At 34.4% G+C, this 72089-nt stretch overlaps 1 protein-coding gene, 2 long non-coding RNA genes and 2 pseudogenes across 3 annotated transcripts in view; 1 reads left to right on the top strand and 4 right to left on the bottom strand.

Annotated features, from left to right (window-relative positions):
- Nucleotides 1-2402, bottom strand: part of LOC127101668 (pyruvate decarboxylase 2-like) — a 3260-nt gene extending 858 nt beyond the window's left edge. The window contains exons 1-4 of the mRNA XM_051039136.1: nucleotides 1706-2402; nucleotides 1334-1497; nucleotides 354-1004; nucleotides 14-131 (exon numbers count right to left, since the gene is read on the bottom strand). Of these exons, the coding sequence (XP_050895093.1) occupies nucleotides 14-131; nucleotides 354-1004; nucleotides 1334-1497; nucleotides 1706-2230 (1458 nt within the window). The 5' untranslated portion in view covers nucleotides 2231-2402. The remainder of the gene's footprint in view (nucleotides 1-13; nucleotides 132-353; nucleotides 1005-1333; nucleotides 1498-1705) is intronic.
- Nucleotides 2403-36224: 33822 nt separating this feature from the next.
- LOC127104822 (uncharacterized) lies at nucleotides 36225-37469 on the bottom strand (annotated as a pseudogene).
- Nucleotides 37470-37719: 250 nt separating this feature from the next.
- LOC127104821 (glutathione S-transferase T3-like) lies at nucleotides 37720-38710 on the bottom strand (annotated as a pseudogene).
- A 2957-nt stretch (nucleotides 38711-41667) lies between these two features.
- On the bottom strand, nucleotides 41668-48040 carry LOC127105119 (uncharacterized). The gene is made up of 2 exons (XR_007794907.1): nucleotides 47486-48040; nucleotides 41668-44297 (listed from the first exon to the last, which is right to left on the bottom strand). It is a non-coding gene; the product is annotated as an uncharacterized LOC127105119 (long non-coding RNA).
- On the top strand, nucleotides 46491-48631 carry LOC127105118 (uncharacterized). Its single transcript, XR_007794906.1, has 2 exons — nucleotides 46491-47538; nucleotides 48409-48631. It is a non-coding gene; the product is annotated as an uncharacterized LOC127105118 (long non-coding RNA).
- The last annotated feature ends 23458 nt before the right edge of the window (nucleotides 48632-72089 follow it).

Raw genomic sequence — 72089 nt, 5'->3', positions numbered from 1 at the left:
GTGCAAGACAAACCTGAAAGCTTCCATCACCAATGCAAGCAATCACACGCTTATCAGGAACAGCTTGTGCATAACCAAGAGTTGCACCAACAGACCATCCAATTGATCCATATTGCATTTGGAATTCATACCTACAAAACAATTTTATTTAGTCTTTTTAATACTACAAAAGGTTTACAATCGCGATTCGAACCGCTCAAACTAAGTTATTTATATCTCAGTGACCACTGACCGCAATACATGTGACGATAAGGTCACATTAAAGGTCAGTTATATTTCACTGCAAGTATGGGCAATACGAAAGATTGCGATTGATGACCAATACCAAAAATCACATTCTATAAACTACTTACCCACATCCTTCTGGCAATTTCAGCTTTTGGCAGTTAAACCAAGAATCCCCAGTCTCAGCAATAACAGCAGTTTTGCTAGACAACATATTCTGAATATGTTGAAAAAGAACATTAACCCTCAAAGGTTCTCTAGGTCCAAATCTCAGAGGCAAACCTTCAGGAACAAATATCCTATGATAATTTTCATAGGCAGTATTATTCCGGTTAATACGCTTCGCGAGCGCACTAAGAAAATCCTTCATCAAAATACACCCGAATGCAACACCATTTCCGATCACAACCCTATTAGGCTCAACAATAATAGACTTTTCCTTCTTCAAAAGAAGTGAGTAACCAACAGAGCTGTAATCGTTGAAAATCGGTCCAGCAAACAAGTATGCGTCTGCTGATTCGACAATCTCAGCGCAGAATGAAGTACTCACTGCACCCCAAAATGTTCCAATGAAATGTTGGTGATTCTCAGGTACTAGTCCTTTTGCTGATGGCATAACAGCATATGGATAAGCACTTTTATCAGCTAGTTCAGTAAAAGCTTCTGATGCTTTTGCTACTCTTAGTTTTGGACCAGCTACTAGGACTGGTTTTACTGCTTTGTTTAGAAACTCCGCTGCGGCTTCCACTGCTGCCTCCAACCCAGCTTCATTACTCAACCTATAAAATACAAATAATCACTTTTAAGAGAAGCCATTCAAAACAACTTTTAACTGAATACAACTTCTAGATTTTCATTTTTATTTTATTTTAACAAAAAGATTAAAATTTAAAAGTGGTCAATTTTACAACTTCACCCTTTAAGTAGTATTTTTTCAGATATACATTTTTCAAAAAAAAAAACTATAAAAGATTAATGAATAAAAATAATCAAAAGTTCTTACTTTATAAAGTAATTTCCTTTATAAAAAAAAGCTGAAATAAACATATTCTATGAATAAGTAAAAAAAATAAAAATCTAACAAAGACATAGATGAATAAAATCTTACTTTGGAGATAGAGAAAATGGAACAGGTTCACGGCTGAAAGTAGGGTGAGGAATTCCTGCCAAATTACAGCTTATGCTTATATAAACAGGCTTGCTTTCTTTCAATGCTGTTGAAATTGCAGTATCTATCATTTCATGAGCATCTTCCAAATTATTCACCACAGCCTATATAATCAAAACATCAACCATTTTAATACACTCCATCAATAAAATTCACATTCATAAAATAAAAACATGAATAACCAAAAGCAATGCGTTGTATCAGAAAACATATTATAATAACTACCAGAAACTCACACACACAAGATCACGTTTCGAATTCGAAACGAAATGTTTCGGCTTAATAATAAAATAATATAGTTGTGATTTAAACCTGGTGGCAAGTAACAGTTTGGAAGCATCTGAGTTCTTGGCTGAAATCAGGCAAACCAATAGTATGATGAAGAATTCTATTAGTTCCAAAATCATTAGAATTAGGACCACCAACAATGCAAATCAGTGGCAAATTCTCACTATAAGCACCAGCAATAGCGTTAATCACACTTAATCCACCAACGGTAAAAGTAACAACGCACGCGCCCACGCCCCTAGCCCGCGCGTATCCATCAGCAGCGTATCCAGCATTGAGTTCGTTACAACAACCAATGTTTTTCAATTTCGGTTCGGCTATGAGGTAGTCGAGCAATGTTAAGTTGAAGTCTCCCGGAACGGTGAAAACGTCGGTTACTCCGACTTCGACTAACCGCCGCGCTAGGTGGCTGCCTAAGGTGGATTCAGATGAGGCTAAGGTGGTTGATGAAGTGGATTTTTGGATGGTTGAAACGGTGCCGTTTGGGGGAGATGCTAGGTCGTTGTTGTGCGGTTTGTATGTTTCGAGGGAGCCTAGATTTGTGGCCATACTGAGAGAAATGAGAGAGTTTTTTTCTTTATGTGGTGAGGTTTTGAAAGATTTTGTGTGTGAGATTTGAATGGGAGATAGAGAGGATTTATAGAAGTGAGAGATTGTGTTACTTGGGAGAGAGGTAAGAGAAAAAGGAAAACCTTGGGAGAGAAGAGAGAGAAGTAACAATAATCTGTTTGCATGGTGGGTGGTATTACAAGGGGCGGTTTTTGTTTTCAGTGTTATATTTGTTTTTGGTGTTCAAGAATGGAAAAAACAGTTTTTTTTTTTTTTTTTGGTAAAATAGTTTGAAAGTTAATTTGATATTTTAGTTAATCTATCTGATGACACTTAAATAATTTTAAGTAAAGCACCTTTTTTGGTCAATATAAAATTAAAAATATTGACAATCATTTTTTAATGCTTAAGTCATATATTCTAGGTTCTGAAAATAAAATTGGGTAACTTATGTTCTAAGTTAATGGTAAATTGAGGAAATTAAGAGAGAATTAAAAGCAATCGATAAAGAGAAGTATTATTTAATGAATTGAGTGTGTATTACAAATATGTGTTATATCATTTATATAAGATCATACTTATTAATTAACTAACTAATTTCTAGTTAGTAACCATAAACAAAGTTAGTAATAACCGCATAACTAAGAGTAACTATGTGTGAAGTTAGTTATAATTGTCTAACCACGTTATAACTAACTTCTAATTTCTAAAACTGAATTACATATCTAATGCTCTTTCTAATTCAAATTTCTTAAGTTCTTCATTTTCATTAATCCTTTGAGACCTTTAAATCTTGCTTGTTGCAAGGATTTTGTTAGAATGTCAACCAAGTACAATTCAGTCTTGCAATACTCAATCTTAAATTTTTCTTTACCAACTTGATCTCTTAAGAAATAATACAACATTTATATATGTTTGCTCCTATCATGACTGTTTGGATGATTTGTTAAATCAATTGTTGACTGGTTGTCTACTAGCAACTTGATATGCACACAATCACTTTCTTTCAGTTATCTAAGTATCATCTCTAACCACAATGCTCGACAAGCAGCATAAGAGGTTGCATTATACTTTGCCTCACATGAAGACAAAGTCATAACTCTGTACTTCTTTGAACTCTATGAGATCGGTGTTGATCCAAGCATGAACAAGTTGTTGTTGTGCTCTTTCTATCATCTTAACCACCACTCTAATCTAAATCAGAATAACCATAAATATTAGCTTTGATTCTTGTGCTTTATTGATGTGGCACGAGTATTCTATGGTATATTGTACCTCTAATGTACCTTAGGATCCTTTTTGCTGCAAGTGGATGACATAGCCTTGGTTTCTCCATGAATATACTAATTAATCTCACACTATGACAAATATCATGCCTTGTGTTGCAAAGATGCATTAAAGAGTCAATGATATACTTGTACAATATGTTATCCATCAGTTCACCTTCTGACTCCTTCTTTAGTTTGATGTTGGTCTCCGTAAGTGTAATATAAGAGATGTAATTACTCATCTTGAACTTCTTCAAGACGTTTTCTGTATAATTATTCTGAAGCAAGAAAGCTCATTGCTTTGTGTTCGCACTTTCTATTCCTTAAAAGTAAGCCAAATCTCCTAAGTATGACATTTCAAACTCATTCTCCATGTTTGCTTTAAATTTTTCCAATTCCTCTTCATTACAACTTGTGACCAATAGATCATTCACATAAGGACATAGGATGACTTGGTCTTGCTAACTTAAGCCTTTCACATATAAACCATGTTCCGATGTGCATTTGTTGAAACCTAGCTTGATTGAGAAGCTAGCAATCCTCTTGTTACAAGCTTTAGGTTCTTGCTTTAAGCCATACAATACTTTCTTCAATTTGTACAACATCTATTCTTTCTCTTTTACTTTAAAACTTGATGGCTTCTTCACATAAACTTCTTCCTCTATAGGTCCATTGAGGAAGGTCGACTTCACATCAAGTTAGTGCATCTTCCAACCTCTATATACTGAAATGGCTTCAACCAATCTTACGGTGTTAAGTCTAGCCACTGGTGCATAGACTTCATTGAAATCAATTCCATGTCTTTGGAGAAATCTTTTATTCACAAATATTGTCTAATAATTGTAAATTTCATTATTTAGCTTCAACTTTGGCTTATAAACTCACTTGACATCTATTGTTTTCTTGCCTGAATGCTTGATTAGTTCCCATGTTTAATTCTTCTCAATGGTCCGAGCTCTTCAATAATTACATCTTGTCCATTCCCATCTTTCATGGATTGAACACGATCAATTGGTTCTGACTTAGCCATCATGGCTTCTTCAATCAATTCACCGTGTTCTTTTATGGCTTGATTGTGAAACCTCTCATAATCATTCAATCTAACTGATTTAAATATAGTTATGGTTGATATCTTCACTGCTTGAGGTTATGCATGCTCAATTGTTATTTATTGGTCATTATCATGAACAGTAGTTCTGATGTGGATTAAATCTTCACCTTATTGCATTGGATTACTTGGATTTTCAGCCAATTATATCCTTTACTTTCATCAAATTCCACATATCTACTAATCATCACCTCGTTTACACTTGGTGAGAACAACTTGTAAGCACATGTGGAATGATAACCAACCAAGATCATGACTTGGTTTCTATCATCCAACATCCTTCTAAGTGGTTCAAGTACATGTTTGTAACACAATGAGCTAAAAACCTTCATAGGGTGTCTTACTTTCCAGCTTTTTCATTAGACATCTATTGATGATGTAAACAACAATTGAAGTAGCCTTACCCCAAAAATGGTTTGACATTTTCGTAGCCTAAAACATGTTTCTTGCCATGTTCAAACGGCTTTTTTCTTCCTCTTAGCAACACCATTGCTTTGAGTCGTGTATGGTGATATAATCTCATGCTAAATTCCTTCTTTCTCACAAAATTAATCAAATTCAGTTGAGGTGTACTCACCACCACCATTAATCATCAACCTTTTAATGAACATCCGACCTATTTTTCAACTTGCAGCTTGAATCTTTTGAAATTGTTGAAATCTTCATTTTTCTTCTCTAATAAGTAAATCCACATATGTCTAGTGAATTCATCTATGAAAGTTAAGAAGTAACAATTACCTCCTAGTGACTTTACTTCAAATGAGTGTATAATCTCCTATTTATGTTGTGACTTCATTGACAATCCATGTTTGAATGGCTTTCTTGCCTCCTGGGCAATGCAACACTCTTCACATAGCTGCTTTGGTATTTTTATCTTGATAAGTCCATACAACGTCTTCCTTATGTGCATAAAACTGAGACTTCTAAAATTGAGATGGCGACACCTCTTATGCCAAATCCAATTTTAATCTCCAACTATGGTTGATGCAAGACATTGATGATCTAGCATGTTGATCATAATCTTGAATGTCTTGTTGGTCGATAAAGATTCCTTCAAGCTTAGGTTAGAACTTTCATCAAACACCTAGATATTTCTTTATTTTAACCTCATTTATAGTTATTGTTAAGAAATTGACCCAAACTAATAAAGTTTCTTGCCATGAAAGTCATGTGCATAACATCACATATAAATGCTTCTTGTCTATCATTTATCTTCTCAAGGATGTTTCCCATTCCTTTTCATGTAACCATGTTATTATTTGAAAATCTAATGGATCTCCTTACTGATTCAACAAGATTGATAAACCAATCTTTATTAGCTGTCATGTGATTTCTACACCCTATGTCGAGATACCAAACATTGGCTTTGTATTGAGCCAAATTTATAGCAACCATCAAAATGAACTCTTTTGAATCACTACTTCTTGCATGTCCAAACTGAGTCACACCCTTTCCAACTATTTGATTCTTTGTTTAAGTAGCGGACTCTAGCATAATGTCCAAACTTTTGACAACAGTAGCATCGAACTTCCTTCATGTCGACTTTCTTCTTCAATCTTTGATTCTGAGAAGCAACATTCTTTCTAGCTTCACCTTGACTTATTGAAATCTTGATTGAACCATCACTCTCATTCCACTTCTTCTTCCATATTTCTTTGCCTTTATTGATCTTTGAAGAATCTTCTTTCATTTTCTTGAAGAATTTTGCCTGCAAATCTTGTTCATACACCTTTTCTAAATTCATCTATTTCAAACTCACCTCACGAGTTTCAAAAAATGCTTGCAATTCTAGGAGATTCATTTCAAATAAATCTTTGGAGTCTTCAATAGCCATAACAATGTGATCAAATTAGCAGGTAAATGTCTTAGAACCTTCTTCACTTTCTACAACTCAGTGATCTTCTCTCTACATAACTTCATTTAATTGGTCAACACCACCGATCTCGAGAAGAACTCTACAATTTCTTCACCATCATTCATATATATATTCTCATACTGTTTCCTCAAAGATTGCAACTTGACTTTCTTTAGTTTCTCATATTTTCCATACAACTTCTCGAGAGTATCTCAAGCACCCTTGGTCGTTTCTTGCTCAATTATCTTCTTAAAGATATTTGAATCCACACACTGATGGAAATTTTTTAATGGAATGATTTCATGATCAAGCTTAATGCCACATCTAATCTAAACATTTTGATTTATGTTTCTCCTCATTTAAAACTAAATTAAAAATTTGCAGCAAACATTGTATCAACCTTTTATTTGAGTTGTGTTTTGTTCAAGAACAAAATGATGATTAGAGAGTTTGAGTTAATGGTTGTCGTGGCATAGTTAAGTTTTAATACAATTGATTGAAGCTTGATATACAAGGTTAGCACTCGAACATTTAAGTTAGTATGAGAAATAAATAATATAATCTCAATTCGAAGAGGTTATCGTATCTGGAAATGACGCGCTAATCCCCTTTAAATAGGCAAGTTTGTTAGAAACTAAAATATGAAAATGGGCGTTAAGTGTGGATGGCCACTAGATGAATTTGATGGTGGGAAATATGTTCCCGAATGAGGTATCCTGAGGATGCTTTGAATTACATATGTCTCCTTTCAACATACCTTTCTTCCTCGATATGTTGGGCTTTTGCACTTTATTGGGCCCCTTTGATTGATCCAAAATAGTTGTCCCAAAGCCCTTGTCTCTTATTATGGATGAAAGGGTTTTGTAGTAAATGAAACCACCCACCTCTTAAATTATCAAGAAGAGATACCTAATGGAACGTTCGTTGTTTATGGAAATAACGATCCAATGAAGGGAATCACACGTGGAATTCTAAGAAGCGGGGAATGTTTGATATATGCCCCATCTCCAAGTATCCATCATTCTTATCACATCGAGGGTACTAGGGTGTCATTCGAACAGTCTTAGGGAGATCTAGAATATTGATAGTGGGATGATCATGTAGCCTCTAATATTTTGAAGAGATATACCTTATTACTGTAGGCACATTGTTCCCTTTTGTTGACTGCTTATTGATTCTTCTCGAGAAATTTCTTTCCTTCCTAACTTTTACTCTAGAGATTCATTTGGTGTGAAGGTTGCCCTGATATTCGAGATATCTCATTAGTCGGATCCGTTTTTTGCGTGTTCGACTACTTCCTTGAACTTTTGGGTTCTAGCATCTGAGATTTTTTCTTTCTTCTTCTTTTCACCATTTTAGGGTTTCTTAGTGTTTCCAATTTATTCACTCTACCTGTTGTTTCTTTCATTTGTCCTTTGATTTCTTTAAGCATGGTTATAACTTTCGTATAAACTAGGAGGGTTGGTAATGGCATTTCAGGAGTTTAGGTGAACTTATGGAGGCGCATTTTCCCGAGTTATGTTTGAAATGGGTCAGTCAGAGGATTAAGGTGTTCTTCCTCTAGACAAAGGTCAAAGAGTATGTTGTCAATATAGTGGATATTATATTCTATTCCATGAATGCATGCACTCCCATGTCATTTATCACCTTCCTTTATATGATTTTAAAATCAGTACTCTGAATTATCTACTCATTTCCCCCTCGTAGTTCCACCCTATGAGTTTGTTAAGCACTTTTAGCACTGATATGAATACAAAGGTAGCAAGTCGATAGTGACATTGTTCTTCAACCTCTTCAAAGTCCAAATCCGCTCCAAATCCGTGAATGGTTCTAGTGCGATTTCCTTGCGGCAGAGTACCAAGTACTTTGAGCCTTTCTCTGATAGTGTGAAGACTTTTAAGGAACACTTCTTCTTGGTAGTCCCCCTTAATAAGGAAACACATTCAAAGATTTTTCGTCTAGATCATGATGTTCCCTCTTCGTGTATGGATATTTTTCACTAATATTGGACCCAAATCCATTTTACTATTGGAGTTGGGATGTCCCATTATCGGGAGGAAGATTTGTCAGAATAGAAGTTTTACTTGAAAGGCCAACTAGTTTATTTTTATTAGGAACTTGGCTACGTAGTTGGGGTAGTCCCATTCGATCTGGCCTCCAAGACTCAGTTGAAAAGATGCACTCAAACTCGTTGGATCGTGTATGCCAAGTCCAAAGGAGAAAGGAAGAAAATCTTTGGTAGGCAATTTTAGAATTTCCATCTTCCTTCTTTCCTTTCTCCAGTATTTCCTAATATTTTCGTCTTTTGCAGATGTCATTAAGAGTGAAGACGCCAAGCGAAGGTTGAATAAAGAGATTTGAGGGTTTGCTACTTCGGATGGGATTCTGAGCACGCCCTTAGCTGGTGAGCTTCCGCTTTGGGTACACCTATGCACCTCGTCTTCTCTGATCGTTAGACAAGTTACCCAAATAGTCTTTCCTGGTTCTAGGGATGTGACTACGGCATCCACTGGTCGCGCCTTGTTGGTAGAAAATTCTCATTTTCCTGATTAGGAAAGGGAGGAAAGCTTGCCACTATCCATGAATCGGAAGAGGTTCGGGCTGAAGGTCATTCTCACAAGTGCCTTCGGCGGTCTAAGACATGTGGTGAGTTTTTTTATTCGATATCTAATGAACATTACTCTTACTTCTCAATACTTCTTGACGAATCTCATCAAAGTGAATTGGTCGAGTTAGCCTATCATGTTCGTCGGACGTCTGTCTTTTTAGCTTTCGATGTTGCTTCCAGGAAGAGGTTTTCTTGCCTGGTCATTTTTGTTAGGAAAGGGAAAGATTTAAGAATAAGGTTGGTGACCTTACCCTTTATAGGGATAGATTTATGAAATAGGCTCAAGAAGTTTCTAACTCATTCTTTGCCATATAAGTTTCTTTAGATCCTCTCAGGTACTTTGGCTCTTTGGTTGAAAAGGTGAAATGACTAGTTCTAATGATAGCCGATAAGGGTGATGCTCTAACTTAGGGGAATAAGTCTTTAGAGGTAGCTTATAAATGGAATTATAAATTGGAAAAGGCTCTAAAGTATTCCTAATAGATTCATAGGAAGACAAAGGTCAGCCTTAACAACATGCGCTAGGAGAATATTTCTCTTTGTAAGGAGTTATCCAAATCTTTGCAAGATGGTTTCTCCATAGTAAAAGATGATTTTGAGAATGTGCTTCAACGGGTGGAAATTTTTTATTCAACCGGTCCCATCTCTCGGTATCGGGTCCGTCTTGATCAAATTATTGAATATGGACAAGTGGTTCCTCTGGATGGCTAGCATCCCTTTGTATGGCGCAGACATACATAACTCTAGCGCATGTAGATTTGTCCCAGCAATGTATATGTGAATATATTTTACTGGCTTATTCTTTGTTTAACTCTTACATGTTTTATTGTGTTATTTATATTCTCGAACTTTATTTATAAAGTTTAAATCTTTTGCTCGAGTTTTGCATCCAGGTTATATTGGATGTCTCTGAGGTCTGAGTCTGGCCAAGGGTCGGTTCCCCTTCCCATGGCCCAAAGTGTAAACCTGGTTTTAGGTAGACGTATTAGTAGACCCCCACGACCTTTAGAGTTGTAAGTATAATCAATAATTGATCAAAACTCATAAATAAGTAAGATTTGTTTTGCCTTGATGAAGTCATTATTTTGATGATGACAACACCTTAAGTAGTAACAACACTTGAAGAGAATTTTATGATGACAACACCTTAAGTGGTAAAAACACTTGAAGAGAATTTGATGATAACAAGGCATGAAGTCAAGAAACTAACTCAAGCGGTTAAAGATGCACAAAATGGTTGATCAAGCTATTCCTCTTAATCAAGCTAAATAATTAGGGTTTATTGATCACCAGTGATATCTTTACAACTCTCTGATGATAATGACTTACTTGAATATATCCCAATCCTCGCCCACAAGAAGATTAAAGTCAAGTGCTTATATGATTGGAATATCTGGCAAAAGGAATTGAAGCTTCCGAGTATGAAAGAGAGAAAGTGTGAAAGCTATTCTGATCGTGAACTGTCTAATCGATTATAACATATACGCAATCGATTAGATGAGGGTAAATCAATTATATAATTGATTACGACATTATCTTAATGAATGGTAACAAGTATCTATCAAAACCTTCCAATTTGGGTATCAATAGTCGATTATGCAAGTACCTAATCAACTAGATCATTTATTTTGCCCATGGATTGTTTCCCAAAATGAACAATTTCTTGGCCTATAAATAAAAGGATTCCCTTTCATTTAAAATCATCCAGAAAAAATGAAACTTATCATTTTTCCTCTTTCTTAATATCTCTCTAAATTATTTCTTTTTCTTCCACATGTTTGTAGCCATAGTGTTTTAAGAGTGTTCTTGAGTTTAGTGATGAACTTTTTTTGGGTGAAGGGCATTATTTAAATTTATCAATAGTTATTTTCCCTCTTGAGTAAATCATTCTTTCTTAGAAAGTAGTCATTTTGGTTTGGAGCTAAACTAGTGTAAAAGCTCTGTTAGGGATTATTATAAGTCTCTGTTTGGTTTGTGAGCTCCTCCATTGAAGAAAAGCTCTCTTTTTGGGTTTGTGAAGAATAGCCAGAGAAAAATCATCAGAACGATTCTTAAGCTCAACCCAATTAAAATCTATATGGGTTTGAGAATAGCTTGGTATAAAATTTCCCTCATTTTTTGAGTGCAACCTGTGTAAAAGCTTAGTAGGTTCGAGATCAGCCTGGTAAAAATCCTGGTTCGGTTCATTGTTAGCCCGTGTAAAACCTCGATTTGGTTCGAAGGATAGCCAACATAAAACTTCAACTTGGTTTGATATCAATCTGTGCAAATCTCAGTTTGTCTTAGAGACTAACCGCTCGAAACTCTACTCGTTGTTTGACGTGGAGAATAACTGTTTTATACCTATGTTCTCTATTTGGTTGAAAGTTAGTCTAAAACTCTATTTTCCTTGTATAAGGCAGTTCATGGGCTTAACTTTCTAAAAGATCTCAAGAATTATTGGATACTCTCAAGATCATTTTTTGGAGATATAAGTAAGTCACTTCATTTAGACCAAACTTCTATAAATATTTCGTGTTATCTCTCTTCTCTTAACTATTTTACTTTTCGCTTTTATGACATTTGTGTCATCTACATTTATGACATTTATGCCATTCTTAGGGAGAGGGTTATGCATTTATGAAATTTTGGCCATCTATATTCTCACTCATTTCTCATCCTCTCCCTTTGTAAACTTTTACTCATTTTACTAGTTCATATTTCTTTGACATATTTTCTGCTATAAATAGATTATGGGTAAGGAAGGAAAAATGGGTCTGGCCAATCAGCATGCTCATTTTGTCCACACTTTTTCATGGGACGGGCCAATGTTTTGTCTCGTTTTTACGGGCATATGCATTTATCTATTTTTTAAGCTTAAAAGGTGCAGTGCTTGTGGCTCTGCCCCGTCCCGCCTCTTTGTCTCTCTATATCTATCTATTTATCTATCTATCTATCTATCTATCTATCTATCTATCTATCTATCTATCTATCTATCTATCTATCTCTATCTCTCTCTCTCTCTATCTCTCTCTCTCTCTCTCTCCCTCTCTCTCTTATGGGGATGGTCAATTGGGGGTGTTCAAAACCAAACTAACCCAATAGAAAACCACAAACCAAACCAAACCAAATCGAAACCGCAAAAACCAGCATTTGGTTCGGATGTGTTTGGGTCATTTTTTAACAAAACTGTGCGGTTCGCTTTGGTTTGCGGTTTGTATTTTACAAACCGAACTAAACCAAACCGAATTGCATTATGTTAGAACTCAAACTTCACTTTTCCCATATCTAACCTAAAACCCAAACTTATTATGCCTTAACCTTATAAATATTCTCTTACTCACACTTAGGATTTTAGTTTCAACCGTCTCAAATCTCTCATAGTAGTATCACGCATTCTTCTCATCTTCTTTTCCCTGTACATCTCACATTTTCTACTATAATCTCTCATCTCTTATGTTCTTTCTTTATTTTCTCATTTTTATGTTATTGTTTTCTGTTCCAATTACTTTTTTATCGCATCTTTCTTCTCTAATTTCGCATCTATTATGTTCTTTCTTTTTCATCATCTCTAATCTCTCCTCTGCTCCGCTTTTTCTTTTTTATCATAATATTTTTTATATTATTTTATGATACTATTTTATTTTATATTTTTTATTCCACTTTCATCTAATCTTATATTTTGTATATTGAATGAGAAGTTTTTGTCTAAACATGATGAGTTTTGTTGTTATTTTGTAAAGTATGAATGACTAAGCACAAAATTATGTTGTCATCTATAAGAGTATATATGGCTCAAAAAAATCTTGCTAAAAACCGAACCAACTCAAACCGCATTGGTTTGACTTGATTTGGTTCAGTTTTATTTCTAAAAGTCAATCGAACCAAACTGAACCACATGCTTTTCTCTCTTGCGGTTCAAATGATTTTTAGCGTAAAAACCGTTCAAAACGCACCGCGAATACCCCTAGGGTCAATGTTTTAGCCCCGCAACCTCAACTATGTCTACCATGCTTTGTCCCTTTTTGGGAGACTTTTGCAGGACAAATCTAAACGCGACGAACACGCTTATTTGCCACCCCTAATCATGGTATATGAAGACGTATTCTGACGCAGACTCGGGGATACAACACGAACACCGACACTCTCACTAATAATATAAAAATATAGGGCACTGACACCTCTACATATATGATAGTATTTGAGTTTCATTTATCCATTTATTATTTAAAGAGTTAAAAATATTTTAATCAAAATTAATGTCTTTAATTCTTCATTTAATTGTTTCAATATATTTTGGACCCTGTGTGAGATGTGTTGAAAATATATATAAGGTGTCTTGAAAAAAAATATGAAACACTTGTCTGAATTGTTCCCACATATTTTGTATGAGTGTCTTATGGGTGTTGGATATTGACTTGGAGTGTGTCGAATTAAAGGAATAAATTATTTTTTGAAAAACATTCATTTTCAACACATGTCGTACGAATATTATACAAGTGTTGAATACGCACATCTATCGCATAGTGTAACACCCTTCTAAAATACCCCAAATATTTCAATTAAAATAGCAACATATCAATCAGAGTAATTATGCCCCGAAGGGTGTCACACAATCATTTCACAACCATCATCAGAATATCCTGTCATGCTCATTTATTTAATCCAAATTATAAAGTATCTGCATAATACGCAGCGGATAAAATCAATTCAATTATTCACATCATGTAACATATTACATGCAAAATGGTTCACAACCAATCAATAAAATATTCAAACATCCCTTCCCGATGTTACATCTATCAGAGCATGACCCACTAGGAGACTACACTAGACTCCAAGCACTAGCTCCTATTCAACTCACTGCTCGTTACCTGAAAAATAGGTGTAAGGGTGAGTTCCTCAATCAATATAATAAGCATTATACAACATTATGTAATGTTAAGTAACTAACGCATCAAATCACTCTAACCAGACTACACACTCAATAACGGCAGTATCAATTCAAACATCATATTCAATACCAATACAACTCATATTCATACTCAATATCAACACAAACACACGTATAATATTGGAATACATCCATTCATATTATACGCCATACACATATTATGCAATGAGACTACATGCATGCGGTACCGACTATTTGTGAACATATAGTTCACCTCACCGTCCAAATCCAGGCACGGCTACCAAGTCCAACTAGTCCCACTCATTTGAGACCTAGTGACTCACTCACTAATTCCTCACCACGGGAATTAGCTACCACCCCTCAAGGGCTATGCTATGCACGCTAATTCACCTAGCATGCAAACATCGACAACAATCCATAATGACTAACTCACTAATTCCTCACAATGGGAATTAGCTACCACCATAAAGGCCACAATATGCATGCTAATCACCTAGCCATGCTACATCATCAACAACAATTCAAGAATAGACATATGCTCACACTCTAAGCCATAAAACAGTCTATTCACAAGTGCACACATAACTGATACATTCACAGCATCATGCATACCATCACACATCATCAGTATATTATCACATAAGCATATCATATCATGCCACATAATCAAAAACAGTATTAGCACACTCTACTAATGCCTATACTACTCAAGACCCAACAAAACAACAACAACATTACCACGATATCACATCTGGGAGTTTAAAACGCGAAATCTGCCCTTCAAACTGATATGGCGAACGCCATTAGGCTAATGGCGAACGCCATTAGCGTTACACGCTCTCATTCTGGAAAAACTGTCTGTCAAACTGATATGGCGAACGCCATTAGGCTAATGGCGAACGCCATTAGCGTTAAACGCTCTTATTCTGAAAAAAAACCCAAACGGCGAACGCCGAAGGCATAATGGCGAACGTCATTTGGCTGTTATGTGCATAGATGTTAAATTTCTATGAATTCCCTTTCAATTATCATCTAATTTCATTCATCCACTGGCTGTTATGTGCATAGATGTTAAATTTCTACGAATTCCTTTTCAATTATCATCCAATTTCATTCATCCACTATTTCACAAATTCATCATACATCAATCTAATCAGAGATAAAACAATGGTTATCACTACCCAGTACATATTATCATATAATACCCTTTAACCGATGATAAACCCCCCTTACCTGAGTTAATCCGGCAAATCTCAAGCTTCAAGCTCTTCTCTTCTCCAACCTTCTTCCTCTTGCTCTGCCTTTGCCCTTTTCCTCTTTCACGATCGCTTCTCTGTTTTTCACGTAAAAACCTTTTTACTCCAAAATGGGACTTTTTCCTTAATTCCAACTTATATATATTTTCCAATAAATAATTATCCCAATAGTTATTATTCCAAAATAATAGTAATAATAATCCCAAATTCCAATTATTCAATTAAATTAATAAAAAAATATTAATTTAAATTAAATAATTATCTTATTTTAATTGGGGTGTTACAACTCTCCCCCACTAAAAGAGTTTTCGTCCTCGAAAACATACCTCAAGCAAATAACTCCGGATAAGACTCCTTCATCTGACTCTCAAGTTCCCAGGTCACATTGCCACCTGCTGGTCCTCCCCAAGCTACCTTCACCAATGCAATCTCTTTACCCCGCAACTGCTTCAACTCTCGATCCTCGATCCTCATAGGTGATGCTTCAACAGTCAGGTCATCTCTCACCTGTACATCATCTATTTGGACTACATGCGACGGATCATGAATGTATCTCCTCAACTGAGACACATGAAAAACATCATGCAAATTCGCAAGCGACGGCGGTAAAGCGATACGATAGGCTACCTCTCCTATCCTTTCTAAAATCTGATAGGGACCAATAAATCGAGGTGTCAACTTCTTTGACTTCAAAGCTCGACCAACACCAGTTATCGGAGTAACACGAAGAAACACATGATCTCCCTCTTGGAACTCAAGTGCCTTCCTCCTCTTATCATGATAACTCTTCAGTCGACTCTGAGCAATTCTCATCTTCTCCTGAATCATCTTAATCTTGTCCGTAGTTTGTTGAACAATCTCCGGTCCAACCACAGCACTCTCACCGGACTCATACCAACATAAAGGTGTCCGACATCTCCTACCATACAAAGCTTCAAACGGTGCCATACCAATACTCGAATGAAAACTATTGTTGTAGGTAAACTCAATCAACGGTAAATAACAATCCCACGCACCTCTCTTTTCTAAAACACAACCTCTCAAAAGATCCTCTAGTGACTGAATCGTCCTCTCAGTCTGACCATCAGTCTGCGGATGATATGCAGAACTCAATCTCAGCTTAGTTCCCAAAGCCTTCTGCAAACCTTCCCAAAACTTCGATGTAAATCTAGGATCTCTGTCCGAAACAATACTCGACGGAATACCATGCAAACTTACAATCTTCTCAATATACAACTCGGCTAATCTCTCTAACGGATAATCCATTCTGATCGGAATGAAATGAGCCGATTTTGTCAATCTATCAACAATCACCCAAATAGCCTCAAAATTCTTATTTGTCCTCGGCAAACCAGAAACAAAATCCATACTGATACTATCCCACTTCCACTCTGGAATAGCCAACGGTTGCATTAGCCCAGACGGCTTCTGATGCTCAATCTTTGACTTCTGACAAGTCAAACAAGAATAAACAAAACTCGCGATTTCTCTTTTCATTCTCGGCCACCAAAATAACCTTTTCAAATCATGATACATCTTCGTAGCTCCAGGATGAATACTCAGGCCACTACGATGTCCTTCCTCAAGAATACTCTTCTTAAATTCGATAACATCCGGAATACACACCCGATTACTAAATTTCAAAACACCATTCTCATCAATTCTGAATTCACCACCTTGACCTTGATTCACTAGAGTCAACTTATCAACCAAAAGCACATCGGATTTCTGACCCTTTCTAATCTCATCCAGAATACCACTCGTTAACTTCAACATTCCAAATTTAACACTATTGTGAGTACTCTCACACACCAAACTCAAGTCTCTAAACTGCTCAATTAAATCCAATTTCTTAACCATTAACATAGACATATTCAATGATTTCCGACTCAACGCATCAGCCACTACGTCTGCTTTACCCGGATGGTAATTCAAACCAAAATCATAATCCTTCAGAAATTCTAACCATCTCCTCTGTCTCATATTCAGCTCTTTCTGATCAAACAAATACTTTAAACTTTTATGGTCACTGAAAACCTCAAATCTTGATCCATACAAATAATGCCTCCATAACTTCAGAACAAATACCACAGCTGCCAACTCTAAATCATGTGTCGGATAGTTCCTTTCATGAACCCTCAGCTGTCTCAAAGCATAAGCTATAACCTGCTTATTCTGCATCAACACACCACCCAAACCCAACAATGAAGCATCACAGTAAACCTCAAATGGTTCCGACGAACTCGGTAATATCAGAATAGGAGCAGTAGTCAACCTTCTCTTCAACTCTTGGAAACCTTCTTCACATTTTGAGTCCCAAACAAACGCTTGCCCCTTTCTAGTCAACATCGTCAACGGTAACGCCAACTTAGAAAATCCCTCAATGAACTTCCTATAATAACCAGCCAAACCAAGAAAACTCCTTATCTCAAAAACTGACTTCGGAGCTTCCCACTTAGATACCGCTTCTATCTTAGAAGGATCAACAGCAACACCGCCTCTTGAAATCACATGACCAAGAAAACTAACCTCTTCTAACCAAAATTCACACTTTGACAGTTTAGCAAATAACTTCTTTTCTCGCAGAACTCCTAAAACCACTCTCAAATGCTCAGCATGCTCTTCTTCAGATTTCGAATATACCAAAATGTCATCAATAAACACCACAACAAACTTATCTAGGCACGGATGGAAAATCCTATTCATATACTCCATAAATACTCCAGGCGCATTAGTCACACCAAAAGGCATTACAGAATACTCATAATGTCCATACCTTGTTCTGAAAGCAGTCTTCTGAATATCCTCAGTCTTCACACGTATCTGATGATACCCAGATCTCAAATCTATCTTGCTGAACACACTTGCACCAACCAACTGATCCATCAAATCATCAATTCTCGGCAAAGGATACCGATTCTTGATCGTCACTTTATTCAGTTGTCTGTAGTCCACACACAACCTCATAGTACCTTCTTTCTTCTTAACCAATAACACTGGTGCACCCCACGGTGACACACTCGGACGAATAAATTTCTTATCCAACAGATCTTCCAACTGACTCTTCAACTCCGTTAACTCAACAGCAGACATACGGTACGGAGCCATCGATATCGGCCTAGTACCAGGTACCAAATCAATCGAGAACTCAACTTCACGCTCTGGCGGTAATTCATTCACTTCTTCCGGAAACACATCAAGAAAATCACACACCACCGCTAGATCGCCAATCACCAGTTTATCTTTAGCCTCCAAAGTCGCTAACAGCATAAACAACTCTGACCCATCTGCTACTTCCTCGTTCACCTGCCTGGCTGATAGAACCAAACTCTCTCCTTCCTCAATCTCAGGAAAGATCACAGTCTTCAACCGGCAATCTGCAGCCAAGTGACCACCTTTTCCACACTTGAAACACTTCTTCTCAGCACTGGTACACTCATGGACACGATGTCCAGCCTGACCACATCTGAAACACTTAGCAGGGGCACTAGAATCTCCCCCACTAGGCCTTTTCATCCCACTCTGCCTCTGAAAACCCTTGCCAGCTGCATACGGTTTCCCACGATCAATCTGATTCTTACCTTTCCTATCAACCCTCTGCTGATAGCTCTCTGCTCTAGCCTTGGAATCCTGTTCAAAAATCCTGCAACAGTCAACCAAATCAGAAAACACTCTAATCCTTTGATATCCAATAGCCTGCTTGATCTCGGGACGCAACCCGTTCTCAAACTTCACACACTTAGAAAATTCTCCAGCAGCCTCAGCATAGGGAGTGTAATACTTCGACAGCTCTGTGAACTTAGCAGCATACTCCGTACCAGACCGGTTACCCTGCTTCAATTCCAAGAACTCTATCTCTTTCTTCCCTCTGACATCCTCTGGAAAATACTCCCTCAGAAATCTCTCCCTGAACACAGCCCAAGAAATCTCAGCATCTCCAGCAGCTTCCAACTCAGTGCGGGTAGCAACCCACCAATCATCTGCTTCTTCTGAGAGCATATGCGTACCGAACCTGACCTTCTGGTTATCAGCACACTCAGTTACTCGGAAGATCCTCTCGATCTCCTTCAACCACTTCTGAGCGCCATCTGGATCGTATGCTCCCTTGAACATTGGAGGATTGTTCTTCTGGAACTCACTCAGTTGACGAGCAGCTCCCATCCCCACAACATTTGGATTTCCTCCAAGTACTCCAGCTAGCATACCCAGAGCCTCAGCAATCACAGCATCGTCTCTACTTCTTCCAGCCATCTCTATTCTGAGAACCTAACAAGATGAAACAATAAGTACTGATAGGGTTACACAACACCTATCCCGTACAGGGGAAACAAAATAATTACGACTCGACACGACCGACTATGCTCTGATACCACTAATGTAACACCCTTCTAAAATACCCCAAATATTTCAATTAAAATAGCAACATATCAATCAGAGTAATTATGCCCCGAAGGGTGTCACACAATCATTTCACAACCATCATCAGAATATCCTGTCATGCTCATTTATTTAATCCAAATTATAAAGTATCTGCATAATACGCAGCGGATAAAATCAATTCAATTATTCACATCATGTAACATATTACATGCAAAATGGTTCACAACCAATCAATAAAATATTCAAACATCCCTTCCCGATGTTACATCTATCAGAGCATGACCCACTAGGAGACTACACTAGACTCCAAGCACTAGCTCCTATTCAACTCACTGCTCGTTACCTGAAAAATAGGTGTAAGGGTGAGTTCCTCAATCAATATAATAAGCATTATACAACATTATGTAATGTTAAGTAACTAACGCATCAAATCACTCTAACCAGACTACACACTCAATAACGGCAGTATCAATTCAAACATCATATTCAATACCAATACAACTCATATTCATACTCAATATCAACACAAACACACGTATAATATTGGAATACATCCATTCATATTATACGCCATACACATATTATGCAATGAGACTCCATGCATGCGGTACCGACTATTTGTGAACATATAGTTCACCTCACCGTCCAAATCCAGGCACGGCTACCAAGTCCAACTAGTCCCACTCATTTGAGACCTAGTGACTCACTCACTAATTCCTCACCACGGGAATTAGCTACCACCCCTCAAGGGCTATGCTATGCACGCTAATTCACCTAGCATGCAAACATCGACAACAATCCATAATGACTAACTCACTAATTCCTCACAATGGGAATTAGCTACCACCATAAAGGCCACAATATGCATGCTAATCACCTAGCCATGCTACATCATCAACAACAATTCAAGAATAGACATATGCTCACACTCTAAGCCATAAAACAGTCTATTCACAAGTGCACACATAACTGATACATTCACAGCATCATGCATACCATCACACATCATCAGTATATTATCACATAAGCATATCATATCATGCCACATAATCAAAAACAGTATTAGCACACTCTACTAATGCCTATACTACTCAAGACCCAAAAAACAACAACAACATTACCACGATATCACATCTGGGAGTTTAAAACGCGAAATCTGCCCTTCAAACTGATATGGCGAACGCCATTAGGCTAATGGCGAACGCCATTAGCGTTACACGCTCTCATTCTGGAAAAACTGTCTGTCAAACTGATATGGCGAACGCCATTAGGCTAATGGCGAACGCCATTAGCGTTAAACGCTCTTATTCTGAAAAAAAAACCCAAACGGCGAACGCCGAAGGCATAATGGCGAACGTCATTTGGCTGTTATGTGCATAGATGTTAAATTTCTACGAATTCCCTTTCAATTATCATCTAATTTCATTCATCCACTGGCTGTTATGTGCATAGATGTTAAATTTCTACGAATTCCTTTTCAATTATCATCCAATTTCATTCATCCACTATTTCACAAATTCATCATACATCAATCTAATCAGAGATAAAACAATGGTTATCACTACCCAGTACATATTATCATATAATACCCTTTAACCGATGATAAACCCCCCTTACCTGAGTTAATCCGGCAAATCTCAAGCTTCAAGCTCTTCTCTTCTCCAACCTTCTTCCTCTTGCTCTGCCTTTGCCCTTTTCCTCTTTCACGATCGCTTCTCTGTTTTTCACGTAAAAACCTTTTTACTCCAAAATGGGACTTTTTCCTTAATTCCAACTTATATATATTTTCCAATAAATAATTATCCCAATAATTATTATTCCAAAATAATAGTAATAATAATCCCAAATTCCAATTATTCAATTAAATTAATAAAAAAATATTAATTTAAATTAAATAATTATCTTATTTTAATTGGGGTGTTACACATAGCGCAATACATTTACTCCTACAAGTATTTGTGCTAGATTATGAACAATGAGTTTGTTATTCTCCCACCTCATTATCTTTCGACAAAAATAATAACTTATGTATTTGTATAAATCTTATGAATAGCTTCATTGACTTTTTATTTATTTATGTATTCGAAAATGTGGATATCCAAAATTGAGTTGAAATGAGAAACTCAAAGTAAATTGAAATAATCAAACAATAAACGATTTCGAACAAAAACAAACTTAATGCTTCAATTTTATTACCATTTTTAGAAAAGAAAACAGAGGGCCTTGAATATATCTAGGGCCAGTTTGTTTTAGCCTTAAAAAAATAGATTTTTTTTTTATATTTTTGAAAATGGATTTTATAAAAATGTTTTTCAAAATATTACAAGTTTTTCTAAATTTATTTTTTATATATTAAAAAATTAAATTGTTCATTGTATAACATAAATATATATTATTGAAGATCAAAACATAATCAAAATCACAATTTAAAAAAAAAATTGTATCTCAAAAATGATTTTTAGAAAAAGCTATTTGAAATAGCTTCAAAATTAAGTGATTTTTTAAAATTTTGATATCCAAAAAAAGTTTCGATAAAATGATAAAGTACCTAAAATAACATTTTAAGAATAACTATTCAAACAAAATTTTCATTTGAAGCTTTTATGAAAAGTTTCTTTGTAAATTTTTTTTACACTAAAATATATAACACTATAAAAATCATTTTTAAAAAAAGCCAAAATAAACGGGGCCCTAGTTGATAGAAAACAGATGTTTCAATTTTGTTACCAATTTTAAGAAACAAAAGTCTTCGGTATATCCAATTAAAAGAAACAAATTAAATTAATTTTAATATGATTATTTTATGACAATTTTTTTAATTTAATTTTTTTAATGTAATACTTTGTAGACTTAATAATAATTTTAATCTCCTTATTTTACCTGATTCACGAAATTGATCCCCCTATTTTAAATTTAAATAATTTTGATCTCCTTATTTTAAATTTAAGTAGTTTTGACCCTCCTCTCATACTTTTACACATAAAATTAATGATGTTTTTATTTTTTAAATGACAAGTTATTTATAAAATATGACAAATCATCGTATATAAATCTATTATTGAATTTTATAGCTAAAAATAAGTTTAAAAACTGAAAATTTCATCGATTTTGAAAAAATATAAGACAGAGACTAAAACTGTTTGAATTTAATATAGGGGATCAAAACTGTTTAAATTTAAGATATGAAATTAATTTTATAAATCAGATAAAATAGAGGAAGGGACCAAAATTATAATTTAACTTAATTTATATTATTATTAAAATAAAAATAATTACAAATAAAGTAAAATTTCATTTATGTAAATCATATGATCAATTCAACTGTAAAATCATAAAAAAAATGTAACATTTAAATGAAAGAAATAATGGGGAAGAAGTTGAAAATAAAGAGATGAAAAGTACAAATAAATCAATATTTTATATATAAATGAATTCAATGACAATGAAAGAAAATTTAAAATAAGCTAATCATTAGTCGGGGAACGTGAGTTTCCTTATTTCATGTACGAAAGTCTTTGTAAGTTGAATCTATACTCGGGGTATTTAATGTGCAGTTAAAATGATTTTGATGTTAAAAATCATTTGAAATATAAGAGAAAAAAATGCGGTTTAATTTGGTTTGATTGACTTTTAAAAATAAAATCAAACAAAATCAAACAAAATTAATAAAGTTTGATTTTGTTCTAATGGTTCGGTTTTTTACAAAAAAAAATTATTGAGTCATAAATACACCTATATAAAAAAACATAACTTTGTTTTTAACCATTCATACATTACCAAATAACATTAAAACTCATTATATTTAGAAAAACTTTTCATCTAATATACAAAAATCTGATTAGACAAAAATAAAATAAAAAACATAAATTTTAGCATAAAATAATATCAAAAATATTATAATAAAACAGAAAAAATATAGGAGATGAAAGATTAAATAAAATAAAAAAGAAAGAACAAAAGAAATGTGAGATTAGAGAAGAAATCTGTGATAAAAATGTAATTGAAAGTGAAAATAATAATATAAAAATAAGAAGATGAAAAAGTAAAAACATAAGAAAAATGATATTAGAGTAGAAGAGGCAAAATACTATTAGGAGAGATATGAGAATGTTGAAACTAAAATCCTAACGGCGAGTAACAGAAAATTATTTGTACTTGTAAGGTTAAGGCATAATATGTTTTGATATTGGATTGAATGTGAGATAAATGAAGTTTGGGTTGTAACATAATGCAGTTTGGTTTGATTTAGTTCGGTTAACAAAATACAAACCGCAAACCAAACTGAACCGCGTGGTTGTGTTAAAAAATAACTCAAATACATACCAAGCAAATGTGGTTTTTTGCAATTTCGATTTGATTTGATTTACGATTTTCTATTGAGTTGGTTCAGTTATGAACAACTCTATTTACAGGTGGACATCAGACTGCTGAGATGGGGTTTGAGCTAAAAAATTTCACTCGAAACTACAGTTAAATAAATTAGACATATTTCTGTCCATTCTTCAAATGGATTTTGACGTTTACAGATTATTTTGGTCGGTTTATTCAGATTATTAGGTTTATCCATTTTTATGCGTAATAATATTATTTAATCTTAACAAAATATAATTTATTTTTACAGAAATTTCAAATTTTCAATTAAAAATATGTCAAATATTTAATTTAAGCAGTATTGAAAATGATATTATAATATTCATATAATTTATTTGATTATAAAAAAAATCACTTTTAAATTCAATTAAACTCAAATGCATATTACATTATACTTCCAATTTAAATTAATTATTTAGTAAATATGTCTAAATTATATCTTGAAAAATTCAAAATATATATTCTTCCAAATTTAACAAAAAATGAAAGTAAATGTAATACTAAAATCTTACTTGAAAGAATATATAAAAATAAAAATTTACTATTCTACCACACTTTGAAAAAATAAAAATGCAATATTTATTCAGATTGATTTGAATGAATCGATTCCGTCTTTGTAAATCTATTTGAAAGCGAGGTTTGGGCCCCATAGTTTTCAATTCAGTTGATTCGGTTAGGTCAGATTGGTTTGTGATTTATAACTAAACTATCACATTGCACAATAAAATACTGTACAAATATTTAAATAAAAAAAAATAGCTACCTTAATCATGTGTCAAAGTGGGCCCAATTTCATGTAGTACTTTTAGTCAATTGGTCAAACAGGTTGTCCTTTTTCACTCTTTTTGTAGAAATTGGTCGCAGTTGAAAAGACAAATTCAGTCGGCAGCTATTATAGGATGCATAAATTTTTTTAAACAAAATCATTAAATTGAGTCCATTGTTTTACTATAGTTGATGGTAATTGAATTAATTAATTAAAACTAATACGGCGAGTCAACTGATTTTTGAACAATTGGAAAGTGGGAATTGAAAGTTGGAAAATAGCTGCAAGATCTTAAATATATGAAATAATAACTACAAAATATTTCGTATAAAAAAATCTTAAATAGTAACTACATTTCTTACAATTTTTTAAAATAAAAATCTTAAATAGAATGATCTTTATTGAATCTTGAAGTCGATAAAAAATATTAATATTTTTGTTTACAAATTATTTTATGCGTGCTACATACCTATTTGTAAATATTTATAACTAATAATAATTTATTTTTAATAACTATATAGATGAATGATATAAATATATTCATATTATTAGTAAATGATAAGATAATTAAAGATTGAAACATAAAAGATTAAAAATATATTTTATTTTCAAATTTATTAATGAGTTTATTATTATATATATGTTATTTATTTAAATTAATGTAATTATTTATATTATGAGATTAATTACTATATATTGTCAGTGTAAAAAAATTTACATTGTCGATTCATCACCATCACCCGTTTGCATTACTTTATAGATTTTTTAAATAAAAGTAAAAAAAAATTCAATATCTAACCGATTAACTGACTGTGTAAAATCATTTTACACTGTCAGTGTATTTCAATTAAATTCTTATATTATTATACATTTTTTATTCTTGCATATGCATTTTATTTATTTAGTTGCATAATTGTTGAATTTTTCACCTCTTTAAATTGAACAAATAAAATATTTATCTTTTTAACTAGTATTTTAATATATCATTAAATATATTTTTGGTCTCCATAAATACACTATAATTTCATTTTAGTCTTTTGAAATTTTTTGTAACGGTTCTCCTAATATTTTTCGTACACACTTTTATTTTTCTGTGTCAATGTTCTTAATAGAAGCTAATTTGACACACCTCTTGAATTTTTTTTTATGATTGGACGTATACGTAGCAGTGCTAGTGTGACAAAGATGTTGACGTGACATGCCACATGACTAAGATTGTTTTTCATAATTGAACTCATAAATGGTAGTTAATCTGAAGCAAAAATCGTAGCTAGTCTCTAGCAAATTCAATCTCTAAAAATTAAAACACAATTTCCTCTAGTCTAAATTTTTTGATCTAAAAACAAAATTGTAGTATACTTTAGTTTATTTATAGACATAAAGACATAGAATTTTGTCTTTGTCAATCGTTATGTTTCAAGTTTTGAATTGAGTAGTGGGAGTGGATTATGATGTCAAAAAGGCAGTCTCTGAATATTGATTTGGAGAGTATGTATTATTAATTTTTAGTTATTACAAAATTAGAAACAACCTTTTGAAATGTGTCTCGCTGGTTGGGTCTCATTTCATACATCACAATGCAATTCAAACATGTTATCACTTATTCTCAATTCATTTCCTAAAGACGAGGCAAGTTCTCCTTATGGTGGTCCTAAATGATTTCTAGTTTCACTACCATGTTTCCTCTTTGATGAAAAGTTAAATATGCAATCATTTCGCTTTTTAGATCTTCGAATTCCAACATGAAGATAATTGTTTTTTGCTTTTACAAACACAAGTAAATCCCTCGAAACAAGTAGCTTGTCAGTTACAAATTCATTTCAACCCAATTGTTAACAGATGTCGCTTCGGCATGCCCATATAAGCATGTATGAATCTACATGTTTCTCAATGAACATCCGTGGGATAGATCTAAATAGGATGTGCATGCCCGTTTGTCCGCCCTACCTCGTTTTTTTGTTGACTTTTGCGGGACAGATCTAAATAGGATGTGCATGCCCGTTTGTCATCCATACCATTGACATATTTAACCTTTTAATATAATATCATAAAAAGTATATTACTTAATATATTAACATAGGTGAAGGATACAGGGTGAACTAAACTTATTTCCTAATCATGATGAACTATTAAAATTACCATTTATTTAATAATAAATAAATTCAATGGTTATGATTGATTATGGGTGACCTACTATTCAATGTGCGGGGGTGCCCAAGGGTTTAAGTATGCACCTTTTAATGTGATTGTCCCGCTCGCTCCATTTTTTTGCGAGCTTATGTGAGCGCGGGAATTAATATAATTTTTTACGAGGCGAGCTAATATTTTAGGTCATCACTCTCAATTATGCATGCCCCACCTCGCCTCATTTTTTGCTGGCTTTTACAGGACGAATCTAAATGGGACAGGCATTCTCGTTTTCCACCCCACCCTTGACATATTTATCCTTTTAATATAATATCATGAAAGTATGTTAGTTAATATATTAACATAGATGAAGAATACCATGGTGAACTAAACTTATATCTTCATCATGGTGAAATATTAAAATTACCCTTGATTTAATAATAAATAAATTAAATGGTTATGATTGATTATGGGTGACATACTTGTCACGGTGCAAAAAATACTTGAGCGTACGAACGCTCAAAAATCAACAAGAGTCGCCACCGAAGTTTTACTTTTAAAAGGTAAACGTCGATAAAATATTTAAAAAAAATATGGTTGTCGCAATCAAATTCAGGTTTAGGAGTTGATTATACACAAGGAAGGTATTAGCACCCCATATCTCTGTTGTCCAACGGGAATCGTTTAATTAGTTTTGCGAATAAGAGTGACTTAAAATTGTTTGGGTCTCTAATTAGGATTTAAAAATATTAACAAAAAACAAATAAAACGGACTAAAAATAGATTTTTTTTATTGAAGTGTTTGACGAGACGTTGAATCTCGCTCCTACATATTCTCAGGTGCGACGGGGAACTCAAAGTTGCATAGTTCTAGGTAGAAAATGTTTGTTGGTTTGTTAATTTTTGTGAACGATGTTTAGGTCGCATTCTAGAGGTTAAACAATGTTTGTATACTCGCACGTGGGAGGCTTACGAGTTTGTTTGTATCATGGTAGAATGGATAAAACATCATCCATTTGTAAAAAAATTAGTGGTTGTGCTAGGTCGGAAAATGTAGGTTTGATGAGTTGAGATTATTAGGTGGATGACGAGTACTCGAGCAATGAAGTGTACGCCAACCATTCATTTATTCGAAGGGCAGAAGAATGTGCATTCTCTATTCCCTTTTCATCCAAGTTTAAAACTTTGAAAGTTGTTCGCGAAAGACGAATATTCGAAGTAGTGAGGCGTGCACCTACCACTTGTTTATTCGAGGAGCAGAAGGATATACATTGTAACACCTCGAATTTCTATTAGAATTAATAAAATTTTATTAGATACTTATTTGAATTTTCGGGGTATCGTGTGATTTAATTGGTATTATTATTGAGGTTTTATTAAATAAAAATAGAGCTTATTAAATATATAAAATATAACAATAACAAAATATGGGATTTGGCAATTATTTAGAATTAAAAGGCTAAATAATTGAGATTAGAAATAAATAAGGAAATTAGTGTAAATAAAGGAAATAAGATAAAGACCTAATTTTATAAAAGGGTTAGGCGAACTTTTAACGTGTCACTAGAGTAAAAGGAGAAGAATTAGAGCAAAACCCTAGGAGAGGAAGAGCTTCCATCCAAAGAGTTGAAGATTCGACTTTATCAAGTAGGGGGGATTGTTCTCTAATTAGTATTTTGGAAATGTGATATTGGGGTTTCCCTTAACCCCTATTAGGTTATGTGATTAATTGTGATAGTTTGGTGTGTTGTATTAATACTCATACTATTGCACGTGTCTTGCATATGAAGCATCTAACATATGTTGTGATGAGGTGAAATTTTATGTATTGTTCTTAAATGCGTGTAAAATTGGAGCAGTGTTGTGTGCCTATCAATAGGTTTCTTATAGTTTTCTACTAGTATATGTATGCATATAAATTGTTGTTATAATATTGTGTGATAACCAATTATATGTATGCATATAAATTGTTGTTATAATATTGTGTGATAACCAATTATATGTATGCATGTATGTGATAACCAATTATATGTATGCATGTATGTATGAGTTATGTAGTTATAACTAAACTATATATTTAATAATATTTGATAAGTGTTGTTTGAGATGTGATGACTATGTGTCACGTACATAAGCAATATCTGTTATGCTATTAAGATTGCATACTTAGTAATTAATATAATGTAACGATTAGGTCATAGGGAGCTACGCTAGGTGTGTCGACACATTCCATGTTACAATTGTAGAGGATTACAACTTGTGATGGAATGATGACAACAGTTGTGTGTTTAATGTGTAATCTGGATGCAATCATGAAGTGTAAAATTGTGTAGTGAGGTATTATGATGACTATGTAGTTGTGGTGTGTACATGTTAACAAAATATTATCAAATAGTATATTATTAAAATTCTTTAATCAAAGTTCATGGAATTATGCACCTTAAGATCGGAAGTATATTTAGTGTTTCATGTATTTTTTTAGTAGCACACTATGTTTAAAAATTGTTTAACAAATTATAAAATTGACATGTGGCCTTAAGTTAGGTTGCAATGTTATAGTTCATGGAAGGATATTTGTATAGTAAGAGTTTTGTAAATTTATAGTAATACAGTTGTATTAGAAGTAATATTCATTACGTGTAAAATTGCCTATAGTTTATATGTGATCAATCCTTTCTAGTATGCAAATCAAGTTGTTAAAGTTTATGACTTTAGTCTAATGTCTTGATATTGTGTATATGAATTAAGTTGTTAAGGTTATGGTGCAAGTCTAGTGTCAATGTGATATATTGATGTACTATTAATGACTATGTTAATACTCTGAGGTTCGGAAGAACCAGTGTCGGCATATTAGCCTTAACATGCAGTAATTGATGTGCTGATATATTTAGGTTTGAGAGAACCAATGTTGATATATTAGCCCCAAAAGGCAGGGATTGTTATGTGGATAAGTTTGTTGTATATGTTTGAAAGAACCAACGTTGTAGGACTTTGGTTTAATGTTGAAGGACTTCAGTCTAGTATTGTGATTGACAATTGATAATGGGAGAAGGAGGTTCATATGTAGATTGTTTGCATTCGTTTGTAGCATCATGCATCATGTATATCGGAGGTTAAATTAGAACTTCAGTCTAGTGTTGTAGGACTTTGGTCAAGTGTTGAGGATCCCTCGGTAATGTAAATCTGATATCAACGATGTAGGACTTCAGTCAAAGGTTGTAGGATGGTACCACATGCATGAGAGTAGAGGAATTATGCATTGTATAACGATTGTATGTTGTACATTGTGGAGAATCATTATATGTTGATGTGGATTATCCTTGCTATTTATATACCATTAAACTTATGGAATGTATTCTCACCCCTTTCTTATTTCTATGTTCCCTACTGGTGCATTTGATACAGGTGATTCCCATATTCAGGATGAGGAGTGATTAGTTATTGGTTACTAAGGATGGCGTAGTTGGCCTCTTTGCTATTTTGTTTTGTTGATGTTCGTCGTATCTGTGTCGGTTGTTTAGTTTTATATCCGGTGTCGCTATAATAATGTAACATCGGGTTGAGTTTTGCTATATTTTTAAGTTGTGTTGAATAAACTACCTTGCTATGTTTTATTACTGTAAGTTATTTGAAAATTATGTTGTTAATTTTATGTTTTTGAGTTTCCGCCTTTTGATGATAAAATGGTAGTTAATGTGACACCCTTGAAATCTTCATATTTTCCGGACTATCTTATAAATCATATTTGAGGGTTTAGGGTGTTACTTGCATCCCACATTCCTTTTTCATCCAAATTTGATTAAAGTGTTTTATTTGGAAGACGAACGTTCGAGCAATGAAGCGCATGCCCACCACTCGTTTATTCGAGGAGTAGAAGGATGTGCAACCTCCATTCCTTTTTCAACCAGTTTTATTGGGAAAAAGCTTTTCAAAGCATTTTTTATTAAACTCGAAAATTGACTTGATGTTAATCATTTTTTTTATTTGAAAATGATTTAATTTTTTTAATGAGATATGAAATACAAAACTTTTTAATTATTTAATATTTACATTATTAATAATTTAAATCAAATCTCGAATTGATTCCCAATCAATTAAATGAAAAGAATAAAAGAAAATTAGTGGAATGGGTGTAATAAATAACTAAGGGGTGTTAGGTTAGATCAAGACATGGGTCTAAGACCCATTTCAAAATCAATCCAATCTACAAGAACACATAAATTATGCAGCAAAATAGTACACAAATTTCATATCATACATCATACAAGTCATGTTATCATGAGATTTATACAATGTTCATCATTCATTCAACAAAAGAGAAAAAGATATAAAAACCTAAAAGGATTAAGGACTTCCCTATACCCAATTCATGCAATCTACACCATATTAGGAGTAATCTCCCCTTACCTAAGATTTTTGAGCAAAACTCCTTAAAGCTCTTCCAATGGATGTTCTTCCTATGCCACAGCCATTATCTCTTCCTCTTTCCACCAAAATTCTGTTTTACATAGAAAAGTTCCCCAAACCCTCTTACTAACCTTTTTATTAGTAACATAATCTACCTCATTTAGTGACTTCCAACCTTGCCCTACTTATTCATTTATTCTCCAAAATGCCTTCTTATCTGTAATTTATTTTAAATAAAAATACCACTAATGTTATTCTCCATTTCTCTATACTATTTTTATTCCAACAAATTCAATAAAATCACTAGAGTCTAATTATTAAAATTTTCACTATTATGATATTATTAATCATGTTATTATTTAAATAACTAGAATCATACACTACCAATTCAAAGCATCAAATACTACTACTAACCACTCAAACACCACTCAATGTACATAGATATCGATTTAAATAATTAAATACACACAATTTCAATTAAATAAATAAGTTAGAATAACATGGTGTTACATCCAGCTCGACCCGAGCCAAGCCTCAATTGTAGGGATTGGGATCCTACCCTTAGCCAGGGATCGATCCTCTATGACACAAAGCACAATACAAAGTACGATCGCATGACATCGAATTTGTCGATCTCATGCCTCACCCAAGGGAATGCAAGAAATTCTCTAAATGTGATATACACATCTGTATTCTACTATAGAAAATGCTAAATACAACGAGCAAGTATAATAAACGAAAGTATTATAAAACATCATTCAATGCACAAAGTTGCAAAAAGCAGGAAAATTCCAGAGACACATTTGTCGGCTCATTACAATCAAATACATTATTTCCTTTGTAAAGCAGACAATTGAGGCTCTTAAGCCCAAAACAAACATTTCTCCATAGCCGATGAACGTCGATGGCCTGACATAAACTTAAAAATGAATAAAGACTTCACAGGATAAAAAAGCAAGCCTTAGAGTTACAACAATTTGTAAACAACTATAATGATAAAGCAAAGACATACGAAAAGTTATAACTTAATGACAACTATATCACCAAGGTAAAATATTTTCATTAAACAATAAATATTATTACAACCAAGGCCCAAAATCCTAGTAAGCATTGTAGTAAATAAAATAACACAAAGCAAAAGGAAAGTCAAGTCGAGGTATTTGGAGTTGAGGTACCGAGACCATCTCTTGGAGTTACCTCAAGAGCAGTCTTCTCCTCCACTTGGTGAGTCTTCTCCTCAACAGAATCCGAAGCAACCTTATATCACTTTTCTGCATCCTCGAGGGATACCTCCAGCCCAGTCACACGAGTCGCCAGAACAGAAGGAAAACCATGTTTGTCTGCAACCTATTTCAAAGAATTAGTAGCTTTAACTTCCTCATGTAGTGCAACAATCTCTTTTTGGAGATTAAGACACTTCAGCTCCATAGGTTCGGCCTTCCATTTCCAAGTATCCCTTTTTTTATGAAAGATGACCAAGGGCAAAGACATATCCCTGTCTAGAAAAGACAATAGAAAAAATTGTACCAACTTTGAACATATTATGAGCAATCTGAGAAGCCAATTCCATCTTATCCCCTTCATGGAGATTTTGGACGAAGAATAAGTTTGACGTTGAAACAATAGTAACAAACTCCTAAAGAGTGTGGGGAAGTTGGGAAGAGAAGACGTCTATTATCTTTATGAAGGGAGTTACCTCCCTGGAAGCATCATCCTCAGCGACCCGAGTCCGTTTTGGAGAACACTCGGTCTGATGAGACTGTTGTTCCTCCTCCCGAGCCCTCTTGGTTGAAATCGGAGGAGGGGTTAATTCCCTAGTGATAAAATGGTTGCAACATCTATAAGTTGGTCCACTTAGGGAGTAGGAGTAATAATCTCTATGTCGGGGAGAAGTTGTAACAATGTTGGCCAAAAGGGAAAGTACATAAGTGGTAGCATCAATATTCATTACAACCCGAATTCCTTGAGCATTCGTAAAGTTGTAGAACATATTCAACTTTCTTATTTTGTAAAATTTATCTGTAAAATGCAATTACACATATAAAAACAAAAGCATGAAGAATTCGCTCTCACCAAAGATCTTTCTTCACTCCTCAATATTAACAAAACTTAAGATAACAGGAGTATCAATTCTTCATTTCCTCACATTGCTAGAAGGAACCTCGCTAGGGCCAAACCCGCCGTAATAGACAAGTCCTTGAAACTAGGAGAGCATTCCCCACTTTATTGTCACCTTGTCTAGAAAAAGATAATCCGACTTGGTACTATAGAAGTGAGCAAACCGGTTAGAGCTTGGACCAATACTTTGGGTACAAAACCTGGTTGGAGCAAGGATAATTAGAAGGAAGGTAGCAAAAAATAGTGTGAGTCGTGAGGATGATGGGTTTAACCAATAAAAAATGCCATGGGAAGTCGCCCCAGTTTATAGTAAAGAGGTTAAACCAATTATTGATCGGATGAAAGTAAATAAGCTCTTGATTACAAAAATTGTCTAGGGAATTATGCCTCAGATGGAAAAGCTCGCAAAACAAGCTAAGAAAGGGATTCCACAATTTGTGTTTGATGGATAGTTGGAAGACCCTTATGTATTCCCATGACTCCGGATGAAGCTGGAAAGGAACAACTTTTATATGTTTCAGGACGACTACCTCAAATTCAAAAAAGGCATAAATACTCATAGTCGAGGAAGTGCCAACTACTTTTGCATCCACCTAGTCTTACTCCAGTGCACATACTTCGGTGCATCCGATAGGTTTCAAAGATTTAAGTGCTCCAGCACCTTAGTGTTGCCAGGCTCACAACCCCCAGTTTATAGACGAAGCTAAATGAAATTCATAGCACATTCCCTCCTTTGCAAATTGGCTCATACCTCTTACTCCGACAAGATGCGAGGGGGCATAGATACTTCAACGCGATTTTCTTCTCCTACAACATTTGATATAAGGGCGTCTAACAACTTAGAAGAGGAAGTTTCTTTCTCCAAGGAATTTTCCCATATACCCTTTATGAATCATAATCATCAGATAAGGTAATAATTTCTGGTTGTAAATGATCGCTATTAAGATGAGGATGATGAGAGTCAGGAGATGTCCCTATTGCAGAAGCAAATGAAGTTTCAACTTCAGATCGCTCACTAGGTCGATCGTATTATCGCTCACCCCGACTAGAAAATAGGAAATGTTAAAGATAAAAGCTAGAGTTGGATGAGTACCTAGTGATGTTGGATTAATGAAGTAGGAGCAGTGGAAGAAGGCGAAAGCTTTAAGTGAAACATTGAATCACTTCTAGTTATACCTAATGGGAAGAAGAAGCGAAGATGTTTCTCTAGAAAGTAACTCTAAGCTTAAAAGCTAAAGGTTGCGAAAACTTCCACACACTCAACTTATAAGCAACAACAACTGAAAGGTCAAGACGAGCTATGAAAATAAATCACAAGACCAATAACTAAATTTTCCACTCATTGATATACGCTAAAGTTAGGGGTGGCAAACGGGCATGCCCGTTCCGTTTAGGCCTGTCCCGCAAAAGCCCGCAAAAAAACGGGGTGGGGCGGGGCGGTCATATTTAAGGATGTGGACCTAAAACTTAAGTTTGCCCTGCAAAAAAGTGAGGACAGGGAAAGTCCGCGAGCACTACTCTCTTTAAGCATAAAAATGCAAAAAATTATGTAAATACACATGCCCGCGAAGAAAACGGGACAGGAAGGGGCGGACACATTAAAGGGTGAGAGCCTAAATCCTTGGACTGCCCCGCACTAAAGTGCAGACAAAACGGGCATGCCCAACGGGCCGGGCCCGTTTTGCCACCCATAGCTAAAGTGAACTCAAGCACTCTACAAGCAGCATTGTACCATAATTGGTCACATCACTTCACGTGTCAGAAAGTATGACTAAGCGCTTTAGTGATTGACCATATTAAATGTGTCTGTTCCTCATTACTTTTTCAAAAAAATGATCACAACTTCCCAAACGTTTCAGTTCCATTTCATATTGGACCACAACATGAAGGTTGATCAATGATACCTAAGGCTTCCCACGGTTCCTTCAGTTCCCGACAAAGCCTTAGAGACAATTGTTCTGGACCGACCAAATGCCCAATAGATCAAAGACTCAATCCATCCCAAATCCGCTATACTCGACCCAAAATATAAACACAATTCACATGCTAAGAGCAAGAGACAATCTCTAATCTTCAATTTTTATTATACTCATTTTGAATCTTAAATTGACTTGTATGTTGGAGTGTTAATCTTATAGGTCCACCCCATGCTACTATAAATGAAGTTAGAATATTCATTTCCGATTCTCTAACGGAATATAATATATATATATATATATATATATATATATATATATATATATATATATATATTATATATATATATAATATATATATATATATATATATATTATATATATATATATATTCTATGGTGACCATGGAGATTAACTATAAAGAAGATAGCAGCATGTGGAGTTGTGCTTTGTTGTTGGCAATATTATTTCTGGGGGATATCATACGAGCACATGCAACAATGAAATCTATACCATCCTTCGCCAATTATTGAAGTTAGAGCATCTCCAACCGTGAACCCATTTTTGGGTTCCTTGTGGGACCTATTAAGCCACGTCAACTTGAAGCAACTCATTCAGTTTTTCACTACAATGATGCAACTCTGAAGAACTCATATTGGGTCCCACAACTTTACTTTATATATTAATATATTATTCATATTAAATTTTATATTAATTAAAATAATAATTTTAATTATTTAAATTAAAATTGATATAAAATAAATAAAATTCAAATTAAACTTATAATTTAAAATGATAATTAAAATTAATCTCAAATACATGATATATAATTAAAAACAATAAAAATAAATAACATCTCATAATTAATCAAACTTAAATTTCATCATCTTCATGTCCAAAACGTTCCCAAATATACTCGACTAGATCTCCTTGAAGTTGACGATGGACTTGTTTTTCACGAATACTTGCTCTTCTTTGTAGTCTTGTTGCAAGATTCGGATGAGGGCCGCTAAATGTTTCGTTGTTGAGTTGTTGATATCCACATTATCATAAGAGTAATCAAAATTACCTCCATATGTATGTCGTTCGTCTTCCACAATCATGTTGTACAATATGATGCAGGCATATATAGTATGCTTAATGGTGTCCATGTGCCAAGCACGCGCTGGGCCACGTATAACTGCAAATCGAGATTGAAGCACTCCAAATGCCCGCTCCACATCTTTTCTAGCCGATTCTTGATGTTGAGCAAATAATTTTTTCTTTTCTTCCTGTGGCATTGAAATTGTCTTGACAAATGTAGCCCACTCAGGATATATACCATCTGCTAAATAATATCCCATATTATATGGTGTCCCATTGATTGTATATTGCACATTGGGAGCATGTCCTTCCAAAATATCATTAAACACGTTGGATTGGTTTAGCACATTAATGTCATTGTTTGAACCTGCAATACCAAAGAAAGCATGCCAAATCCATAAGTCTTGTGATGCCACTGCTTCAAGCATGATTGTGGGCTTACCATGATCACCTCGACAAAACTGTCCCTTCCATGCAACAGGACAATGTTTCCATACCCAATGCATACAATCAATGGAACCCAACATACCTGGAAAGCCACATGACTCTCCCATTTGTAAAAGATGTTCAACATTAGTGTTGTTAGGTTTTCTCAAATACTCAGCCCCAAATACAACATTCACGCCCTTAACAAATCTTTGTAAGCACTCAATTGAAGTGCTTTCACTGATTCAAACATATTCGTCTACAAGGTCAGCAGGAGACCCATACGCCAACATACGAATAACAGCTGTACATTTCTGCAATGGTGAAAGACCCATTTTACTAGTTGCGTCGACCCTCATTTGGAAATATTCATCATAATTGCCAAGGGCATCTACAATTAGAAGAAATACATGCCTATGCATTCTTAACCTTCTTTGGAATTGAACATCTGTGTATACTGGGTTTTCCGATAAGTAGTCATTGAATAATTGGTTGTGTCCTTCTTCACGACCTCGATCTATAGTTGTTCTTCTCTTTCGCCTAGAAGAACTCCCAGAATTCTGAAGCTGTTGTTCTTCATCACTGTCGTCCATAAATTCTTCTTCAACCAACGCCCAAAATTCTTGATCGTTATTATCTGAATTGTCTGAATCCATTGTAGTTAGTAAAGAATGAGAGAAAAATGAGAGATATGTGGTAAATATGAGAATGATAAAATAATGACATAAGTGGTAGTATATATAATGGTTTGAATAACGGCTAGTTTGAATAACAACTAGTTTAATTTAAAGTGGTACTAATGACCATTTTACACAGGTGTTGATAAAATAAAGTGGTACTAATGACCATTTTACATAGGTGTTGATAAAATAAAGTGGTACTAATGACCATTTTACATAAGTGATATTAACTACATTCCATATTTTTTTTCATCTTATTACAATATTTTTCATGAATATCTCGTTGACTATCGCTCATAGTAGAAGTGTCCTTCATCATGATTTATATTACCTTTAATTCTATCTCGTCCTCCTTACATTGTGCAAGTCTTTCCATGCATTATGCTCTTTTATTCCTTGCATCTTGCGTTGCATTTGGAATTTCCGATGCCTTACCCTTCCTTTTTGCTGCTTTTTGTCCCATTGGACGCTCCATTGGTGATGATGAGTTAAACTCATAACTTGAAGTTGTATTTGGGTTCTCCGATGATGCCCTACTAGCAGAAGTATTTGTTATTTTTGAAGAACTTCCAATCGATTCTCCGACGATGCACCATTTAGCTTCATCTTTTAACAATCGCCATGCGTACTCAAGATTGAATGTTATACCTTGATCCTGAGCAAAAAAAGCATGTGCATCTGACATGATATCCAACTCCGATGTCCCACTTTTCTTTCCTCTAACAACATTTTTGTAACACCCAACAAATTTTTGAACCATGCCATTTATTCGATGCCATCGACATTTTAATTGTCCCCTTGACTTTTCCCGCGATTGCCCACGATATTGATTATAACTAGCAGCGATTCTTAACCAAAAACTCTCAGCCTTTTGATCAACCCCCACAACTGAATCCTTTGAAATATTGAGCCATGATTGGATAAGTAGTATATCCTCATCCCTTGTAAATTGCTCTCGAGATTTTTTTTTTAACGACAACCCTTTCTTCTTTTTCGGTACCAACTTGAGTAGAAAATGGTGGAACTTGAGTAGAGAATTCCATACTATTAGAATTCATTTGAGGTCTAGGAAACATATTTGGATTGTTTGGTGACGGAAGAAATATGGCGGGATTTGTTGGCACCGATGGAATTTGAGCATTTTGAGGATTATGATTTTGATAATTTTACATGTAATTGAAGAAAGCTTGTTGATAATGAAAATGATTAGGATCCATTTGAGAATAAATTGTTGAAAAAAATTAAAAATTTAAGAATAAAATGATGAAATTGTGAGAGAGAAATTTCAAATTGAAGAGAAAATAAGAGTGAGAGAAAATTTGTGTTGGTCAAATTTTTAGATATAAACTATATTTATAAAAAAATAAATTGAAAAAGAAAGCAACTAGCCGTTGAACGGCTAGTTTTCATTAAAAAAAGAAAGAAAAATGCATGCATGGTTTCCGTTGCTCTCTCTTCACCGTTTGCCATGCTAGCTGCAACATGTGATGTGCCTGGCTGACGATCCAAGGGAAGAACGACACAAAATCCAGCGTTAAAGCTAGTCTAAGAAATCAACAAACAAATTTTGCTACACAATCTATAACTAGCCTAGTCTGTAATGGTAGTAGGGGAACACTTCTATTGTCATCGACATCTGCTTGACATTTTGATTTTAGAAAAATATTAAAAAAAGAACAGAGAAACATATCTTTGATTTCAAAAGTTTTAATTTGTTTAGCGTATTTGTAAACCGTTGTTGTCGTCGTTTGTTTCTCCGTTGTGTTTTTCCGCTCTGTACTACTTCTTTCTAAGTTTAACTAGATTACTTTTTTTTAAATGAAAATTATGTTAAGTTGTTTTTTACCTTTAGTTTTTAGGTTTTATTTTTTTATAAATATTAATAATTTATTATTTTTTTATAAATTTAATATTTTCTTATAAATTTAATATTTTATACTCTATAAATAAAATATTTATTTGGGTCGATAACTAATTATATATTCATTTGGATGTTAAAAACAGTAAAGTAATTAAAGTTGTAAATTGGTCTTTGATTTAAATTAAAAAAATAATTTATAATAGTAAAAGTCTTTTGATTTGATTTTCAAATACTGTTTTTTAATTTTAGAATTTGAAAATAATAAAACTTATTTGATAGTTAATTTTATAAAACTATTTTTAAAAATTATTAACATTTTTAAAAATTATAAAACTAAAATAGATGGTAATTATTTTAGTTTTTAAAGAGTCCGTTATAAGTTTTATGAACTGTTTAAATGAGTTTTTGTTTTTAATTTTTTTTAAAATTATTTTATAAATTAATTTTATAAAATAGTAATCTAACTTTTACAGTCGGTTTTAAAATTGAAAGTATTACAAATTTGCCATTAATTAAAAATGTACTATTTTTCTTGTTTTTTTTATTCTTAATTTTTAAAACTAAAACCAAAATAAAAAATCTCTAAAATCTTTTTTAGTTATTTTATTTTCAAAACTCTTAGATAGAAAATAATTTTCAAAAATAATTTTTGTAAAATTAGACTATCAAACAAATTTTATGATTTTAAATTTTAAAAACTAAAAACGAATTTTATAAAACCAAATTAAACGAGTCAAATTAAATTTTAGATTTTATATTTTAAAAAAATATTTTGTAAATCAATTTTATAAAAGATTATTTGAAGAAATTTTTTAAGTATACTACTTTTCTTTATTCTTTTTGAGAAAAAATTTCAAAACTAAAAACTAAAATAAAAAACTTTGAAAATCTATAGATTTTAAAACTCTCAAAAATAGAGAATAGCTTTCAAAAATAATTATATAAAATTAAATTACCAAACAAATTTTATAATTTTTAAAAATAAAAAAATAATTTTCTAAAACCAAATCTAACCATCTTTGCTTTTTAGTTTTTAGATTTAGAAATTAAAAAGAAAGAAAAAACAAAAAAATTGATACACAACTTTATAATATTATACAATTTAAAAACAATTTTATAAACTAAGATTATCAAATATATTTTTTTCAAAACTATTTTTAAAATTAATTTTATTAAATAATTTTTAAAATCTAAAGAAAAACAAAAACTCATTTAAAAATATTTTTTACTTAAAATTTTTTTAAGATTAATTACTATGCATTTTTCAGTGTAAATTTTTTTATATTATCAATATATCGGATGCATTACTTTAAAATTTTGAATTTCTTAAAAGTTTTCAATTATCTCATCCAAAAACAATCTATTATTTCAATTCAATTTTTTTTTCTTTTCATAATAGGTCAATCATATTAATTTTCTTCTATTAACATAATCCACAATAGGGTAAGGATCTTCTATTAACAAGGTTACCACAATTAAAAGTTTGTGTTGAATAAAATAATAATTTAAATTTTAAGAAATTAAATGCACTTATTTCAAAAGAATATTCCAACAAATATATTATTAGCCATATTATAATTACATATTGGTCCATATTTTTATCTCTTGTAGAAAACGTTGCTCGGTCCTGGTCTATCGTATCTGACAGTTACCGAACAACTTCCTCCTCTATCTCCGATCGACTCCTTCTCCATCTCCGATCGACCTGTTCTTCGCATTCATCGATTGAACTTATCCACCTCATCAGTCTTCCATTCCGTCTCCATCCCCTCTTCGTGTCAGACGAATCTACGTTCTTCAATCCTCTCTCTCCCTCTCTCCCACTCACTCTTCCAATTTGTGAACAATCTCTGATCTTAACCCCCATCTCTAAACCCTAGGCTTAAGTCGCCACTTGTGTGCATATGAAGCAATTCAACCAACCATTTTTTTTTTTGCTTTATTTTCTCTTATACTTCAATTTCTGATTTCAATTTTAGGTTCCTCTTTTTCTCATTTCATTTTCTCCATGCCCAATGTAATCTTGAAATTTTGAAATAAATCTCATAGAATTAGGTTATTTTATTTATGTATTTTTGTTTAATTTTCTATTCTAGAGTAATCAATTTCTTCAATATTATTCTCCAGCTAATTCTGTTTATCAGTCAGTGGTAATGTGCTAAAATCCATTCAATGAAAAATTGCATAATTTGTATTATGATCCATTCTTCTTCTTCTCATTAGTTATTTAGCTTCATTTCATCATAACAATTCATTGACTCCTTTACTTTTTTTAACAGATTTTCATGTCAATACTAAATTTTCACAAGTATGAAGCTCGAGTTATGCCTTTTGGATGGCTGCTCTTTATGTTCCTTTCTGTTCATATGTGATTGCACATAGTTATTTATGAGAGTAGTATGTTTTCCAATAGAATGAATCTGCTGGAAAAACACAAAATTTTCTATTGTGCATGTAATCTTAAGTAGTATTAAGGCACAAAGTTGAGACCACTAATTTCACAGACTCTGTTATAATGATTCAAATTGTTTTGTTTTAACAGTTCTGAAAATGTGTGCTAGAAATAGAATCAATATAGCTTAGTTTTTGGTGCTTATCAGCTGAATGCACTCTAGCACTTTATTTTTCTGCACCTCTTCCTATAAATTTTATTTCTGCAGAATAAAATAAAAACGTTACTTTATCAGAATTAGACTTTCATAGCTTATTTTTGTTGGTTGCATTATCACATACTGAAAAATAGACGGGAGAAGGTGTAGCGTCAATGATTATATTTATATTGTTTTCTTATAGTTGAAAGAGTAAGTTGCGGGCAATAGATTAGATTGTTGCTAAATATTTACAATAAGAGTAAGCTTGTGGTACGTATCAAGCCATACATTGGCGTCGGATATGCGTCAGACACCGATACTTGACTATTTTGGAGTATCAGGGCTTCCTAGAGTCCAAGAGACTTGGTAGATGCGGATTATATCCTTAAACTGACATTTCTCTAAAGCTTAAATACAAAAATCAATTATAATTTTATTGAATGGATCAGGTAAAATTCAACTACATTTAAAAGCTACAACTAAAAGCTTTATTGAATAACTGCCTTCAATTCATATGTGTATGAGTTAAAAGCTTTATTCAATAATGCTTTTAATTCATATGTGTATAAGTATTCAATAATGCTTTTAATTCATATGTGTATAAGTAAAACAGCCTCTAGTTTAATTGAACCGCAAGCAAAATGTAATTTATGTGTATCTAGTTTTAGAACGATTTGCTCTTGTCATCTGTAGGTAAGTTTATTTGTCATTTATATTATAATGATTTATAATGAGATGCTTGTTTCATTTGTATTATGTCCTTTGTGTGAGGATATATTTTACTGGATAATCAAACTCTGGGATGATTGACATATAGATAGATACTTGTTTCATTTGCTATAAATTTTAGAGAGATTGGAAGTATTAGAAAATGTGAGTTCTATTAGAAATGAGGAAACTACTGTTTTTAATTTACTACTTTTGTATTTTGAGAGCAGCTAAGTGGCTTCTGAAAGGTTAGTAATACAGCCATTAAAGCAATGCAAGAGAGCAAATCGGCTAGAAGCAACAATAGCAACGAGGTGGATTCATTGAATGATGTGATACTTTTGGTTGAGGAGTACTATCAGCTTACCAACACAAGCTCATGAAGGCGGAAGAGGAAGCCAATGTGAGAGTTTCAAGTGCAAATTCTGAATGGTAAATTAGAACACAAGCCATAATGGTAAACATGACCAAGCCCATAGTGAAACTATTCCTGCACATTATTTTTCAAGTCTAGAGTTTCATGTTATGCCAACAATGTAACTAGATCGTCGCCAGATGCGAAAAGTTGAAACAATGAAAATGCTATGATGAAAAGATTTTGCATTATGGTTTTTGACCTTTCTACAAAGTCCATCGAATATTTTTGCTCAATTTCATTTTATAATGACTGCTAAGTACAATTTATTTTATTTTATTTGTAGGCTACTTAAAGGGAAGAACTGCAGGTACTGCCTCTGAATTTTTAAAGCAATGTGCCATTGGTTAGTGTAGAAATATTAGTGCATCTTGTAGTTTTACTGTGAAATTGTTGCAGCAACATCTGAAGCCATATAGTTAGGAAACATAAAAGTTTTGAACAATATTTTTTTGCGTTTTATTATTATTTGCAGATTAGTTAGAAAATATTTTGCTTGATAATTTTCCGTCCTATGCTATGACAAATATGAAAACTAATCCACATCAAAACTGCAACTAAATTTTTTTACTAGGTGCAAATTTTTGTATATATACAAAGTAGTTATTAGGCTTATCACTAGGTTCAACCAGATTAACATATATAATCCAGTCAATTCTTAAACTAGGAAAGACAAAGAAGTGCAAAATCCAAAATATAGAAGAGCGAGAGCTATAACATTGAACTATTGAATTTAGTAATCAGTACCTCCACCTCAAAATTTTATACATCTTCCCTTCATGCTGTTCAAGCTGAAAATCAAGTTGTGGGATGATCTTGTAAAGCATCACATCTACATGTTTGGAATACCACAACCTCCATTTCTTCACAGGTTCATCTAGGGTCCTGAGAATCTATAGGGGTTTTGCAACTGTGTACCAAATACAAATCTTGGAAGCCCTCTCTTAACTTTTTTTATTTTTTATCTTTTCCATTTGAGGTGCACATCCCCATATACCTTTTTCAATTAGGGGCTTCTTCAGCTTCACTCGGTACTCCCTTGGTTTGGCTCATTTACTCTGGACGAGGATGATTTCTTGAGACGCTTTCTCTTGGTGAAACACCTCACCTCCGTAACTTATTCTGCTTTTTGCTATATTACCAATGATTCTCCTTAGTACTGTCAGGCTTCATATCCAAAGTACTGGTCTAAGACCCATTTTAACTGGAGTGTTGGCTCCTATTGTTCCCTGTCAAGTTCTCTTTTTTCATATGAGGTAACAATGAAAGAGGAAATTCAATCTTGGTTTTAAGTACTTGGCTATGAGGACGATTTCGGTCCCCATGAGATGCCTCCTACTGAAGTGAGGAAAAAGTGGATTGATGTTCATGTTATCTTAAGTGAAATTAATCTTGAGGAGAGGAGGAAATTTTTTTGTGAGATTTAAGTCTTCATTCTTTTTGTACATGCATGGTTGTGTTTTGCAGATAGAATGGATATAATAAGCAAGTTGAAGACGTTTCGCATCCCTGCCAATGCCTAAAGCATCCATGAGGCAGTGATGTTGATACTTTTGTCTTTTCCCCCACTCCTTAGGCGACCCCTGTTTCTTCTCCTACCTCTATTATAGAAGCTCATGCTTCTGTATGTGAGGTGGATCTCATGGACGCTACAACCACTTTAACAGTAGAGGAATCATTATCGCCTTCGACTTCAACCAAAAGGGCTCGGGATAGAGGACAAAAATCTCCCTAGGGTGAGACTTTTCCAAAAAAGAATCGCGTCGCTAAGGATGATGCTTAAGAGGAGGTGACTCCTTTTGTAAAGATGCCTAATATTTTCTCTGCTATGCTCTGATATTGTCTCTATCGCATCTCGAAAAATACAATCCTTTGCGATGGTCACGGAAAAAATGATTTGAACTGAGTCGCCACTGAACTTTATTTATTCCAAAAGAGGAAAGGTAAAATATTGATAAAATTCTTAAAAATAGAAGACGGTCTTTGCAACCAAATTCAGGTTCGGGAGTCGATTATGTAAGGGGAAGGTATTAGCATTCCTCACGGCCGTTGTATTCAACGGGAACCTTTTAGTTAGACTTACAATTGAATGTTAGCTTATGTTAATTGTGTTCTTCAAGTAATCAAAAGTGCAAAAAGAAAAGGGGTCGCAAAAATGTTTTTATTAAGGTGCTTGACAAGATTGCGGGTCTCGCTCCTTCGTATCCTTGGATACAATGAGGAACTCAAGGCTTTGTAGTTTGGGGGAAGGCTATGGTTTTCTCGTTTGTGTTTTTAATGAAAAAGTGTTTAGATCATGTTCTAGGATTAAATATTGTCTTGTCTACTCTCAGTGGAGGCTTAAGCACTAGTTTGTATGCGCATTGGAAGGGACAAAAAATATTCTTTTGAAAAGGTTTTCGATCGCATGATGGTGAGAAATAGTAGGTTTGATTGGCTAAGTGTTTTTTTGGATGGCAATTGCTCGAATGGTCGAGTAAGGGAACTTGCATCTAAACAATCAAGAAGAGGAATCAAAGGCTCTAGACCATATACTTTTGCATCCTTAATTGTAAAAGGATTTAGGTAGTTGTTATTATTTTGGATGAAATACGAACATTCGAATGGCTGAGTAAGGCAACTTGTATCCAAATATTCAGGAAAGGGAATAAAAGGCTCTAGACCATTTTCTTTTGTCGTCCAAGTTATTACGAAAAAAGGTCGCTTAAGTTTTTGTTATGAAAGAAAGCTTAGAAGTTTTTAATGGATGACGATTGTTCAAATGGTCGAGTAATGAAACTTGTATCCAAACAATTGAGGAGAGGAATCGAAGGCTCGAGACCATCTCCCTTTTCATCCTTAATGAAAGAGTTTAGATTTTGTCAACGTATTTTAGATAAATAACGAGTACTCGAATGACCGAGTAAGGTAACTCGTATCCAATTATTCAGGGAAGGGAATAGAATGCTCTAGACCACTTCCATTTTCGTCTAAGTTATTGTGAAAATGAGTTTGATTTGAAATAGATTAGAAGTTTTTAAAGGGATGACAATTGTTTGACTAGTTGAGTAACAAAACTCGTACCTAAACAATTAAGGAGAGGAATCGAAGGCTCGAGACCATCTCCTTTTCATCTCTAATTGAAATGGTGTTTAATAAATGATTAAGTATTTTAATTTGATTTGAATAAGATATTCGATGTCAATCGAGGTTTTAATTTGCGCTTGAAACAGAACGCAGGTACAATTTGAGGAAATTCACTTGGCGTTGGACCAAGGTTTTGAGAAAAGTCCATTTGACGTTGGACTAAGATTTTTTTTTAAGAAAAAATCATTTTTATATTAACATTATCATTCATTTTAATTTCTAATTAAACAAATAATAAAAAATCAAAATATAATAACAAAACAAATATGATTCTAAGCAAGAATGAGATGCATGATCATGATAATTAAACAAGACAAATAATTAATTAAATTGTATTTTGATTAAGTATTTAGGTTTATTAGTTTTAATTATTTTAATTAACTAGTGAAAAGTTAATCTCATTATTTGATTAAATTAATTAAAATTTAATTATCCTAATTAAATAATTAAAAATCAATCGTAATTAATTACTCAAAATAATAGTAACAAAAGATAATAAATGATAATAGAATAAAATAGAAAATTGAATGGATAAAAAGCAAAATAGATGGGGTGTGCTAATTGAAATAGGGCCAAGAGGATCCATAAAGGCCCATGGGCGCTAGATCCGCTGAAGGGGGGAAAGAGGGAGTCAACTCCATTGAATCAACCTCCCTCGTATGATCAGAATACTAGGTCAGACTCACATGATCAAAGGGGTAATGGTGAAAGTACACTATGAATACCCTAGGAGCACGTGTAGGGAACTACTAAGGGGAAAACAACCTGCAACCAAAATAATGCATAAATGGCTAGAAGGGGAGCCGTCATCCAGGCCACACATCCACCAAGGAGGGACGACTGATGATGGTTTTGAAGGAATCTCAAAAGAGACTCCACCTCATAAACCAAACACCCTCAGTCCATAAACTCCTTTTCTCTCTTCTCTCTCTCTCTACACACACAAACCCAGATAAACACAACTAAAAACAAAAACCATAGAAAAACAAAATCTTCCAAGGAGGCACCTCAAGAACAGGACGACAACGATGGAGAACATCGCAGAGGCGTCACCGTCCTCTTACCCAAAACTTCAAAAAATTAAAACCCCACCTAAACAACCAAGGTTAAACAAGAATCTACCAACCGTTTTCAAAAGTAACCAACCAAACTCATAGATCGGGGTTCACATGACACAAATCCTAACTTGTTCAAACAACACCAAATCAACAATATCAAATGGGAAATCAGCCATTCACACAAACATCATCAAAAAAAGGCAAAAATGACGAGAAGTGTAACAAAAAACGACCTTGTCGAAGACTTAAAATCCGGCGAGAAACTCTGGTGCAAGAAATACCTCAGGTACGTAAATTCTTTATATCCTCGTTCTTCTTTATTTCCTGCTCGCCTTGACTCCTTCTTCTACTCTCTTCTGAATGTTATGTGTTTAAATATTGACTTTTTTTATGAAATGAGGGGTCTTAGCTCAGCCCTAATCAAACTTCAATATGAAGTTTAGAGAGCCTTTCTTAGAGTATGAGCTTTGAGTGAGGGGTCAGTTTTGAATTCTGCAGAGTTTTAGTGTTTTTTTGTTCATCAAAATGAGTGAAGGAGAGGCACTGTTTTATAGGGGAATTAGTGGGGGTTTGGATTGGTGAAATACGTGTGTAAGAAAAGGATCAAGCATGTGAAGGTATGATGGAAATCGTGTGACTTTAGATATTTTCTGATTTTGGTTAATCAAGCGTGTGATGGAGAGAAATTGTGAGTGATTATGGTGAGCTGGAATTGAGAGGTGGAAGGTGAGAATATCTCTTCCTGATTTTGTGGAAAGGATCCTTATTTGAAAGATTGTGTGGATTATTTTGAATGAATTTTTCTTTTGCTCTTGATGATTTCCAAAATGATGTATAAATGTATGTGTAAATGTGACTAGTGGTGGTCCCAACTTCTTGCCCTATGATCATGTATGGTATGGTTGTTGATGCATTCCAGCTTACTTATGTGAATGATTCCATTTGATTTTCTTCTTTTGATGTCATGTTGCTTATGATATGATGATGTTTACGATCCTATTGCATTCTTCATTTTTGTTTGGATGAATTATGATGGATATGTATTGATGATGATATTGTGTGATGCCTTTCACTTCATCAATTCCATGTTGGTTTTGTTTGACTCATTTGGATCATGTAATGCGGGGTACCTGGACTGTGTTGTGATGGTACGAAGATAATAGATGGCGCATGATTATGGATGTTGCAGTAAGGTGAAAATGTTAACATGTTGAAGGAAACTGTGTGGGCCAACTTGGAGTCCCTTTTTTTTTTCTCTCTTTTTTGTTGTTGTTTTATACCATGTAAAAAATGTAAAATCAAACTTCTTTGTGTATTTGTACTTTTCAAAAGATGATGTAATATATGTTTATGAGAAAATGTTCTTTTTTTGTGTTTTATATTTTTGATCAATATGATGTAAAAGTAACTTATTTTAACTTGGCATTGATCCTTTTATAATATGAATCATAGTACATTTCATTATTATTAAATCAAGTAGAAGTCAAATTAAAACAAGTTTCAAATAAAAGAACAAAGCAAAATGCAATGGATTACTAAAAAACAATATCAAATAGTCCACCCTCTTGACTTTTACCTCTAAGCCCAAGCCAATGAGTTATTATTTAAAAAAAGAAAAAGAAAATAAGGGTCAATGAATTAATGCCAATGAAGGACTTAAGCAAAACACAAAAGAGTAAAACTTTTGACCATTTAACTACATGCATATGAATGACCTTGATTGATGAAAGTTTATGAAATGGTCATGTTGATGCAGATGAACATGAACTAAAGAATGCAAAGTGCAAATTAAAGTAGGATAATTTTGGGGTATGAAAGTGTCGAAAGAGTCATTTATTACCTCAGTCGAGTAAAAAAGTTGTGTCTATGTTTGTATTTCTCATGTACTAAATTGAAATATTATATAAAGCCTACAAATATTTTTGTTTAATCCCATTTTGATGTTATTAAGCATATGCTCTCAAAACCTATTTTACACAATCGGATTGGGAAATGAGGTTTGACTTTAACTAAATATTCTCTAACTTATGCGCCTTTAAGGGTTATGAAAGGACAAGTTGTTGCTGATTTTATTATTGATCATGCAATAATCAAAATAACACAAGGCTTTGTTGGTATAAAACCTCATAAATTATACTTCGATGGTTCCAGACATAAAAATGGAACTAATATTGGAATTTTGATAATTTCCCCTAAATAAATTCAAACGAAGTTCAAAATTAAAATTAAAGGTTGTTGCTCCAATAATGAAGTTGAGTATGAAGCCTTAATTGCAGACCTTAAGATTCTTTTATACTTAGGGGTAAAAGGAGTCGAAATTAGAGGTAGCTCAGAGTTGGCTGTGGAGCAACTTATGAAAGATAAAAGTGCATCAAGGTGAATCTATTGATGTACTTTGTGAAGGTTAATTCGTTGTTAAGAAGATTTGATGAAGTCAACATTAAACAAGTCCCTCAAGTCAAAACCAAGAAGCTAATGATTTTGCACAAATTGCTTCAGGATATAGAGTTTCTAAGGAGAAATTAGCAGAGTTAATTAAAGTAAAGGAAAAGATAATTTCGACCAATCCTTTCCCCTTAGAATTTTCAAAGTCAAAACTGGTGGGGTAAATGGGTTGGAAGGATTAAAAAATTATGTCGGAAAATTTTAAAATTTTTGCCATTGACAATCTGTCTAATAATGATTCGCAAAAATCAAATGTTGATTTTTTGGAAAATCCATCAGGAATAACATATTGAAAAATAAAATACAAGACTTTAAGTTATGTTATTATTGAGAATGAGTTGTTTAAAAAGACTCTTAAGGGAATCTTACTGAAATGCCTTAATGAGAAAGAAACTTATCTGGAAATTTTTTATGCCCATAGTGGATCATGTGATGCTCATCAAGAAGGTCACAAGATGAAGTGGCTTTTATTTCGACAAGGATTGTATTGGTCAAATATGCTGAAAGACGGTATTGGAATCTCCAAAGGTTTCCAGAAATGTCAGAAACATGAAGGTATTTAACATGTTCCTACAAGTGAGTTTCACTCAATTGTCAAGCCTTGATCCATTAGACGTTGGCCTTTAGATTTAATTGGTGAAATTCGACCTGCATCATCCAAAAGTCATATGTACATTTTGGTTGGTATTGATTATTTTACCAAGTGGGTAGAGGTTGTTCTTTTAATCAAGGTTGATCACGAAGTAGTAATTAACTTAATTCAAAGTCACATTATTTATATGTTTGGAATACCTAAAACCTTGACCACTGAACAAGATACCATTTTTACTAGTCGGAAGATGGTTGGATTTTCTTCAGACTCAGGAATTAAACTATTAACATCTACCCCCTATTATGCTAAGGAAAATGGCCAAGTCAAAGAAGCCAACAAAATTATAATAAGCATAATTAAAAGACACGTGGGTTAGAAGCCAATAAATTTCCATAAGACTTTAGACCAAATATTATGAGCTTGTCGAAATTCCCCCAAAGAGGCAACTAAATCTACTCCATTTCGACTAACATCTGGTTATGATGCAGTTTTTCCTGTCGATTTTTTTTTTACAATCAACTAGAATTCAAAGATAAGTTGAACTTCCTTTTGACCATTATTGGAATATGATGTTGGACGAATTAGTTGATTTAGATGATGGAATATTAGCCTCTCTGAACATTCTCATAAGACCAAAATAATGAATAGATAAGGCTTACAATAGGAAAGTTAAGTCGAAAACTTTTACAACGGGTGATTACATTTGGAAAGTTATTTTACCCGTGGATCAAAAATATAGGACTTTAGGTGAACGATCACCAAATTGGGAAGACTCGTTTCGAATTAGACAAGTATCTTCAAATAATGCCTATGAAATTGAAGAGTTGGTCCCTAAAGGTCAAATTCTAAGAATAAATGGTAAGTACTTGAAAAAGTATAAGCCTATGCTGTAGAAAATTCAAATAGTGGAAGAATAATACATATGAAATAAAGATGTCAAAATCAAATTATAATTGAAAGGTGCCAAATGGGAAATTGTCATTCACAATACAATAGGAAATCCAAATCAAAAACTTAAAGTGGAAATTTAACCTTAATTATTTCAAGATGTTGCTTTGCAAATCTTATTTTGGTGTTGTTTGTTGAATCTTCGGTCTTTAGTTTTTGAACTTCCTCATCCAACGCATAAGTGGCTTCAACATATTGAAGACCAAGGGTGATTTTTTAAACCAAATTTTCTTCTATAGGAGCCAATCTTGAGGTTTCAATCTTAGTTTTATTTTGTTTCACTTCCTCAATCTTTCGTTGTAGCTCATCCACCTGCTTCGTCCTGTTTCAAATATTTTTAGTGCAAATGGCTACCTGATCCTTCCCTTCTTTGGCACGTGCCTCAAATTCATTAACTCGGCCTTGAGATTGAGTAACTAAGGCCCATTGCTGAGACATGACATAAGTCTCTCATTTGAGATTGTTGGCAAACTCTTTCTTCATCCTAATGGTCCGAGTAGTTTGATCAAGGAATGACTCAAACTCAAGGATAAAACTGATAATGGAATCATGTAGACCTGATTGTTAGGTTGTTTCAATAAAGTCTTGATATCATAGACAATAACTTGGCCGTATTCAATGGTCTAAAATAGATCCACATCGAAAAACTTCATTTTGAGTTGTTGAACCAACACAACACAATAGTTCCCAGAAGCCTCATTGCATGAACTAGTTGAAGAGCTTGGAGATTTTTCAACTGAAATACCTCGACTTCTTATGAACATTTTCAAAGCTTTTATGGGGCTTCTCTCTTTTATAGCCTTCAAATACCTCAGTTGACTTTTTGAAATAAAACCAAACCAAACCTATACGATTTAGGTTGGTTCGATTTGTTCGTTTTTTTAATTGTATTTAACTATACATACATATATATAGATGACAATATAATTTTGTGTTTATTCATTCATACATTAGCATATAGTATGAATTAGGTCTTCCAATTTTATGGTATGTTTAAAGGACAATATACATGAAATTGCACCCTAAACAAGTGCATGCATGTAACTATGCTAGAATGGTAACACTATAATTTATTTTTGATATATATATATATATATATAATATATAAGATATATATATATATATATATATAATATATATAAGATATATATATATATAATATATATATATATATATATATAATATATATATATATATAAAGGAATAAGTAATGTAAATTAAACATTTTTTAATTTTATCCTAACAATGTCAACAAATTACAAATAAAACAAAAGTAAATATATAATAATTTTATTTTAAATAAAAATAATAGTATTTATAAATAAATAATATATATATTTCTTGATATATAATTAAAATAAATATTATAAAAAGAATACAATAAAATTTGTACATAGTGCTTGTCAATTTCTCATATATATATATATATATATATATATATATATATATATATAATATATATATATATATATATATATATATATATATAGATATATATATATATATATATATAGAGATAGAGAGAGAGAGAGAGAGAGAGAGAGGAGAGAGAGAGAGAGAAGAGCGAGAGGAGAGAGAGAGAGAGAGAGAGAGGAGAGAGAGAGAGAGAGAGAGAGAGAGGAGAGAGAGAGAGAGAGAGAGAGAGAGAGAGAGAGAGAGAGACGAGAGAGAGAGAGGAGAGCGAGAGAGAAGAGAGAGAGAGAGAGAGAGAGAAGAGAGAGAGCGAGAGAGAGAGAGAGAGAGAGGAGAGGAGAGAGGAGGGAGAGAGGAGACGAGAGAGAGAGAGATTACTATACACTGTCAATGTAAAAAGTTTACACCGTCGATTCATCACCATCATCCGTTTGTATTACTTTATAAATTAAAATAAAAGTCAAATTTCTTTTAATATCTGACGTCTATGATTAACTGACGGTGTAAAATCCTTTTACACTGTCAATGTATTTCAATTATATATATATATATATATATATATATATATATATATATATATATATATATATATATATATATATATATATATATATATATATTATATTGTAAATATATTACTATTCAGTTTGTTTCGATTCGATTTGTAAAATATAAACTACAGATCAAATTAAACTGAATCGAACCGTGTGGTTCTATTAAAAAATGAATTAAACTCATCCAAATCAAATACGGATTTTTATAATTTTTAATGTAGTTCAATTCGATTAAACAATTTTTTATTTGATTGATTCTTTTTTGAACACCCTCCTCTTTGCATAAATATTAAAATTTTACCCACACCAAAATGTTGGTGTAGGATACCGGTATATTTTGAAAGTTAATTAGTAGCCTATCCATATTCTATATCCCTAATGAACCACTTTGAATGTGTTCCTCTTATGACTTATTATGACTTATGCACATCGTTTAGAATATGAGTTGGTAGTTGAAGATAAATTGTAATCAACCTGATCGTAAAGAAAGAAAGTGCAAAGAGAATAAAACGAAAAAAGTAACTATATCAAAAATATGTGTATTTATAAAATGATACAGATGCCATTTCATTAAATATAAAAAAAGAATAAAAATGTGAATTTCATTAAAATCAACAAAACTAAAAAATATCAAAATAAAGAGAATTAAAATAAAAAATATATTAAGTAACAATCAAATGATTTTTTGAATTTAATTAAATAAAAATATTACATTTTCAACTAAAAAATAACACTTTTATGCATTTATATTTTTAAAATTGTAAAAGAAGAGTTAATAAATAAAAACAAGATAAAAAATCAATCACATATTATATAATTATTAACTATCATACAATAAAGACTATTATTATCTATTTGTTTGTTAATCATCTATTTCTTTGAAAAGAAATAGTTTTTAGTGGGTTTCCCACTTTTTTCCATGAGTTCTTTCATGTTTGAATGTCTTTTAATAAAAAAAATACATTCGAAACTTGTATTTTCTCTTCTTTATTTTTCTTTTTCTTTTCTAAAATGTTGTATGCTTTTAAGGACAATATTGTCGAAATAAAAACAAAGTCGTTTGAATTTATTTTTGATAAAATGATTGATTTTACTTTTTTTTATAAATTACATTAAGTCTCATAATTTTTCTTATTATAAACTAAAATCAATTTTTACTCTAAAAACTAATCCTCCCAAATCATAATAAAAAACAAATGAGTACTCTAGACAAAAAATAATTTAAAATATATATAATAATAACATCCATTCAATAATATTTGTTTAATCATATAATACATATAATTGATAATTTTTCTATTTTAGTATTAATCAATATTATTATTTTTTATAAATTTATTACTCATATATAATGTAAATGTGTAAAAATATATGTAATTCATTAAATTAAAAATTTTATTTTTGTGTTAAAAAAATATTTATATTTTGGAAAAAAAATATTTATATTTTGGAAAAAAAATAATTTGATGAATACTTATTTTCTTTTCTTTTTATCGTATTTAATTTTTTTTTTATATAAATTGGATATTCATTGTGTGCGACTTGTCGAGATTAATCTTTTGTAGGACTATAGTAGATTGATATTTTTTCTTAGGAAATATAACTCTATTGCATTTCTTGGATTGGATTCGAATTCAATACATGTACTTAAATTGGAAGAGATCCCGCCATCTTTCATATTATATATAATTTTATCCAATGAAATTTATAGAACATTGTCTTGTGCATTTAGTGGGTGAAATACGATATAACATACTAAAATAAAATGCGATAAAACTCTAGTATACTATATGCCATGTATATCCCAATATATCATAAATTCATAGAGTAATATTAAGAAGGATTGAGAAATTAGCTTTGTTAGAGTAATTATATTGTATTTATTGTTAATTCTATATCAAAAATTTCAAGAGTATTTGAGACGTTTAAAACTACTATTCAATCTTGTTGAAAGAGAATTATCAATATGAAACCAAAGAAAGTGAGAATTATATTGTATCAAAGTCAATGCATTTATGTTTTTCTTCTAATCCTAGCAAGTAATCAAACCCGTATTATGTCGACCAACTGTGGTATGAATGACTATATATCAAATTATACGTTGTTGAATCGCCACAAGAGTGTGAGATACTTAATATATATATAATATATATATATATATAAGATATATATATATATATATATATATATAATATATATATATATATATATATATATATATATATATATATATATATATATATATATATATATATATATATATATATTATATATATATATATGCATAAAACATGGGTTTTAGTCTTTTTTTTATTTAATTAAATTTTTAATCTTTTAATTAACAAAAAATCGGAGATGTGTCATCAATGTGTAAAATAATTTTACACGGATATTTTAAAAACAATGTATATTTCGTTGTAGTTATATATTTATAACTACAACGAAATTTTTAATCTTTTAATTAGAATTTTTTTTTTTAATAACCAGATTTTTTAAAAAAAATTTAAAAATACCCATTTTTTCAAAAAAATTACAAAAATGGACAATTTTTGCCCTAATTTTGTACGTAGGCGCCACTGGGAGTGGCGCCTACCCTTAAATTTTTTTTTTTTTTTTAAAATATGTTTTTTTTTTTTTTTTTTTTTAAAATATGTTTTTTTTTTTTTTTTCTAAATATGTTTTTTTTAAAATTTTTTTTAGTTTATGAATTTATATTTTTTATAAATTATATTAATTTATATTAACATATATATATAAATAAAATTATTTACAAGATATATATTGTTAACTGTTGTAATTTCTTAGATTTTAATGGTTGTTTGTCATGTTGTTGTTGTATTTGTTATTGTTCTAGTACTTGTTCTTGTTTTAGTACTTGTTTTTGTTCCAGTATTTGTTTTTGTTTTAGTAATTGGTGTTGTAATGTTAGATGTTTGTGTTTGTTGTTCAAGTGTCATCTTCTATTTGGAATAAAAAGTAAACTTTAATGATAAATAGCATTGGTACACAGATTTATGAATATGAAAACTAAGTTGTGGAACTAGATCCACGATATGGACATTTGTTCTTATTATGCCCTAGTTGTCTACATATGCTACACTTCCTCTGCATTTTCTCTGCGACGTCCATTTCAGTTCTAATGCGCCTGCTATTTGGGCGACCACTTTTATTCCGCCGCATCGATTCGTTGTGCCAAACAATTTCCCCGTCATACTCTGGCCAATACGCCTCCAATGCTACCACCGGAAAGGGATTGTCGTATACATTGAGCAATGTTGCAACTTTGTAGATCGGAGACACTAGCGATAATGCATCGAAGTGGCTGTGTGAACACGCTGCAATGACATGGGAACAAGGCATACGATAGGCCTGAAATTGACCACAGTCGCACCAACGGTCTGGTATTAGGACCCTATACTCTTGTCTGGGCAGCCCTTGGTTATGGTCAATTGTTTCCTTGACACTAAAAGTGTGGCCATGGCGGTCGAATTCGGTAACCCGATGGCTGCTGGCTTTGGCAGATTCCTGCCTCATAAACTTCATGCAGGCATCACTATATACTTGACTCGTCTGCAACACTTCATGCCAGCGCCTGCCTCTTGTTACGAACAACGTTGCCATCCGAAAATAGGTCGCACTCACCAATGCGGTTATCGGGAGGTTACGTATGCCCTTAAACACGCCGTTCATTGATTCCACAAGATTTGTTGTCATGTGGCCCCACCTTACCCCATCGTCGTATGATCTAGTCCACTTCGCTCTGTCGATATTATCGATCCACCTCCCTTAAACACTATTTCCCGGCGGTAGTATTGGAATCCAGGTTGGTTTAATGCATACCCCGCGTTTATCAAATGTTGCTTCAAGAAGTTATCCTTGAACTCCCGCATAAAATTTTGAGCAATATGCCTGATGCAGTAGACATGGGTAGACGGGGGGTCATGCCAACCATTTGCTGGATTATTATATGCACTGTCTATTGAAGCGTGCCTGTCAGAAATAACACAGATGCCAGCTTGTGGAGTCACGTGCGTTCGGAGATTCTTAAGGAAGAAACTCCAAGCAGCAGCCGTTTCTCCTTCTACCAATGCAAAGGCTATTGGGAAAATATTAGAATTTCCATCTTGTGCGACCGCCATCAGTAACGATCCTTTGTATTTCCCATACAGTCAAGTTCCATCGACTTGAACAAGTGGTTTGCAGAATGTGAAACCGATGATGCAGGGACGGAATGCCCAGAAAAGTCTACGGAATATTCCATTACCTTCTAGACGAGTTCCGTCAGGGGATTGTGCCGGCAAGGTCTCCATTATAGAAACCGTCCCAGGTGAATACAATCGTAGTGCAGCCAGGTAGCGTGGTAGTTGTTTGTATGATTCCTCCCAGTTACCGTATACCAGTTCAATTGCCTTGGTTTTTGCTAACCAAGCCTTTCTGTATGACGGTGTATATTTGAAAACAGCCACACAATGGGAGATAATTGTTTTGACCTTCAGTGACGGGTCAGCCTCAACTAGAGGTAATATGGAATGGCAGATCATATCATGGCTAAGTTTGCGATGATCCTGTGCCATGTTGGTGTTGACGCAAATGTGAGCTTGAGAAATGGACCCTATCACCCACGCATTATGTTTCTTCTTGTAGGATGCCATCAACCTATACCCACACTCCGGATTTTTGCATACAATAACGTATCTTTCCGGATTTGATTTGATAACATCGTAGTCAACACAGTTTTTCAAGTGCCAGTTCTTTATTGCTAACAGACACTCTTCCTTGGTCCGAAATTGGTCACCCTTCTTTAAGTCCTCATCAGACCTCATATATGGGTTGTAGAACATATCTGATGAGGGCTCATCCTCGCCCAAGTTAAGGGTTGTGAAGTGCGCAGGCGGTGAGTAGCGTTGCGCTATAGGTATTTGAACTTGGTCTTCGTCTTCAGAATCACGGTTCACCAAGTCATCAACCACGTCTTCAGCATCATCAACCACATCGTCTTCAACGTGGTGCTCAACATCTTGTTCGTCATCAATCACAGGATCAATAACCTGTGACTGAATATTCTGAGCTGGTTGAAATTGTTCCAACACAATGTACAACACTATGTATTCGTAACCAGAATACTCATGGTTACGAAACATGTATTTTGTCTCCATGTCATTTTGAATCAATGACTTATAAAACTTGACAGAGTTATTTTCTGAAAAAAAAGGTTGTTGATAAAAAATTTGGGACACGGGTTGTCTTAGTTTGGACTCAATCTTCCTTTTCAGATAAGAGAAGTCAGCTCCTCTATTTAGACAAAAACGAGTGCATTCGGTGTTTCTAAATAGGAAGCCAGACATATCACATTCATAAGTCTCACCATTGACGTGAGCTTTGATTTTGTATTGTGATGAAGATGCCATGTTTTGTGAAGGTTTTGTGAAGATATTGTGATGGTTTTGTGAAGATATTGTGAATACCTTTGTGAAAATGTGTGTGAATATTTATACTGCAAGATTCCGACACATCTTTGCATGCATGTCTTCAACCAAGTCTGAACTTAGTCTCAGAGATTCCCACGCATGCCTGTTCCTCAAAAGTATTCACCACCAAGTCTGCAAGATTCCCACGTCACACCTTTGAATGCAACACTCCCACCTAGTCTGTACCAATGCATGCCAACCTATCCACCTAGCCTCCACCTAGCCTGAACTTAGTCTCAGAGATTCCCACGCATGCCTTACAGTCTCGGTTTTAGCTTTGCTTGCACCAAAAACTTAAACTTCTTGAACTTCCAATACTGAATATCACACTTCCAATACTAAACTACCTCTTTTTTCCATTATGTGTTTAATCATATCTTTGTAATATTTGTCTTGTCTATTATTTAAATAAAAAATATTTCTGTTTATTATCTTTATATCTTTATCTTATATATATATATATATATATATATATATATATATATATATATATATATATAGATATATATATATATATATATATATATATATATATATATATATATATATATATATATATATATTAATTTACATGTGTATAAATATTTATTTACACGTATATAAATTAATTTTTTTCCAAAAATTTATAAATAATATTAATTACTTATAAATTAAGTTAATATATATATAAATTAAATATATATATATATATATATATATAATATATATATATATATATATATATATCTTGTAAATAATTTATTTTATATATGTGTTAATATAAATTAATATAATTTATAAAAAATAAAATTCATAAACTAAAAAAAATTTAAAAAAATTTAAAAAAAATTTAAAAAAAAAAAAAAAACATATTTAAAAAAAAAAAAAAAAAAAAAAATTTAAGGGTAGGCGCCACTCCTAGTGGCGACTTGCCCTACCCTTTAAGGGTAGGCGCCAACTAGGGTGGCGCCTATGTGTATATTAGGGCAAAAATTGTCCATTTTTGTAATTTTTTTGAAAAAATGGGTATTTTTGAAATTTTTTTAAAAAATCTGGTTATTAAAAAAAAAAATTCAAATTTTTAATCTTTTAATTAACAAAAAATCGGAGATGTGTCATCAATGTGTAAAATAATTTTACACGGATATTTTAAAAACAATGTATATTTCGTTGTAGTTATATATTTATAAATTATCTATTAAGGATAGGAGGATTAGACTCGTTTGTGGGAGGCGGCTCGCATTTGCCACCCATAATGAAGGACTATCTCTTCCTAAGGGTTTCCTACTTACTCAGTCATAGAAAACATGAGAAATAATATTTCTTTGTCAGAGAGAAATCATGACCAACATGTCAATTCACATACAGTTACAAATATTATATTTTATGACAACGATTTCATCTCAGCTATCAAAAAATCAATGAATAATTTTTGGACGTTGTTTATCGTGAAAATTGGTAAACAACCGTTGATCTTCCAAATTACTATATTTGGTTACTTACAGGATCAATCAGATTGATCCTAGGACATGTGTTAACTGTTTTTGAAGGTGAATTCTAATGAACTTAAGCACTTTGACGCTGTTCATACCAGCAGTATTCGTTAAAGGGTTTAATGAAAATATAAAATGAAAGAGGGCGAAATGAATGCTGCAAATCAAAAGTAAATGGCAGTAAAGATAAACTTCTGGGTAAAAGTACAATTCTGGAAATAAAGAATTGATTAAATGACTTCAAGTAAAAAACAATAGTGTAACATCAAACATACATTTCTCAATTTACTCTTTCTCTGCACACGAATACTTTGGTAAAATTGACAGATTTTGTACACACTTGAACACACACACGACCATAACACTAAAATCTCTTATTTATACTAATCGAAGTAACCGCTTCTAACGATCTTTCCACCAAATCGAGACAACTGGCGCTTTTCATGCATGTAACTATCCACTATGCTCCACGTGTATTTTCAACAGTTTAGATAAGAACAAAAGTTCCCTCCTTTATTTGAATTTGAATCCCTCGTCGAACCACAACTGGTGACGTCTCTGTCGAAAAACACCTTAAACTACTAAAAATATTTCTAAGTCCACGCAACATCTTTACCCTTGTACCAAGGCATCTTCGACTAGAACTTCAAACACATAGTTTTGTCGAAACATCTTCACAGGAAACTTTATTCTCTTAATTTATATGGGCGTCGAAATTGGGAGCTAACAAATTGCCCCCCAAAAATGTCATTTTTGACATTTCGAAGAAAAATGCATTTTTTGAGAATATGGTTCGACGCCTTGAGGAATTGTTACATGTTACCAATGCCCCAATGTTACAAAACCTTTCAGTTTCTTCCAGCTGACTTGTGACGTCAACACCATCATTACCCTTTTCCTAACATGTCTTTTCAGCCTATACCCAAATCTTTTTAATCATCACGTTTTCTAGACTCTAGGAGATCATGGGATTAGGCATTAATTACCACCGTTCCACTATGTAATCCTGGAGAGACACGTGTCCCACTCACTTGTCAACCATTAATGCTGATTTGAACCGTTTCTCTTCCAAAAAACTTATAAAAGACACATGTCTTACTCATTTCTCTTTTTTACGCTTTTTGAAAACCTCAAACACTTAATCTTTTCATCTTCTTCCAAAAACAAACTCAAAACAAAACTCAGATTTTCTTCAAACCCTCAACAACAATGGCTACTTCAAGCAAAGCTTCCAAAGAGACCACCAAAGCTACTAAGGTTTCTATTAAATCCACGAAGGTCCCAAAAAAGATCTCAGATCTTCCCCCCTTCGCCACGCTCCCTGGTCCAGTAATGAGAGGTAACCAACAATACATTTCTGAACCCAGGACCAAAGAACAACGGAAAATCTATGAAGCTCAGGTACTTATTCCTGTTACTGTTTCTGGAAAAACTAACGCTTTACTTGGACCTTTGCCTCATTTAAATACTGACCCTAGGAAACTTATGGATTTCTTCCCCACTTACCACAAATGCAAACCCATAAGACAGGCCAAAAAACTTAGGGTTAGCACTACTGAGTAACCTCAGTCATCAACATATGAACCCATAAACCATAGGTTCATGAGTAATGGTTTTAGGGTTTTCCGTGCAACCCCTTCATTTAAAGATCCAACTGATTACATAAACTAGCTAAACAAAATAGAGAACTCCAAAGCTCAAACCTGGAAAGATATGGGAATCTATGACTTAATCATGCTATTAAAGGTAGGATTATAGTATAGTTCATCCTTATTAGTCTCTTCCTTGTACTTCTGGGATAGCACCTACTATACCTTCCACCTTCCTTGTGGAATGGTTACACCCACTCTTTTCGACGTAGTCGCTATCATAGAGCTAAAACCGATTGGACACACCTACGACCCAAAGATAGACTTTGAGGATTCCATTGCCTTCTCCAGTTCTAGGGCTGCTTATTCGACCCATATAACCTAGTATCATGATAAGGACATTGAAACCGTCTCCGACGTGGAACATATTGCCTTCTTGGATTTATGGTTATCCCACTGCATTTTCTAGAAATCACTGCAGGTTGCCAAGAAATATCTTACTATGGCGAACCAACTACACGCTGGTCACGACGTTTGTTTGAGCGAAATGATCTTGGCCAGCCTATACGAATCCTTAAGTGATGGTGTTACTCAAGTAAAAAACCTAGGAGAAAAAGGAACTCTCCTCCTTTCTGGGCCTTTCTGGCTACTACAACTCTAGTTAAATGCCACCTTCGAGGCAAGCCTTCCCAACAAAGGCCTCGTTGACGGAGACTCTGAAGAAGTGAAGAATAGGAGGGTCGAAGGAGTTCGTTTGGCTCAACTGACACCAAATGATGAAGGAAAAGCCTTTCGACCTACATTTATGAGTTACATCATGATGTTTGCAAGACACTATGAGTTCACGTCGAACATGGCCCCCTTTGCATCCAGAAAGTATGGTCCAACATGGTTCAGAAGAACTTGTCCATCTCCTGCCAAGAAACAAGAGACAAAATCCCTTCTACTTTGGGAACCTTTCTAACCCCAAAACTTATAACCCTCAGGTTACACCCGTCGAAGATCCAGGTTACCTTAATTGCTTATCAACCCAACCTCGTGGCTCGGCAGTTTGGATTAGTTCAGGCTCTCCCAAAGTGTCTCTATGAAAAGAAAAGGAATCTCCTTCTTTACAATGCAATCCACAATGAAACCACTATTGTCAAATATATAGCTCGATATACTGGTAGAACACACCTTGCTCCAGTTAAATTCGAGCCATGCTTCCTCTACACTCCAGAATTTGAAAAGTGGTGGTTGAAATACTATGCTGAAGAATTCTATAATGTTTCTTCATTTACTCAGCATATTACTAAAGCTTTCCTCTCTGTGAAGGAAAAAATAAAGAAAGGTACTTACACATACATCAAAGAAATTCAGGATTTCCAAAACTACTTTGAAACTTCCTACAGGCCCGATGATCTTAGTTGAACTATTTGCGAGGCAACTGTCACACTAAAGGAATTATTTTTAAATAAAATGGAGAACTTAAAAATCCCTTCGTATGTTCCTCCTGAGAAACGCTACGAAATGGCTTTCAAAATGCATCCTCTTAAGTTTCCTCGACTACCAAAGGCTGATTTTGGAGTGGCCCTTGCCCCTCCATTCCCAGACTGGTTCATCTGTGGAGATTCTATAAAAATCCTTTGACAACAATTACAGAAAAATCCCAGCGGGTGATTGCGACTAAGCATACTTTAGACAGTTTCAAAGGGCATCTTTGTTGGTTCTAAGTGTTGGCAGTAATTTTGGTAAAACAGAGAGTGTTCACAAGATGTTATGTGTGATGTCTTAACATAAGATATCCTATGTACCTGCTGTGCAGGATTGTTTCAGAATGTCATACACAAGGACATGACATCTGATATGTGTGTTCCTACTGGAGTTAAAATGGAAAAACATAATTGTCATACCCCAAAATTTGCCCGTTGATATTACAAAACATTTTCCAAGACCCTCCGACTTGTTCCACAAGGCACTGACATCCCAAAGGAACGAAGGCCCGGCTCACGAATGGCCCAATCCAGAAAATGGCCCAAAACTGGCCTGTTCGCTACACGCTCGCCTAGCGAACGTTACGTTCGCTACACGCTCGCCTAGCGAACGTTCGCTACACGCTCGCCTAGCGAACGTTCGCTACACGCTCGCCTAGCGAAGCAAACGTTCGCTACCAGCTCGCCTAGCGAAGCTGACAGACAACAGAAAATTTCGGGCTTCACTCCGAGCCCATTAGGTCATGGAAAAAGGCATTATAAATACCAGCACTTCAGTAACAAAAAGGAGGACGGAAAAACAGAGGAAGACGGACGGAAACCCTGGCACGGAAACCCTAGAGGCTACTTTAGAGAGTTCCGAGTGAAGAAACCCTGAAGGCCGCTCCCCGCCCCGAAGCTACCGCCGCCCAACTCAATCCGACTCGCCAATTCAAGGTTGCAATTCGATTGCAAACAGGTTTGCATTACTATTATCGTGTTATTTTCTTAATTTGCATGTGATACCGCTTTATGTTCTTAACTTGCATGTGATAATATAATTGAATTCATAAACATATTTGAGGTTTTGCATGTGAATTTAAGTGTGCCTGGATATTGTGAATGCTGAACCATATAATTATGTGTTGGATGCCATAAGCCATGCCGCAGGTTGAAGTCATACTGTTCTGAAATTCAAATCCCGCAGCCGCTCGCTAGCACATCGCTAAGCGAGCACGCAGCGAGTGTTCGCTAGACCTTCGCTAGGCGAAGCAGAGGCGAACAAGGGCAGCCGCCAATGTTTTGTTTGTTATGTCTTATGCGTATCTGGTCGATTCTATGTTAATTATACACTGTTTTCTTGCTGCTGTTTTTCTTTTACGGTGTAATCCTCGATTGCACCCGGATTTGGTATGCTAACCCGTTTGTTGAATTTTGCAAAGGTTCATATGTCCCAGAAAAAAGATCGCCGTTTAGGTCTTCCACTTTATTTGTGGGATACCCTTGGGGAGACTCACCCTAAATTGCTTAATTAATTTTAATGTGTTAATTTTAATGTATTAATTTTAATGTATTAATTTTAATGTATTGATTTTAATATGGACTTAATTACTTAATTGACTTTAAAATATGACCTTAAATAAGTGATCTTGGACCTCTCTTTGCTGCCTTATGATATTACGGTATTACGGTCATGTCCCGCGAATGTGGGGATACACTTAGCAATGGCCCTTCGATTAAATCATCATAAAATAAATCATAGTCCCTCGGATGTTGCCTTCGAAAATACGATTTTGTCCCTCGATGACCCTTCGGTGTAGCCTACGGTTAAATGATGATCGTCCCTTCGAATGCTAAGGTATCCCTACAACTGTTGCCTTCAATGACCTATCGATGACCCTACGATGACCCTTAAACATCCAAAGGGTAAAATTACTTACTTCTCAATAGTAAGGACAGTTTTACCCTCATAAGGATAGGAAATGCCCATAACGACCTCAGGAAGGTATAACTCTCAATTACTGGATCACCACCTAAAATATTTTTCACACCCCACACCTTTCAAAACATCTTTTAAAAAATCACCACTTGGTATACATTCATACAAGAATCATTACCGAGTTATATTTTTCTAAACAATTGCAAAACTAAACGAGATAACCACTTTGTATACATTCATACAAGAATCATTACAAAGTTAAATTCTCTTTTCAAAACCTTTTCTAAACCGCTTTCAAAATTAAACGAGATAAATACTTTGTATACATTCATACGAGAATCATTACAAAGTCAAACTCTCTTTCAAACATTTTTTAAGCAATCCACCGACACTTTTTCAGACAAAAAGATAAGTGATCCAGTAATTAAGAGCCCATGGATAACCATGGATACAAAGGGTGCTAACACCTTCCCTTTGTATAATGTACCTCCCGAACCCAAAATCTATTGCGGTCTTTCCTGTTCTTTTCCACCTTTCCTTATTGGATAAAAGAAAAGTCGGTGGCGACTCTTGCTATCCGCGACATTGCGATAAAAAGCAAAACACCCCAAGTCAGTTCACCGTATGACAGAACTGGCGACTCTGCTGGGGATACTTGATAAAGAGAGGTTACCTTAAAAAAAAAAAACAAGATCACTTATTTAAAACTGTCTGATTTACTTTCAAGGGATTGCTTGGGTATTTTTGAGTGAAAGATCCTACACCCGGATCTAGTGCACCTTAGGTAAGTAGCAATAGATCATCGCGACTATCCGGCGTATACTGGAATGGTTAAAATGATGGCTACGGTTAATGTGACACTTTGGATGTCTTGATGTTCCTCATGTTTACTTGAGGAAAAATTTGGCATCTGCGTGGTGTCATCAAAGCATTAACCAGACCTTTAGAACCCTAATTGACTCATCCTAGCCATTAGAAAGTAGTGAGATAACTGACTTCGGTTCCGACTGGGGTTGGTTGAGACTCGATACTACACTCTTTGAGATTGGACTTTAGGGAAGCTTCGGTCAACCACTTGGTGTTGCACTGAAGTGGACTTAAAGAAAGGTCGATGATTTGAGATCCTTCTAGAACCCGGTTACTATTCTAGGACAGATTGAACCAACCAAACTTCAGTGGGGAGGGTACTTACCTATGGAACTCATGCAAGCCTTAAAACCTAGGAATGATGGTTGTGTGACTTGCTTGTGCTTGTTATTTATTTAACCTCATAACATCATAACATCATGACATCATAACATTGTACTAACCATTTCAAGAACTTAGGGATTTAACTTTGCTCTGTTTTGTATGAAAAAAAAAAAAAAAAAAAAACAAAAAAAAAAACAAAAAAAAAAAGTTTCTCTTTTTGGTAGTTTATGCAAAGTTAAATTCCAAAAGGCCTTGAAAACATTTCATGCATTGCATAGCATAACATAGCATAACAGGTACTCTAAAGGGATCAATGTTCTCACGGTTTTCCTCCAAACAGAAAAATGGACCTCGAACAAATTGTCAAAGACCTCCAGGCTCAGAATGCTCAACTCCAGAAGATAATCTTGAACTTATCCAGGGGGCAGAAGGAACTGAAGGCTCTCTTGCTCGAGAAGAAAAAAGACAAGAAATCTGTGAGGCACACTAACCCGGGAAGAAGGCAGTTTACGAAGATCAATATGACTTTAGCACAGGCACTGCAGGGTATGCTAAAAGCAAATTTAATTACCCTCAGAGATCCTCCTGCAAAACCCAACACTACTTCTCCTCGTTATAATCCCAATACCAGGTGTGCATATCACTCCGATAGCCCCGGGCATGATACAAACAATTGTTGGTCGTTGAAGAACAAAATTCAGGATATGATCGACGCCGGAGAATTCGAATTTGATCCGCCTGAGACTCCTAATGTCATCACTGCCCCTCTGCCTAATCAAGATGAGACTGTCAATGCTGTGGAAGATACTGATGACGATTATGACTTGGATAGCTGGATTTTCCCCAACAATTGGTGACGGACTCGACAATTGGAAGGCTGAAGACACTATCCCGATTTCCTTTAGTCGAGAGTAATTGTTATTGCTATTTTAGTATTTCAAAAGCATTATGTCTATACCCGGGGCATAATAGCTAATTTTAAGGTTTGTCATTTTCATAAGCATATTCATATTCAATAAATCAATGGACTTTTTGCATTCAAATATTGCGCTCTTTATCTTTCCTGTCATTTTTCAAACAAGCTATGTTTTCTTGCACACACTCACGTAACAATTTGTCGATCCATATCCACTCTGGATCCTGTTGGTAATGACTCTGCTACTGTTCATTATGACTTTGAAAATCCGATCTACCAAGCCGAGGATGGAAGTGAGGAAGATTGTGAAGTCCCTAGAGAACTTGCCAGACTGGTACTACAAAAGACTATACAGCCGCATGAGGAATCAATTGAAATTGTAAATCTGGGTACTGAAATAAACAAGAGAGAAGTCAGAAGTTTCTTGGGGCACTCGAATTACATTGCCCGATTCGTTCCACACTTGACTGCTACCTGCAAACCCATCTTCAAATTACTAAAAAAGAAAAATCAAGAGATGGTATGGAATGATGAATGCCAAGAAGCTTATGACAAAATCAAGAGATGGTATGGAATGATGAATGACAAAATCAAGAAATATCTCCAAGAACCTCCAATTCTAATGCTACCAGTTGAAGGAAGACCTCTAATCATGTATTTGACCGTGTTAGAAAATTCAATAGGGTGTGCTGGGGCAACATGACGAGTCTGGTCGAAAAGAGCATGTCATACACTGCCTTAGCAAAAGGTACCGACTGTGAAACAAGATACTCACAGCTCGAGAAAGCTTGCTACGCTTTGGCCTAGGCTGCTCGCCGACTAAGACAGTATATGTTGAATCATACCACTTTATTGATTTCTAAGATGGATTCTATCAAATATCTACTTGAGAAACCTGCTGTCTCCCGAGAGAGTTATCACTGATAATGGTACTAAACTGAACTCTACACGCAGTTCAAAATAAAGCACCATAACTCTTCTCCGTACCGGCCAAAGACGAACGGCGCCGTGGAGGCTGCTAACAATATCAAGAATATAACAGTAACATACAAAGACCGGCAGGAGATGTTACCTTTTGCTCTTCATGGTTACCGCACTTCGACAGGGGCAACCCCTTTCTCTTTAGTCTATGGAATGGAAGCCGTTTTTACCAGTGGAAGTTCAGATTCCCTCTCTAAGAATTGCGAAAGATGCAGGCTTAGATGAGGATGAATGGATTCAAACTCGACTCGATCAGATAAATCTGATTGATGAAAAGAGACTTGCGGCTGTTTGTCATAGGCAGATATATCAGAAGCGCATGACCCAAGCATTTAACAAAAAGGTCAAGAGACAGGTGTACCAACTTGGCGCCTTGGTGGTCAAGCGTATCATTCTACCACAAGGTGATCCCAGAGGCAAATGGACTCCCACACACGAAGGGCCATTTGTAGTTAAGAAGGTATTCTCTGGTGGAGCCATGATGCTTGCTACAATGGATGGCGAAGAGTTCCCGCATCCTGTGAACGCTGACATAGTTAAAAAATACTACGCATAAAAGAGACCCGCTAGGTCGACGTACCTAGGCAAAAGTAAGGGCATCCCGGCGAACCAAAAGGGTTCGGGCAAAAATTAGGGATAAACATATAAAGACGTACACCCGGCAAGTCGAAAACCTGAAAAGGCGGCTTGGGCAAAAAAGGGTATCCCGGTGGACTGAAGACCTGAAAAGGTGGTCCAGGCAAAAATTAGGGATTAAAGCGTATGACTATGCCCCGTTCTCTGTCTGCTCCAACCAAGTTCAAGGGACTGAACAAGCCAATCGCTTCTATCCGACAGCAGGAGATGAGATGCTTGAAGACATAATGACAGTGGTGGAATTAGAATCGATAGGACTTTTTCTGCATAGCTTTCTCTTTGTTTGCCTGACAATTTCCTCTTACTAGGATTTCTGTCTCCTTGTACTCAAATTGCCTATGTATAGGCCCTCTTTCAAAATCAATGCCATTTCATTTCGGAAAAAATGTTGTTATTTTACTTTTCTGTTTTGTTTGCATAAACGTCCATTGATTTAATTTGAATTGATATATGCATTTGAATATGATCAATGTTTATCAAAAATACATGCCTAGAATAGTAATAGCAATTACTACACGACTTCAGGATCGAGGAGAAGGTCTAATCATGCTTCCCAATGAATCTGTTGCTAATTCTATTCCCCAACAAGAACCAGCTATTGCCCAGCAGAGGTCGGCATCACCAGACATACTGGTCATCTCTTCTACCCTCAGCCAGGCTCGGTTGAATATCTTCTACCATCAGACAGAAATCAAGTATCCTCAGCTAAGAAAGGATCATCAATACAAATATCTCCGACCAGAAGACTGAGATTCACTTTCCCCCAGTAGAGTCCCCGGAAGAACGTTTCAGACACATAGTGCATTCATTACATCATCTCACATCACATACCTACATACAATTTTCGTTCCGCATCATATACATTACATCATTTCATAACATATACATGTATACAATGCTCTCATTTATTCCAGACGCATAATTCACTCATTACATCATTTCGCATGCATACAACATTTGCATCTCATGCATCATGACATGGCATGAAGCTAACTTTATTTTTCAGGTTAATTATCCTCCTGATACAGTCAAAACAAAGGTCCATTCAGACGGACATCCTTATCAATTACATTCAGGATTCAACTACATCTTTCAGATACACTCCATGACAACATTCATTCTGACATCCTCCTAACGATGGCATCTATAAGCCCATCCCAGACATTTATTGCAAATACAGCATATACAAATACTATCAGATATAGCCTAGCGTACGGTTCATCCTGATTCATCTCAACATATGACTCCTTCAACTCAGATACGATCTAGCGTACGATCCATTCTGACCTTCATTAACTCAGATACAGTCTAATGTACGACCAAGTTAGACCTTCAAATCTTCAAATACCACTCAAATACAGTCTAATGTACGACCAAGTTAGACCTTCAAGTCAGATTCTGCAAATACAGTCTAATGTACGACCAAGTTAGACCGTCAAGTCCTCGGACAACTCAGATAAGGTTTAATGTACGACCAAGTTAGACCTTTATCTCCTCAGATGCTACCTTCGGATAGGTACATTTCTGAATGGTAGTCTAGTATACGGCTACTCCCTTGCTCAGGTGCTACCTTCGGACAGGTACATTCCTGAATGGTAGTCTGGTATACGGCTACTCCCCTTGCTCAGGTGCTACCTTCGGACAGGTACATTCCTGAATGGTAGTCTGGTATACGGCTACTCCCCTTGCTCAGGTGCTACCTTCGGACAGGTACATTCCTGAATGGTAGTCTGGTATACGGCTACTCCCCTTGCTCAGGTGCTACCTTCGGACAGGTACATTCCTGAATGGTAGTCTGGTATACGGCTACTCCCCTTGCTCAGGTGCTACCTTCGGACAGGTACATTCCTGAATGGTAGTCTGGTATACGGCTACTCCCCTTGCTCAGGTGCTACCTTCGGACAGGTACATTCCTGAATGGTAGTCTGGTATACGGCTACTCCCTTACTCAGATGCTACCTTCGGACAGGTACATTTCTGAATGGTAGTCTGGTATACGGCTACTTCCCTTGCTCAGGTGCTACCTTCGGACAGGTACATTCCTGAATGGTAGTCTGGTATACGGCTACTCCCTTGCTCAGGTGCTACCTTCGGACAGGTACATTCCTGAATGGTAGTCTGGTATACGGCTACTCCCCTTGCTCAGGTGCTACCTTCGGACAGGTACATTCCTGAATGGTAGTCTGGTATACGGCTACTCCCCTTGCTCAGGTGCTACCTTCGGACAGGTACATTCCTGAATGGTAGTCTGTTATACGGCTACTCCCCTTGCTCAGGTGCTACCTTCGGACAGGTACATTCCTGAATGGTAGTCTGGTATACGGCTACTCCCCTTGCTCAGGTGCTACCTTCGGACAGGTACATTCCTGAATGGTAGTCTGGTATACGGCTACTCCCCTTGCTCAGGTGCTACCTTCGGACAGGTACATTCCTGAATGGTAGTCTGGTATACGGCTACTCCCCTTGCTCAGGTGCTACCTTCGGACAGGTACATTCCTGAATGGTAGTCTGGTATACGGCTACTCCCCTTGCTCAGGTGCTACCTTCGGACAGGTACATTCCTGAATGGTAGTCTGGTATACGGCTACTCCCCTTGCTCAGGTGCTACCTTCGGACAGGTACATTCCTGAATGGTAGTCTGGTATACGGCTACTCCCCTTGCTCAGGTGCTACCTTCGGACAGGTACATTCCTGAATGGTAGTCTGGTATACGGCTACTCCCCTTGCTCAGGTGCTACCTTCGGACAGGTACATTCCTGAATGGTAGTCTGGTATACGGCTACCCCTTTACTCAGATGCTACCTTCGGACAGGTACATTTCTGAATGGTAGTCTGGTATACGACTACTCCCTCTTCAAGCAGATTCAGCCTAACGGACGGCTCATTCTGCAATTCAGAACCGATCTAGCGTACGATCCGTTCTGATCTTTCATCCCCATCAAAGTCATCCGCCTAACGAACAGCTCACTCTGATACCCAGATATGGTCCAGTGTATGATCCATTCTGATCCATTATCCCCAGCAGCATATAGCATACTCTGACTCCCAGCGAAGTCAACAGCATGATGGATGATTCACTATACGGTCTAGCGCATGACCGGTATGACGTCCATGTCTTCAGAAATTGTCTAACGTACGACACAATCTGGAAATCTCCTCATCGAACCTCCTGGATGGCATCTTTAAGCCCATCTCCATCAAGACTAATGGACAAGCGCAAATTTTTGGGGCATTCTAGTGTT

This window comes from Lathyrus oleraceus, chromosome 7 (genome assembly GCF_024323335.1).
Source record: "Lathyrus oleraceus cultivar Zhongwan6 chromosome 7, CAAS_Psat_ZW6_1.0, whole genome shotgun sequence".
Lineage (NCBI taxonomy): Eukaryota > Viridiplantae > Streptophyta > Magnoliopsida > Fabales > Fabaceae > Lathyrus > Lathyrus oleraceus.
The sequence above is the reverse complement of the archived record's forward strand: the minus strand, read 5'-3'. Positions and strand labels throughout refer to the sequence as shown.